This window comes from Papaver somniferum, chromosome 9 (genome assembly GCF_003573695.1).
Source record: "Papaver somniferum cultivar HN1 chromosome 9, ASM357369v1, whole genome shotgun sequence".
Lineage (NCBI taxonomy): Eukaryota > Viridiplantae > Streptophyta > Magnoliopsida > Ranunculales > Papaveraceae > Papaver > Papaver somniferum.
In genome coordinates, this window is record NC_039366.1 from 65605622 (window position 1) to 65677710 (window position 72089).

The following is a 72089-nucleotide window of genomic DNA, read 5'->3' on the forward strand; positions in this document are numbered from 1 at the left end:
ATGATGATAGGCGCCAGAATCTGCTATCCAATGATTTGCTTGAAAAGGTCCCGGTGCAACCACATATGCAGAGGGAGGATTAAATCATAGAGAACGATTGTTAACGGAAGGAGGCATAAAATTGGGATCATATCGATGCCAGCACCTCCAGACAGGATGATTTCGTCCACCACACAAATCGCAGAGCTCTTGAGAATCATTTGAGTTATTGAAACGAGACATCAAATACTATGAAAACGTATGGTTTTATTGATTGAATGAATACTATGAAACCCCACATACAAGACATGTGATTTCACAAGTATTTATATACATCAAGATGAAACTATTAGAACATTTTTTTCTTGATAAACAAGACTGCAACTAACTATATTTAATCTGGATTTCCTAATACGGAAAATACCATTATCAGGAAATACTTGACATCCAAGGAAATTGGATGATTGGAGATCACATAACTATTTCCTTAACACTAATTACCATTAACATAATGGATAGATTCAATTTTGTTTTTTTTAGTCTGTGACATAAAAAACTTGTTATTTCACTCACATAGTCTTATGGTTTGGTATTTAGTCGTGGTCTTCCACGAAAATTCCTGAATGTCATGCCAATATCTAGTATCAAGTTCAGCCTCTCTAATGATTTTTTCTCTATAACGTCAAATTTACTATTAGTGATTCATTCTAATTTTTTATTGCACTCGTAAGATTGGTTTCAAGATTACCATAAACTACTTTGTTTCACACGCCGGTTATTTACTTAACATCTTTAAGATTTTCTATTTTTTAATAATAATATAATAAAGAAATAAATTCTTCTCACAAGGGCCATCATCAAAGGTAGCAAAACAAAGAAAATAAATTACATATGATTAAGAAAGTCCTAATCAAACAAAGTGCTTGCAAAGTTCACACTTTATTCCCTAAAGCAAATGCCCATGCTAAAAACAAGTGACTTATGCTTGAAACTCCATGTCATCCCCTGTTTCCATTTGATGTTTTTCCTTCAAGAATCTCCCCTCTAAATAACCCAGCTGATCTGCCCCACTTTTTTGTTGTTGTTACAGGCAAGCCAAATGAGGTCCAAAGTTGATTAAGCTAATCTAAAACATGAGGCATCATAAATCAAGTTCGACGCTCCATGCACTACCAAAAAAATATTTATCGTATCTACTAGTGAAAACCTGACCATAAGCCAAGGAACCACACTTAGATAAACTAATCCAGGGAGAGAACCTACCCATCTGATCGAATGAATATTTAAGAAGCCTATTATTGGGGCTTAAAGATTTGGGAATTTGGGGACTTAACATTCTATCTAACATCCTTAGAGAGTTAAGGGGAACCTAATTCCTATGAAAAGTCTAATATACCCATACATCTAAAACCGATACTAAATCAAAATCTCTAAACAATTATTCACCCATCTCTTTTACTTCTTCTTCCTCTCAAAATCATTCAAAACCTTAAATTTTCTTTATCAAATCTTCATAGAATTTTCAAAACTGTTTATTAAAATTTATTCTCAACATGACAAGATCAGGACGATTTCGATTATCATATACTTATAATGATTCTATTGTTTATGAAGGTGTCCAACCACAAATTCAAGATTGAAGATTAGGTGATTTGATTGAATTTGTCTAAACACAATAAAATCCTCCAGAATGCTAAGAATTCAAAAACCCACCGTTTATTTTTCCTTCAAATTAGTTTAATGGGTAAGATTGAAGAAATTAGGGTTGAGGAAAACTGGTTTCGGACGAATTACGGCTAGGAGTTCTTCTCGACCTGGACGAAAACGCGCAAAAACGGTTGGGACTCAAAGAACTCCCAACCGTAAATAACTTATCGCGGTTAGGATTTTCCTAGCCGTTAATTGTTCTGTGTGAGTACGAAATTTTTTAAAACGGCCGGGAATTCCCAACCGTAAGTTCATGTTCCCAGCCGTTCTGTTGGATTCCAAGCCGTGAAGTTTAGTGTCGGACGGGTTGGAAAATTTTCCAAGACGTGAAGTTTCCTGTCGGTTGGGTTGGAAAATTTTCCTAGCCGTGAAGTTTCCTGTCGGTCGGGTTGGAAAAATTTTTCAGCCGTAGAATATGATGTCGGTTGGGTTCGAAAGTTTTTCCATCCATGGAAGATGATGTCGGTTGGGATGGAAATTTTTCCCAGCCGTGGAAGATGATGTCGGTTGGGATGCAAAATTTTCCCAGCCGTGTATCTCTATTACGGTTGGCTTTGGTAATGATTTCCAGCCGTTTGTTCCAATGTCGGATGGGTTGGGTGTTGCTTCCCAACCGTAATTGTATGAATGAATATTTCTTTAGTCTTATATAATTGTGTCGTTTTTAGGAATCAAGGAAGGGAGAAACCTTAAATCTAAATTTTTCATTGAACCGAAAAGGAATACATATTTCATAGCATAAGCTTTCATTACATTGCAAACATGAATGAAAAGGAATACATATTTTACATTGGGACTTAACTTAATAATAACGGAAGAAGTCACCGTAGACATTTTCTTCCATGACATGATAGCAAGCATGAAGTTCAAACTTCTTTCCATGGACATTCTCATAATCATCCTCGGTCATCTCTCACTGAAAAAACAAAACCGTTTTAAATCGATTTTACATAAAACAATTTTCACACAATTATTGACAAATTTACTCTTTGTTCACGTGGCATATCGAGATTATTTTCCTTTATAGCTTGCATTTCGTCTTTGAAGGCCTCCAATTGTGGGAAGATCTGCTCTTAACTTTTCTTAATGAGCTTCATTGATCTTCCATTGCGATTTCCATCTAATGCCACAAAAACAATTCGCACACGGTTCCAAAAGGCCTCTGAGGTTTCATCTATGTAAAAGAGTGCGTCTTCGAAATGCTTTAATACAATCACCCACGATCTGACGATTGCAACATCTTCTTCAGTGGTGTAGGGAGTAACCATGTTTTTTCCTTTTGTTTTTGCAACAATTGCAAGATAGAGATAGGGAGGGAGTATATTTTTTGTGAAAAAATAATTGTAGAAGGGTCATTTTATAGCAAAAAATGACCCAACGATTCAATTTTTCAAAAACTAGCCGTTTCTCGAAAACTGCATTGCATTAAATCAATGCAGTTGAAGCATTACGGCTGGGTTGTTCAAATTTTCCAGGCCGTAAATATGCACCTGGGAAGTTCTGGAAAAATCAGATTTACGGCCTGGAAACATAGCCGAAATAAGATAACGGCGTGGAAACATAGCCGTAAAAGTGTAAACGGCCTGGAAACATGAAACTTCCCAGCCGTAACTGTTACAAACGGCTTGGAAATTTGAAAATCCCAGCCGACATGCTGATTGCGTCTGGGATAATATTAGATTCCTGGCCGTAATTGTCCAACTGCATTGATTTAATACGTTGCTTTTTTTGAGGAACGGCTAGTTTTTTCAAAAACTAGTCGTTGGGTCATTTTCTTCCTATAAAATGACCCTTCTACAATCAATTTTTTCACACAAAAAACACTCCCTCCCCATCTCTCTCTCACAATTGTTGCAAAAACAAAAGGAAGAAACATGGTTACTCCCTACACCACCGAAGAGGATATGGCAATCGTTAGAGCGACGCTCACGGTGAGAAAGCATGACGAAAATCAAGGCATTAACGCGAGAGAAAGTGATGATTCTCAATTAAACCGTATATTTATGGTCTTTGTGTCCGTAGATGGTAATCAAAATGGAAGATTTATGAACCAAATAAAGGATAGGTTCAATGAGATTTACCAAGAAATGGAAGTTTTTAGGGAGCTATTGGCACGGGTGAAGTCGATGAGTCCCAAAATGTTTTTTTTCAATAGAGTGAGTATGTGCAATTGTTTTCTAATCAAGTAAGTTTTGAATAAAATACTAACTTTACATTGATTTGGTTCTTAGGTCGCCTGGGCTGAAGGACGTTACCAAGTTATCCGTCGCAAAAAATTTGATCACGAGAAATGCTATTGGATCACAAGAGAGTTTATTGAGATTTACAATCAACCTTGACTATTTAAGTGTATTATTTCATGTTTTTTTTTTTTTTTTTTGCATTTGGGTATAACTATTGAATGTAACGTGTCCTAACCAAATTATGTAATGGTAACATTACCGTTGAATGGAAATTGAAAAATTTGATCGAATACCAATATAAAGTTTCAAAAATCAGTGAGTAAATGCAATCATATTGATTTTTTAGGGGATTTACGGATAGGAAACCCAACCGTTATGAACATTACGGTTTGGAAAAACCTGATCGTAGTGTACTCTGATAGACCAAAAACTAATGGATTCTTGGTTCCAGATAGAAATCCAAGCCGTAAACACGATTCATGGCTAGGACTCCTAACCGTAACTATTATTACGGCTTGGAAGTCTGAATTTCCAAACCGTTTAATCCGGAAGAACTCTTCATCAATATCGTCCAGGTTACGGCCAGGAGTTCATCTACAATCCAGCTGTGACAGCAGATTACGGCCAGGAGTTCTTAAAATGTCCAACCGTAAATACGGTTTTCGGCTTGGAATATATCATTTCCAGGATGTTATTGTTGTTTATGTATGGGACGATAACAATTTCCCAGCCGCAATCAGCAAAAAGCTCATATTTTTTTGCAATTTCTAACGGATTTGAATCAATCAAAATTTTTAACAGGGATCGACTACAAGGTTTTATACACTAGGTTTAGGTTAGATTTCACCGGTTTTGATTGAAAATTTTCAGAAAATTTTATCAAAATCATCCTTTTCCTTCTTCAAAATCACAAAAACAAAAGAAACAAACAAAATTTTGATTCTCTGGAAATTTTGAGTTTTGTCTAATATGTTTGTTAATTACGATTAGTTTACTTAATCATCATAATTATCACTAATCAAATCGAGGGTATATTAGGATTTATCAAAGTAGTGGGATAAGGGTCATAACAATCGCTATTTCATGACCCAATAAGCCCCAAAAAAAAAAGAAAAATTTTCTATTTAGTCCACTAAATCCGATCCAGGTTATTATGTAGTCCAGCTGCAAAAAAAAAATATCCGGAGGTCCAAGAAACATTTAAAAAGTTAAAAGTACTTGACTTCCCTCACCACTCACGTGTGTACATTTATTCCTCGTTCTTCTTCTTTATTTTTCAGAAGAAATGCATCTTCTTCTTCATTGTTTTCATCTACAGACGAGAACTTTTTCCTTCTTCTCAATCAACAACACCAAAAACAAAAATCAACCTAAACCCATGCTTAATCATCACTAAAAATCGATCATTATAGGCAACAAAAACCAAAAATCTCTAATCAATCTTCTTCAGGAAACCCTAACTCCATTTTCAGCAACCCTAACCGTTCCAATAATTTTCAATCTGAGAAAATGGTTACCAAAGGGAGATTAAACGAACAATTAGAGAAGTAATTGTAGAAGAAACTCCTTCACCAGCAAAAACCAGAAGGAAAAACTGTCGTTAATTAATCAACAACAAAAACCAAGGAAAAACCCGCTGCAAATTTACCAACAACGAGAAGTATGACAACATTTTGAATCTGATATTCCTTCATCAACAAAAATGAATGAAAACGACGGTACTCCTTCACCAGAAGCTAAAGGAAAGAAATCAAATTTAATAATGAAAAAAGGTAAACATCTATTCAAACTTTTAGACTACATACCAATATGTAGTGTTGGTAGATTTGCAAAATGTAGAAATTCTTTTGCATGTGGAAAATCTGTTATGTTTTGTTGTGTTTGATATGATATGTAGTGATTTTTTGCATTGGTGTGTTTGTTATCAATATTATGTAGTGAATTACATATCAATATGTAGTGATTTTTTGCATTGATCTGTTTGTTATCAATATGTAGTGATTTATTGAACATGAATATGTAGTAATTCCTTAATTATTATGGCAGTAGCATTGTTGTGTTTTTATGAATATGTAGTGATTTATTGAATATCAATATGTAGTAATTCTTAATAACGAGGGGACGCTGCCCCCTCGACCCCCATAAATGGTGATACTATTCATATCAATATGATATGTAGTGATATTTGCATTCTGTTACTTTGTTATGGGAGTAGCATTGTTGTGTTTGTTATGAATATGTAATGATGCATTGTGTTACTTTGTCAAGTAGCAATATGATTGATATTACATATCAGTGGACAGTATACATATTGTTATGTAGTGTATATTCCTATCTAGATATGTAGGTTATTTGTACGATATGAACAAATACTTATTGACATGTAATATTATGAAACAGTACATATTGACATGTACTATGTGAAAAACATCTTTTATGCTTGAATAAGAATCAATACATATTGATAGGTACAGTTGGTACTTTATCTTACATAGTTATTAGGTACATATCACTGCATTGTTGAAGCCCAGCGAGAGAATTATTGAACTTTTCCACATGGTGGGCATCTTTCTTACGGGTATCAGGTGCGTCTAGTTATTCTCACTCAATCGTTCCAATTTAACTTGGTGTCAAAATATTGATATGTTATTGGATATCTAGTAGGACATATTGACATGTGTTGTGATTTGGATTTGAGAGATTAGGTACATATATGTATTGTTGGATATCTAGTAGAACATGTTGATATGTGGTGTAGGAACTTGAGAGATTTAGGTACATATTGGTATGTATTTGGATATCAAGTAGGTACAAAGTTATATGTACTACCCTGCAAAGTGTAAAAATGTACATACTAATATGTACTAATGAACCCAGTACTTAGATCCAACAATATATGGTAGTATTTACTAGGTAAAATACCTATTATTCACCTAGTACATATTGATACAAAAATGCAGGAGACTTATTCTTAGTTGACAGTACAAGAGAGCCTAGTTAATTTTGTGGACGCCATTTTATTTTTGATTTTGGTTTACTTTCAATTATGGTATATACTGTTTGAAAAAAACACTATTATCTGTGGATATTGATATGTAATAGGTGAATAACTTGTTTACATGTTTTCAGTATCATTTCGACCACCCGTAAGACTTCATTGGAGGACAAGAGACTTACATTCTTAAACCTATCAGGGAGATGGAGAAAAGGAAGTAAACATCGAAGAATTCAACATTCACCTAGTGTGGAACACCTCAACAAGGGACATCGCCAATCACGTGTGGTACGTATATCTCATTCTTCTTTTTATTTTTTCGAAGTTGTTCTTTTTCGGACGAAAACTTCATCTACTTTCTCAGACGAAAACTTCTATTCTTGTCAATCAACAACATCAACAACTAATTCAACCTAGAAACATGCTTTAGGTAGAAAGGTAGTTTATCCATGTGGGTAGTTATCAATATTGTGGGTCTTTATGTAGCTTTAGGTACATATTTAGATGTACTGCGAGTTTTGTTCACTAATAGCTTTAGGTAGATATTTAAAATATATTAATAGAATCCAGTAATATTTAAATGTACTGAGAGTCTTTGCGGAAATCAGTGTATAAACACATACTGTACCTGATGGTACATATTGATAAGTACTGATTGGAAAACTGACTATTGATATGTATTAATTGATAGGTACATATTGATATGTACTAATGGATACTTATATTACATATGTATTAGGTACATATATCAAATGTATTACCTTGCAAAAGTAAAAGTAAAAATGTTCTTGTGCTTTGTCACTTTGGTCCATCAATATCTTGGGTTCTTGTCATGTATTTTCATCGTTTTTCAATACATATGTATTAAGTACACAGTATATGTTATTTTGCAAATTTATGTAAGAATATATTGATGTGCAACTGATAAAAAAACTGTCTTACAGTACATATCCATCAGTACATACTGATATGTACCTAGAAATTCATATTACACATGTACTTGTGATTTGTTACTTAGGTCGAATGATATATTGGGTTTTTGTCGGTAAATATATTCTCATCATTTGTAGTATGTTTTGCAGTCATTTCCCATAACAAGATTCGTGAAGAAGAGTTAGGATCCGCATTGCTCGCAAGAGGAAAGATGATGAAGATGCAAAGGAAGAGCTCTACTCACTTATAATTGTAGCATAAACTTTTGCAGAAGGTCTCAAGGGTTTGGGCACTAACGTCGTTGAAGAAGCTGATGATTAGAGTTGATGTTAAAGATTGGTGTTTATTTTTTTTAGCTAGAACCGAAAGAAAGTTAGATTAATATTAATATTTTAGTTCTTTTTCAGATCGTTTTTTTTTTCTGATTGAATTCTTAGTTTTGAAAACAACATCCTTTAGGATAAATATACACTTCTTTTTTGTCGACAATAATGTTCGCAGTCATAATGTCCAACAGAGAAACTGTACTTGTCAAGTAAGATCAAGCTTGTTTTGTATAACACGCACTTCATTAGTGTCTACCAGGGATGGAATCAGTAATATAAATATATAAAACTCTTAAGAATTCCGAGAAAATCAATACAATGAAAATATTGTATGGTTTAGCTATTAATTGGGTTTGTTTACAAAGATATCATCCCTTTTGAGATGCGAGAATCATCTCCATCCAACTGATGTTTCTTGTCTTCGTCTTCTTTGCACCTGTATATTTTCTATAATCTTCAATGACTTCACTCACATTCCTGAACCTAAAAGAAATTATTCCGTAAAATCCCTAATATTGATTGCCGAACATGAAAAGAAATTTCTTGACCAATTGTCTGCCAAATCTGCCTGAACACATGGGAATAAAACATACATATTAGATTACTTAACCTAAAAGAGATCAATAACAGAATATCAAGAGGCTAGTCATCCACATCAATGTTCCTAAAAATTAGATTAACCGAACTGCGAAAAGTTGAGGACAACATTAAGTGAAATCCCAGTACATATTGATATGTACTGAGTGAAACCCAATGCAAGGAAACGCCGCTTTTCAGCTCACGATAAACATAAGTCATTATATTCCATATACATGTTCTTATGAAAGTACATTAAAAATAAATTGTACATATACATACGTTTCTCTTTCTTTCACAACCTATAGTATACACACTGATCCAAGGATTGTGGTGCTGCTTTTGAGGAAACCCCATATAAAAACATCTTCAGAATTTGTGTATGGATTTAATGAGTGGCTACACTAGTCACTCGGTTAAAAATTTCTTGTTTACACCACACACCAATTTTTTTTTATATTCATTATAAAAATTAGAGTACATATACAAACGTACTGAAAAAAGTTAGTAGGTATTGATATGTACTGTGAAAACCTTGTACATATTGATATGTACCGAGTAAAAACTAGTAGACATCGATATGTACTTCAAGAAACAATTGTGGTTAGTTCTAAAATACATGTTAATACTGTCAAAATAGAGTTAAACAGTTGACCTCCATTACATAAGTATGTTGAATTAATATTAGAAGCCATGAAATCAGATGCATTTAGATTTTAGAAAAAAGATATATCAACATGTCTCCTAAAGGTTTGCACCTATTTGTTATTATTAATAAAGAGGAATACAGTTTTACCTGATCAAAAAGGAATATAATCTATCATGCTCATTGAGTCTACAAGTCCAACTCCATCAGAAACCCAAGCTCCACAAGTGCATACCCTTGAATCAGCAGCACCGCGAAACGATGAATGGAAGCAAAACCTTTAAAAATCCCGATTTACATATAACATCTAAAACAAAACTAGTAAGTTATGGAAATAATATTTACCCGAATAGAATGAATGAAGAAGCATGCCTCTTTAGCTTATTTCTACTACACTAGTTTCACCCTTTATCTTATTTTTCTTTTGTTGGTTCTCTTTTGTTTTCTGCAATTTGCGAAGTTTTTTAAGGGAATGAATCTCATATAATATAGCAGATTATAAAAATTGGAAACCAGTAAATTTCTAAAGAGATTCAAAATGAAAAAAAAAACAGTGCATCTATATATATGTATTGAAAAAAACAAGAACTAAAAACCCAGTACATATTGATGTGTACCAAGTGAAAACCCAATACATATTGGTACATTCTGAGTGAAAACACAGTACATATTCATAAGTAGTGAGTAAAAACCTGACTACTGGACTCCATCAACATCAAACTTGACTACTAGAGTACTGGGAAACGAATCAAAAGAAAACCCAAGAACCATCATAAGGATACCAATTAATTGTTGCATCAAAAAAATGCTTTCACTTTCTGGAAAATACAGCTAGTAAAATATGTATAATACCACTAACTTTGTCAAGCTAAGACCAATCAGTATTGATCAACGAAGAAGAATGCCAATTAAATTAGACATACCCGTAGGAAGAGAAATAGCTTCTTTTGCACTTATTCCTTTTCTGATATCATCCATTCTTCTTTTTTTTATCATCAATTCATTTATGATGCAAATATGATCATCTCGGATCTAAACAAAAATCTATTCCCTGAATCATGAAATTGACTAATGCTTTTACTAACATAATAAAGAACACTCAATTTTCTCACTTTACGTGTAAATGAATTGTTTAGAAAACTGAAAACTAATTAATCTTCATGAGCAGAAGAAATAACAGATCTTTAAATCCAATGAAATTAATTCTGCATAAAATATTTTATCATCAAAAAAGCTCCAGAAAATCAAATTGATCAACATAAACTAACCGCTCCATCAAATAAAAGGTTAAAATTAACCACATTTAAATAAAAATTAAACACGGATTGAAGATAACCTAACGTCAAATCAGAAAAAATAAAGTTCATTCACCTACCATAGAACAACCAAAAGATAAACTTTGAAAACCCTAAAAATGATTTCTCCTTTTTAAACAACACTAAAAGATGTTTAAGATCAAGATTAGAAGAATTATAAGAAGACTTAGCTTTTGGAAAAGAAACAATTGTCCATCATCATCGCGATTTTGAAAAAACCTAGTCTTCATGAATATCCAGAGATGCTTTGATGTACGAAATTGAAACGAAGAAATGAAGTTTTCTGTATTCAAGGCTGCCTCAAATAATGTTTCTATACGTAGGGATGTTTTGGGAATATACCAAAAAGGAAATAATAAGTCCGCACGTGTACCGGATTAGAGAGTACAAGATCTGGTCCAAAAACATGTTTCTGGACCAGCGATTAAATTTTTTCTGGTGCTGGACTACACATTAACGGGTTCTCTTATAACTGGATTAACCAGTAATTCCTAGAAAAAAAAACCCACACTTCAAAGCCCCAATAATAGGGTTCATATTTAATTCTGACCCGAATCTTGAATTTTGAATATTCCAAACCGTCAGTGCCACTTGAACAGATTAGGAAGAGTCACAAGTTGAATGATATATCTTTGGATAACCTCTCATTATTTTAAGGCCACTCTCTTTTTTTCTTGATCATAATCGTCTCTTGTTTGATAACTACATATATGGACGATTTTTGTTCTCTTTAGGACAAGTTGATCACAATCTCTTTTTGACTGGTTGTTCAGAATACAATTTGAACTGATTACTTATAACAATTTGAAATAATCCATTATTATTCTAATTCTCCCACTTAATCACATGTGAATATATTATGTGAATTTGTTTGTTGCTTACTAATTTCAGAAGAATAAATCCTCCTTTTTTTTATTTTATCTACAATGCCTTTTTTCGATCAATATAAGTGCCTTAACGGTAGGTCGATACGTAGTAATATAGTGGTAAATTTGTTAAATCATGACGGTGATGAATTAGGAGTCAGCATTTAAATTTTACGGAACGGTAAAAAATGCCGCTGTTAATACTTTACCAAACGGATCTATAACATGTTTAACTAGTACTATTTTGAACAAGGGTAAAAGGGTCATGGTTCTCAAAGAAACCAAGAAAAGAACCTGAGGCATCTGTAAAACTATCATTCTGTGGACATTCTCGCTGTTTTGTGAAATGCAAGGCCAAGAAGTTAAAAGGAGAAGGAAAATAATGAATTAAATAATTGAGTTTGGAAATCTGTAAAGGCATGTCAATGAAAAGGCCAACCAAAAATCACACTCAAAGTCACAATCTACAACCTAAGAGTAAGACAAGGATATACTCTTTCATGTGGCACCGATTCAACAACCCACACCACCACTGGATACACAGGCAGATGTGGTCCTTGTTGGTGATTGCTCTTAAATTCCCCTGTAATATTCTCCTAGTATTTATTTGGATTTGGATGTATTACCTGTGTGTCCTTGATTTCTGATCAAGACACACAAAACTTGGAAAATCTCAAGTCACTTTTAGTAGGAAAATTTCCGACTTTGTTGATTTTTAATGGCTTGATTGATCGAGGTATAGCCAAATTAATTGGGGTATGGTTAAATTAATTGGGAAATAGTGCCCTTACTAAGGGGAGGTTAAAACTGGATGAAGTTATTTTATTATCCCTGCACTAATTAACCTAAAAACTAAACCCTAAACTTAAAAACTAAAAATCGTTTAATTTTCTTCTAATTTATCTTCTCTAATCCCTCTGCTTTTCTCCTTCCTTCATCTTATTTCATCAACCAAATATTTCAATTTTGATTTTCTACAAAAAATGGTTGATTCTAAACGATCAAGTAGCAATAGAGATTCAACAGGTAACATCAAAAGATCCAAATCAGAGGGAAAAGGTAAGGAAAAAGTTGGAACTAGTGAAATCAGTAAACCCGAAAATCCAATCCCTGAGAATGTTGAAAAGAACCCTCCACCGGCGAAAAGAAGACTGTAAGTGATTTCCAAACTCAAACCCATTCTTGTTTTGTGTTTTTTGATTGTTATATTAGGTTAGAAATTGAAAACTATGATTTTCAGGATTTTTAGTCGGCAGGGTTTTTTAAAAATAGGATGTCGTCCTTAGGATTTCAGTGTTAGTCCGCAACGTCGTAACATGAAGATCATGCTGATTTTTCATAACAGTCATGGCGACTGTGGAACATTAACCAGGGCTGGCATGGTAATCAATTACCAACCCTTCCGACTTTCCTTTAGTCGTCATATTCTTAAAATTGCACCTTTCCGACTTTAGGTCACAAAAACCTGATTTTGTTGAGTTAGCAGTCGGCATCTTTGTTTAATACGACCCTACCGGCTGTGTTTTCGGCAATATTTGGATTATCGACTGTGCCGACTGGTGACTAGAACCATGTTTCAATATGTAGAATTTTCATATTTTTTATTTGTGTATTGTTTAAGTTTCCAGAGGAAAACCTAGAAGATATCCCTTGTGGTGTTAGCAATGCGGCAGAGCTATTGGAATTTATTGACAAGATTTATCCTACTTTAGAAAATCCTAAAGATGAAACTGAAAAGAATTTCCTTATAAGAAAGTTACTTCTGATGGGTAAGAAAGATCCTGAAGAATTTCTAAGGTTTATGGAGAGTCCTAGCAATCTCCTCAACTATCAAGAATGCACATCATCAGAGGAGGAAGAAGAGGAGGTTGATCCAAGAACTTTTTTCAAGGCATCTGACTTTTCTGGAGTGAACCCCTATCATAATGAGTCTGGTGACTACATAGGTCCAGAAAGGGGAAAAGCAAAAGTTGATGCTGGTGAAAAAGCTAGTGATGATGAAAAAGCTAGTGATGTGGAGGAAGATAACAACAATGAGAAGGATCCATAAAATTCTTAAACTTTATTATGTTTCATTTGCTTTAGAAACTTAGATTGTGGTTTGAACTATTACATTATGTTTTGAACTGTTAGTTTGTGGTTTTAGACTTGTTAAACTTATGTTAATTTTCAGTTTCAGTTACTTTAGAACTTAATTTTTTTTATGCAATTTTATGCAATATTAGAGTTTTATTAAGTCGTCATGGTTTATAAGCTCGACCTTGCCTACCATCCCAGGCTATATGCTATTGTGCTGTCAGGGATAGGTAGCCGACATGGTTTGAAATCTCGACCTTGCTGAATTAAATGTTAGTAGTATAAATATATTACCTTTTAGGTACAAAGTACAACCCATTGAATGCTCAACGGTTAGAAATTTCAAAATCAAGACATTAAGTGTGTTGTTATTATAAAAGCATTCTCAACTTCATCTTAAACCTTGCATAAAGAATGGAAGTTTCAAGTGCAACACAACCAAATATTTGTAATCTTTGTACACTAAGTGATCATTTTGCAAATGATTGTCCCTTTGAAGGAAGCAAATGCATTATTGATGGTTGTAAGGGAATCTTATTTCTCATGAAAGCTGCAATAGGAGATGTATATCATCCGTATGCTTCAAAATGCACCTGTTGTGGGTTTTTCTATTGGATAGATGAGCGCTTAGCTCCGTATGAAGATGAAGTTGCTAAAATCAACCTTCTATCATGCACAGATCCATCCATGTTGCAACGGTAAGATGAAGCTAATTACCTCTCCTAAAAAATTGTGTACCCGAAAAAGATATTATCTATGTCCCAAATATTAACGTGTTAGGGTTAAGTTTTTATCGTTTGTATGCTCTAATTAAGGTTTGTATGCTCTAATTAAGTTTTTAAGGTTTGTATGCTCTAATTAAGTTTCAAAAAATTTTAAGTTTTAGCAATCATTGTATTCGATTTTAGTCGGCACTATACAAAATTCAAAGTGTGTCGGCTGCTTAACAGTCGCCAGTTAACATTTTATTAACCTTTCCGGCAAAAGTATAGTCGGCAGGGTTGTCCTCATAAACCCTGCCGACTACAAAGTGTAAAGAACATCCAGGAACAACAATTTTTTTATGTTTTGGTCCGCATGGTTGTCCTCATAAACCCTGCCGACCACATAAAGTCGGCAACCTGACGAAATCAAAAGCTTGCCGACCCTGGGACAATCGGCACTGTTTGAGGGTAACAACCTTGCCGACTATTCCAGGCCTTTTTTCCTTTGATGTCCTGCATGTACAGTCAGCAACCTGACGAAATCAAAACCTGCCGACCCTGGGACAGTCGGCAAGGTTGTGTGATAAATACAATGCCGACCAAAGGAGTATACACCAGAAAAACCACATTCATTTCATTCATTTGTAGTACTCCAAAGTACATTACACAAAACACGAATGCGATTACAAAAGTACTCCAAAAAGATTTCTTATTTCCTAATCATAATCACTCATCACTCAAATCTATTGGAGGGAGTTCATTCTAATCTATTGAACCTCCTTTAGTCAAATCTATGGGACATTCCTTGGACTCATCTAAAGCATAAAGATGCATGTTGTCCTCATAAAGTTTTATCCATTCCCTGCTCTTGTTGAATATGAACTTTTCCCAAAAAATAAACCTACAAAGAGGAGGTAATGGACATTCCTTGTTGAATTGTAGACCAATAAAATGATTATTATCCACCAGTGCGATAATAATTCTTCTATGCTTGAGCTGCTCCACACAAACTGCATGTTTCGGTGCAAATGCTACACTTAGTCCTTTACTAAAAAAATGTACCACCCATGACCATGTATCCGCGAATAGATGGCCGCACTCCGGATTCTCAACCAATGCTCATATTTGATCGATGCATTTCCCTCCGAGCCTTTAACACCAGTAAGCAATTCTTTAAAAGTCGCTTCTTTGTCCTCCGTGGAACCTTTTAGCATCATTGAGATATAAAACTCCTTGTATTTTTCTAGTCGGGCGGCCATCTTTTTTCTTATGTATTGACATTGGGTAAGATTCTCTTCAACCGCTCCACTTAGGTGTCCCAATTGTTGGGAGGAAACGTGAAACCCACAATTTCCATCCTTTGGGACGTCGACAGTACCAATAAAAAACTCTTGAATAATTTGAGGGAGTTGTACGCGATACTCTTCCAATACTGGTTTTACTACCTTCCTTGGACGACCTCTTTTCTTAACAACATCTCCTTGACTTGTTTGATTCTCAAGAGGTGGAGTGTCTTTTGGATTCAAGTTTGAAACGGTTGGTATAGTTGTATCCTTCCTTGGCCGACCCCTTTTCTTTGCAACAAATTCCACACTTGCTTGACTCTCAAGAGGTGGAGTGATATTTGCATTCAAGTTTGACATCGTTGGTGTAGTTGTTTCTTTCCTCGGACGAACTCTTTTCTTTTTGGACGGCTCCTCTTTGTATTGCGCCTAGGTATAATCATGTACGGATGGATCGCATTTTGTACTCAAATACTCTTTAAGTTGCCTTTCTTCCGCCCTTGTCTTTGTGGTAGGTGGTCTACCCGTTGGATCTTGTTTCTCCAGTTCTTGAATGTTCTTCCATAAAATGGTAAACAATAGGCATCAACTTGTGCTTCATAGTTTGTTTGTCCAACCTATTAAACTTGGGGTACTTATCGAGGATTATTCTCCCAAGTTCCATGTCAGCAAACTCTTCACCGGGATCTTCTATTGGAGCCGATATGAAAGATAGTTGCTTCCAATAAGTATCAATATCTTCAATTGGAATGGGAGTTTTATACCTACCAAGCATATGACGACATGGAAGTCCAATAGCCTTCATTATCCTACACTTACAAGGAGTGCTCGGGTCGTCATACTTTTGGTGCAACTTGAGATGTTTCATCATGAAACGTATTTCCCAATGCGAGATGTTGCAATGTATACCAACAAGCAACCAATTATCCTCCTTAAACTCCTTCAACTTCCGGTAGCTACTTTCTTGGAATTGCTTTTTTATCTTGTTGATATCATTATTAGTGTATTCATGGATAGCATGTTGCACCGTCACAATCCCATTTTGACTTGTGAAAAGTAGACCTTTTAGTCTCCTATGAGCTTGCTCTACCAAACTTGTGGATTCAATTTTGAAATGTTTATAGCGTAAGTAAAAGTATACACAAACTTCTCTTTGTGTGGCCTCAACCATTGTCTCTTGCAATATTCCACTACTTTGGGGTAATTAGTCCCCCAATCATCCTCGAACTCCTTCAAGTTTATCTCATATCTTGCCACACTCATCGACCAAACCAACTTATCCCACGCTTTCATGAATAACCCAAACTTGATCTCACCTTCTTTCCATTCTTCCTCTTATTTCTTCTTCTCTTCCCCTCTCTCCTCTTTAGTTAGTTTACTAAGACGTTCATCTTCCTTTATTTCACGTTTAGTGCCTTTCTTTTCCTTTGGCTTTTGGATATGATTCCTACAATTCTTTCTAAGATTGCATTGTATATGCCAAGTGCAAAGTAAATTTTCTGCATTGGGAAAAACTATCCTCATAGCGTCCATTATTGGTTGCTCATTGTCGGTCACTATAACCCCGGGAATATCGTCTTCGTGGTAGAGAAGCTTCAAAGTTTCCAATGCCCAAATATAGCTATCATCCTTCTCACGATCCATAAAACACCATGCCACCGTGAACGACTGCTTATCCGAGGTTTGTCCTACAATGTTCAACAAAGGCATGTTCTACCTATTCGTCTTATAAGTACAATCCATGAACAAAACTTGGTAAAGCACCGGGCCAATTGAATCATATCGGGATGCGCAAGAAAAATACGATCCACCTTCCTCTCCGATGACTCATGGTGTCTCACCGTGTAATTGATTTGTGTTCCAACCATTGTGATTCTTCCATTAACTTTCTTCCATCCCATTCAATTCTTTTGATAGTTGCCGCATAAATTGTAGACAATGAAGAAAGGTTATCTGGGTTGTCCCTCTTGAAATTATTAAGGAGCTTGATTGGTGTAATTCCCTAACTTGTTCTTACTTGTTCGAACTCGTGCGGTTTCAACTTGGCAACTTGGCAGTGCCGGCTTTCCGGATCTTTATGGTTATGCCAACCAACATCAACTTTATTCATTCTCCACATGTTATCGGTTTCTTTGTTCCTCCAAAAAATAATCTTGAATGGCCATACACACTTCTTTGACTCCGTCTTGTACACCCTAGTCGTCTTGTTATCATACACATAACCCTTTCTCTTGTAACTTGTGTCTGGCGACCCACTACACCCGCATACCATTTCAAACCGCGTTCCTCTTTGTTGGGTTTTTTCACTAGAACGCACATCTTCTCTTTTGCTTTCTCAACGACCCACTTGACCGCGTCGTCTTTTTCCTTCCACTCCAAATCATTAGCATAATGTGCGGAAGTATCAGGACCCCTAACATTGTGAACTTGAGGCTGATCCGTCATCGGTACCAATGCAATCAACAAAACATCACAAGTTAGTTGATATGTACTACAAAAGTCGGCAGGGTCGATATATAAAACAACACCGACTAAAATACATCCGGCATGGTGGAAAAATAAGACAATTCCGACCAAAGTATAGTCGGAAGGGTCGACGTATCCACTACAAATAACATCTCATGTGTTGCAAAAAATCTGGTAGTCTGCAGGGTTCAAATTTTCGACCTTATCGACTTAACACTGCTCATAAAAAGTCGGGACATTATTTAAATGAAGACCATGCCGGCTCTTACAGTCGGCAGAGTCGATAATCGTCGACCTTGCCGATACTGGGTAGCAAAAGTGAAAAAAACAAACCAAAATCGATCATTTGCATGGAAAATCACAATCTTCACCACGTAAGTTGTCTACCTGATTACTTGCATCTCCATTCTCTTCTTCTGGGCCATCGGATTCTACGTTTGGCTCAAGACATTCATCACTTCCATACCCATCTTGAGTTTGAGGAAAATAAAAGTGAGGATCATGCATATAATCCATTTGATCATGATTTTGTAGATCATCTTACAATTACTCATTTGTAGGAGGAAAGTTAGAAGACTCCCCCATTTCAAAATCAGGATTAGAATCACTCATATCACAAATTTCTCAAAAATCCTAACTCCCCCACCCCACCCAAAAAAAAAAAACTTCCTCTACCACTTCATACTCTTTCTTACTCTCAATTATTTCCAAATCCACTCATATAAATCAACTAACTAATTTAACTAATCTAATCATTTCGATTAAATTAGTGTTAATCATTGTAGAGGAAATTTAGCCATTTTGAAAATACAAGGTTAAGGGATGGCTTATTTTACTTCAAAATGACCTATCTTTTGTCTCATTATGTATACCCCAATTAATCTGGGTATACCCCAATTAAGCCAGGATTTTTAATCAAAAGAAATTACCGAGTTTTAAAGAGGAAACGGGGAACATAGTTATCCCATACTTCTGTTATACTTTTTCCGTTTCAAAATAATATCCTGGTTTCACTAACATGCTAAAAACTAGAAAATGGGAAAACTTCTAAAAGTGGTTAACAATTTAGCTAAGATGGTTACACCAAACCAGCTAGTTCCAACAAATAAGAAATAACATTTCTAGTATCTCCTTTAAAACATATTTTGGAGAGGCCCTAATTTCTGCTCCATCTGATAGCTCCAGGAATGCTAAACTTTCCGCTTCCTCGGCTTCTCTAGATACGCCTGAGATGATTTTACAGCTCCTACAGTTTTCTCCAGTGTTAATTAGTATATATTTTTCGACCTAATAAATATTACTAAATTTTTGGATGATCGGTTTTGTGTACCCAATTTTTACAATTTATCGTCTGCTGGATAAGGTAGCATTCCCCAATAATTTGGATGTATTACCTGTGTCCTTGATTTATGATCAACACACACAAACTTGGAAAATTTTAAGCCACTTTTAGTAGGAAAATTTCAAATCTTGTTGATTTTTAATCAACAAAAATTATCGAGTTTTAAAGAGGAAACGGGGAACATAGTTGTCCCATACTTCTGTTATACTTTTTCTGTTTCAAAATAATAGTATGGTTTCACTAACATGCTAAAAACTAGAAAATGGGAAAACTTCTAAAAGTGGTTAAAAATTTAGCTAAGATGGTTACACCAATCCAGCTAGTTCCAACAAATAAGAAATAACATTTCTAGCATCTCCTTTAAAACATATTTTGGAGAGGCCCAAATTTCTACTCCATTTGATAGCTTCAGGAATGCTGAACTTTCCGCTTCCTCGGCTTCTCTAGATACGCCTGAGATGATTTTTCAGCTCCTACACTTTTCTCGAGTGTTAATTAGTACATATTTTTCGACCTAATAAATATTACTAAATTTGTGGATGATCAGTTGTGTGTACCCAATTTTTACAATTTATCATCTGCTGGATAAGGTAGCATTGCCCAGTAATTTGGATGTATTACATGTGTCCTTGATTTCTGATCAAGACTCACAAACTTGGAAAAATTTAGAGCCTGTTTGGTACAGTTTTCAAAAACAATTTTCTGTTTTTTAAACAAAGAAAACAGAAAACAGGAGAAAATGTGTTTGGTAGGGACATTTTCAGAAAATGTTTTCAATTTGTTTTATGTTTTTGAAAACAAAAATAATGAAAACAACAAATTATTGTTTTATGTGTTTTCTCTTTTTTCTTTTTATGTTCCTTCTTCTTCTTTTCAGGACAAAGTAAGAGATCCGGGAATCACTGCTAGTGAGTCATGGCCAGTATCGCTATCTCTTAGAAGAGCTTTTACATTTGATCTGATTTAGTTGATTTTTCTTGGTTTTCAAAACAGTTTTTATCCTACCAAATAATTTTTAGAAAATGCAAACAAAGAAAAAAGGGTATGTTTTTAAAATAGTTGAAAACTATTTTTAAAAATTATACCAAACAGGCTCTTCAGTCTTATTTTTTTAATAGGAAAACGAGATTTAACTAATCAATAAAAGTTACCAAGTTTCAAAGAGGGAATGTGGAACATAATTATCCCATACTCCAGTTACATTGAATTTTTACCGAATTTAGATGTTTTATCATCCATTTCTACTAGCTGCTTTAAATAAGAAATAACGTTTCTCGCATCACCTTAAAAACAAAATTTGAAGCGACCTAAATTTCTGCTCCATTTGATAGCTCTAGGATTACAGAACTTTCCGCTTCCCCAGCTTCTCTGGCTACGCTTGAGATGATTTTGCAGCTCCTTTGCGAATGATCAATTTTGTCTACCAAATTTTTACAATTTATCGTCTGTCTGGATAAGGCAGCATTGCCCAATGATTACTTTTTTTTTGAACATTATTCGAATATATCACGATTTATTTATTTTGGATGGATACCACATTTCATTTCAATTCAATCAATCAATCAAAATATTGATATCATGGTCGCTGACAAGAATATCAAAAACACCAAACACAAGATAGTCAAAATCCAAATAATATAAGTAATGAATTGCAATTACATCGTGAAAAGAAAGAGTCAAAAATCACAAAGTTACCCAATATATATATAAGAAATAGTAACGTGTGATTGTCTAATTTGGAATCAACTTCGAACATTTAAATTGTTTGTCTTCTTCTTTAATAATGGGTGCTCCAAAAAAAAGTGTTTTTCCCCATAATCTCATAAACAAACCCGGTTGTTCTAAGTATAACGTGTTCAACAAGAATCTAAAACGGTGATGAGTAGAATGTCGATGTTCTTGATGGTTTGAGGATAACAAATCATGAAACACCATGAAAATTGAATAACATCGCTATTGCAAAAAAGAGAAAATTTTCTTAAAGACGAAAAATAATCTCCTGGTTAGCGAGATTATAATTTAGAACTTTTAGATTTAACTCAATGCAAATGTTTAATATAAATCAAAAATTGGACCTTAGATGTATCTAATACTTAACTAATACTCTCTCCATACCTAAATAATTTATTTTTTTTAACTTTGTTATAGAGTAATAGTTTCATTTTCTTTTATAGGACTTGCTTCCAAAACAATCCATTACAATAATTAGGGTTGTTAGTTTTTATTCTAGTGAATGTATGTACTTTCCTGGTAATGTTTATAGGGGCATTTACAAAATCATAATACTTTTTAATTTATGTCTACAAATTGATCTTACTTTTTAATTTCTTTACAATATGATCCATCTGATTCAGTCTTAGTTGGCGTATTGTGTTTTTTATAAAAGCGCTTTTCTGGTGTGCGATGTTGTGTTGAGTAAAAAAAATCAGTTGAATTACGTTTGATAAAATATCAATTATATGTAAAGCTGACTAAAAAATCGGTCAAATTGTGTTTGGTTCAGACTCAATTATCGTTGTTATAGAAATGACAAAAACAAACATATTTTTGAAAATAGTGTTCTTCAATTTTATTGGGTTTTAAAACAATTAAATTTTTTACTCTTGAATATATAGTATTAAAGTTACTAATTATTATTATTATTGTTAAAATTATTATTTTCTTAACCCTGAACCCTGAACCCACAATTGGGGGATATCAAAACTAATTGGGGGATATAGCTACATGACAAAATAGGGATCCAAATATCAAAGCTGGGTCACCCCTTATGTAATTAATTTTTTAATTCCTAATCTAGCCCTCACTAATCATGTGTTAGTGGTTAATAATGATTAGTAAAATCTTAAGTATTTGGGGGGATAAATTAGTGTGTATTTTTATTTGAATTTGTGTGAGTAAGGAGAGAGTAGAAGGAGGGAGAAAATATTTGAGAGGGAACTTTTTTTGGTAAAAATGGAGGATGATTGTGAAGAGAGATCAATTGCTGATAAGAGGTTGAAAATTTGTTTTTTTTTTCTTTGAATCCACAATTTTGCAGCTGAAAAAGCTAGGTGCCGGCATGGTATTCAACCAAAAAACCATGTCGGCATTTGTTGGAAATTTTCATAAATGTTTGCCACTATCCAGGGGGGATTCGGGGGCCGTAGCCCCCAAATTTTCTGGTTTTGATCTTCAAAACCTATTTTTTTTTGTTTTAATCAGTCAACTTCCGGCACATCCAGTAATTATCGAGCATACTGGAACTGCTTCCGACATGGTATGTTGCTTGAATTTCTATGCCGACACATGATGTAAAGTATCCAGAAACTTGAATTTTTTTTAACTTGAGTACCGGCATTGATAAATTTCTATCGAGCATGCTGGCACTTTTTTCCGGCATGGTATTCAACCACTTCCGGCATGGTCTTCATCATTTCCGGTATGATATTCATCAATTCCGGCATGATATTCATCACTTCCGGCATGGTCTTCATCACTTCTGGCATGTACAAAAAAAATCGATTTCAAAGAGAGGAGTCGGCATAGAAGGAGAAGACAATTTGATAGGGAGTGGGGAAAATTTAGAATTTGAAAGGGAATGGGGAATATTTAGGTTTCAAACCCCTACCTCTAAAAGAGATCAATAATATGTGAAGATGGAAATGGGGGATATGATTTTGTTTTTTGATTTTAAGTTTTTTGATTTTTATTTTGAGGGAAGGGTGTTTTAGTATTTTCGCCCCAAAAAACACCCCTTAGCAAACACCTTTGGGTTGGGGGAAGTAATTCATATCCCCCAATTAGTTTTCATATCCCCCAATTGTGGGTTCGAAGTAATTCATATCCCCCAATTAGTTTTCATATCCCCCAATTATGGGTTCCATTTTATTATAGACATGATAATAATTTTCAAACAAAAAATCAAACCAAAATTAAGTGATTATTTAATAGTTTTCTTACTCATATTATATTATTTAAAACAAAAATTTATTTGGAAAGAAAAAATAATAATCTTTATAGGGAATAAAAGATGAGTATGATCCGAAGACACTCTTATATGCACACTATCATACATGATTTACGTCATTTTTCCATAAAACTCAATGAAAATGAATTTAAATCTAAAATTTTGATGATATGTTCTTCCTATAAGACTTTATACTCATACTGAAAATGAGCGCGCCCGAGACATATAACACCACTATGTACCCCTTTGGAAATCAGCCATTAAAAATTAACGATTGAAATTAAAATCAGTAGATGGTGGGGTTTTGTATCTAGGACCATGCTCATTTTTGGTAGGAATATAAAGTCTTATAAAAGAAGCGTATCATCAAAATATTAACTTTAAATTCATTGTCGTTTGAGATTTAAGGGGAAATGGCTCAAATCATGTGAGATAGTGTACATGTAAGAGTGTGCACGGATCCTCTCTCACAAATTTATTTTAAATTTAAGCGTAATTTTTGTCATTTGTAGCATAAAATAGGCGTAGAAAAGATAAATCAATTCGGTGGGACCAAATGGGTGTTTTGGATTAGGAATTATATGGATAATAATGTATGTTAACTTTTTCATAATACAAAGGACTTGTGTAGAATCTAGAAAAGTCCATCGACTTTAACAAATTATATTGGATTTTTTTAATGGAAAAATAATGAAAACCACAGATTTCTAAAATAAGAATTATTTTTTTATGAGGGTATATTTGCGATGCCGATGGTCACGGTGCTAGTGGTGGTTATTGCAACGACGATTGTAATAGCGGTGGTGGTGGAGGTAGTGATAGTCCTGGTGTTGTTGGCGGTGGTGCTGGAGGTAAGGACGTCCCTGGTGTTGTGGTGGTTGTAAGGGAAATATTGGTGGCGATGGTAGGGAAGTTGTGGTGGTGGCACTGGTGGTGAAGATAGGGTTGCTGGGGAATGTGTTGATTCTAGTGCTGGTAGCGGTGGTGGTGTTAGTTTATAAGTTAATATGTGAATCCAAAAGTTTATGCAAAAGCTTTGTGCCTTGGTTTGATATTTGTGGAAGAAAATAATGTATATATTTTATTTGTAATATCAGCAACATTCCGAGTGTTAGGTCCTTAAAAATTCATAAAAATCTAAACAAATTGGATACCTCAGATTCTTATGAAGTCCAAGATCTATGAAAGGAATTCAAATATATCTAAATTGAATTCCATGAAAATTTTAGAAAACTTAATTATCCATATAATTCTGATTCAATGTTATGCTTTCGGAACTTTTAAAAACTACTCCTCCCCAACTTTTAAAAGTTAAGGAAGTTTGGAAATGTTTTGGATAAGAAGCACTTCAAAAATCTTTTACAAAACACCAATGTATAAAATTATTCCCATATATACGTTTTGCTAGTGTTTTTTTTTTAATAAAAAATAATAATTATTAAACGCATCCTTAATATTTTTGAAAAAAAACAGTATTCTATTTCACCAAAATATCCTTCCTTATTTAATTGAATTGGTTAAGGTGGTGATAGGGCTGCACATGGTACGGGACAATACAGGTTTTTGTCTAGCTCAGTACATGTACCTCCCTATGACCGGTACCTTACATGTGTACTTGTACCTGTGAAATACGGGATGTGACTTGTACCTGTTTAACTCGGTATGGGACGGGACGGTACCGGTACTTTACCAGTAGCCGAGAATCCCTCGCAGAGAAAATAAAATTTCTAGGTTTCTTCATACGATTTTAGAGAGAAAAGAGAAGAAGCAGCATCTCTCATGAATCAATTCGAGAATGAAATAGGGAGATTTTGAGCAATTTCTAGTTGCAGAAAGGAAATCTGATGTTGTTGATAATCAGAGATGGGGTTGTAGCTGAAATTCTAGTTTGAAGTTCGATGGGTTTCTGTGGGTGAATTAATGAAGGATGAATGAAAGAATTGGCGAGGAAGTTCAAAGAGCATGAAGATGAAGAAATCACGAATCTGTGATGGAAATGGAAACTAGGGTTTTGATGGGGTTCTTATGGATTCCGGAGACGGAGCAAGTGAAGATGATGATGTTACTGTGTTGATCGGGTTTCCGAGTTATGGGTTACGGTCGGAAATAGAGAAGAACGATAGTTGTTGATGTTGATTTTGAGCAGTGAAAGTTCAGAGATGATGGTGTGACACCACTGGTGTCCGAGTTGTTGAAGATGACAGAAATATTTATGTACATTCTGGTACTACGGGACGGGAATAGCATAGAACCGTTACTCGTACCTACTCTAGGCACGGTACCAGCTTTTGGTACTTGTACCTGTCCCATCTGACCGCGGTTTCGGGACGGTACCGGTACGGTTCCTGCGGTTCTGATACGGTTCCATGGGACGGGATGGTACTTGTGCATCCCTAGGTGGTGATGAAGCGGTAGTGGTGGTGGAGGAAACTTGAGACGCTTCGCCGGAACCCAAAGAAGAATCGGTGACCCATTAAGTAAATGACGTACAACGATTCTGAATTAGGATGGAATTTCGTTAAACACCAGAGGCGAAGAGGTGAACTCTTTTAACAAATGATATGTAACAATCTTGAATAAGGTTGGAGTACCTTTGCGATATGTAAGCGGCTCACACATCCACTACCAAATAATGCTACTGCTAAGTAACACCACTGATGGCAAAATAATACTCTCTCCGTCCCAAATTATATGACCTAGTTAGTTTTAAATTTTTTTCCCAAAATAGATGACCTATATCATCAAATAATGGAATATTTTTAAAATTATCCTTTTAATTAATTATTATTGGTATAAGAAATATGCATAATTTGATAATCATGTTTATATTCGTTACGTAGGTGTTTTAAAATGCTTCCCAGTAGTATAAAATTTATGAATATCAGTTGTATAGTTTGAGAGGTAAATCATTTCTAAATTTTACTAGTATTATCCATAAGGGTATAATTATATAAACAATGATTCTATACGGACCACCCTTTTGAACAAGGGCAAAACCGTTCACACACAAAATTTGCCGGCCCCGCCACCTCCAAAAACAAACAGGGGGTCCCATTTTTATTTTGCGTGAGGGAACGGTTTTTCCGTTGTCTAAAACAACGGTTCAAATAAAAAAAAATTTGTATAAAATACCTAAAAATTCTCCTCTCTCCTACTTATTTTAAGAATTATGCAAACAACAACTAGGTCATCTAATTTGGGACGGAGGAAGTAAATTACATTTTGAGGGAAAAATAGATATTCGAATGGCCCATTTAAATATGAGTGGTGGGACCTAGATGATTTAACTCATGTCATAACGATTCGGTGACCATTTTAAAATTAGTCCATAACACCGTGACCATTATGTAAATCATGTCCTAATATAAGGACCATTCCTTACAATTCTCATGTTTATACTCGTTGTGTAGATTTTTTCAAAAACCTTTCGAATGACATAGTTTCACAGATATGCCGTTTTTAAGTTTTACTATAATAAATTGTGCAAAATGGAAAAATTCACTTATTTAGGATATATAAAGAAATCTCTTTACTTTAATAATATTTTGAAGGACTGTGAAACCTGGTTAGCTTAAGACATATCGAAATTTTGTCCCCAACTAGATAAAAGATAGGTGGTGTCTAAATTGGAAGGAGTTACTGAGTTTCTCTTCAATTAAATTTTAATACGTATTTTTTTTTTGATCGGTAAAGAATTTGGTGCTGACGAGTTTCGAACTCAGGTCACTGGTATTATTATCCAATAACTTTACTATTGTACTACAATGACACCGACATTAAATCTTAGATACTAAAACCTAAAACTCCAATCTATTTCATTCCCGTTTCATATTCATTTCCGACAAACGAAGTGTTTCGGCAGTCTCCACTATGTGTTAAAAAATTTGACTTACGAAGAAGTTATATGCAATAAAGAAAATCCAGTTTATTTTCCGGTAGCTTTTTCTTTCCACACGACCAACTATTTGCCTTATGGTAAGTTTTTCTTCTTATGCGACGTATTGTTTGTCCTTCGATCGTTATTTTTTCCGTAAGGAAAATTATTTTCCGTATAATCTCTTCAAATACTAGTTGCATCGTGGGAAAATCAAGATTGGTAATAGGGATACCGATTTAGCGGAGAGTGTACTAAATTTTATATAGGACAAAATACCTTATACTAGAGGTGTAAATTGGGTTGTGCCAGCATGAGCACAGCCCAGCCGAACACACTAAAATTTGAGCACAGCCGAGCCCAACACGTGACTTAGCCCAGCACGACACAACACGTTAGTTAAATGGGATGTGTTGGGTTTGTCTAATTGGCACAGTAGCCCAACACAGCACACGTCACAGATTAGCACGTGGCACGACACAACACAACACGTTAAGAAAACACGTCATAATATGTATAAAATATTACAAAACATGGCACAATACATCACATTGTGTGTATATTTCAATAAAAGCCTTTATTATAGCCAATTATTGACATTTTATCATCGTTTTGTTGACTTATTTTCATAATAATACGTATAATACCTAAATATTTAGAAAACATTTATATTGGAAAATATAAAATAAATGTGCCCGGCACAGCACAACGCGACACATCACGTTTATTTTTTTGGCACAGCCCAGCCCGACACACCTTCTAACACAGCACATCACGACACGTTATAATCTCTGGCACAACACAGCACGGCACATAGCACGCTAAGCACGTCACTTCGTGGGCTGTGCGGTGCTGTGCTGGGCCGACACATTTTACACCTCTACCTTATACTATTAGAATGATACACACTCCAAACAAACTGGGACCTCCTATTAGCCGCTATGGAAAATCACACCTTCACCTTTAGCTCCGCTCCCCAATAGGCCATGGGCCTAAAAGAAAAAAATTGCTTTTGGTGAGCTATCAAGTTATCTCGAGACTGACAGTAAAAAGTCCCGAGACTTGGAGTGTTCGACTTTTGACGAAAGAAAAAACAGGCCAAGGACTGGTGAGGTTATTTATGTAAATAAGTTATGACTCTACACCTGCCACGCGTTTCTTTATCCAGGTTTCAATGGGCCGTTAAGGAAATAAGAGAATTTACACACGTAAGCATTTTGTTTTGGTTTTTGTCTCTTTCCCTTTGAGATCCTGCGATGTAAGAAGTCAGATTCAATCTGGATTTGATTGATCGTGTACATCGAACAACTGCTACCCACGTTCTATTACAACGCCAAGTCATCACTCTACTAGCCCCACAAAGATGAGCCCCGTTTCGACCCTGCTGACTGCTATCAACACTTATCCGACCACAGGAATTTTTACCTCTCAATATAACCACCGTTTTTATCCTACTGTGACCGGGTGATCAAATTCTACGAAATTACTATGTTTATTAATTTTTTACAGCTAAAATCTCTTAAATTAGCAGTTTTTGATGAAATTTAGTAAAAAAAATTATAGCAGCCTTAGTTTTTCTTTTGCATTCATTTTAAATTCACAAAATTGGTTAAAAAGACCAAAATCAACAATTTCTGAGTGAAAATGACATTTAGATTTTGATACTGTTTAAATAGACAAAAATATAAAAATAGTCAGGATGTAAACAGTTTCATCCTACCCATTTTCAAATATTTTTTCTTATTTTTAATTTACATCAGGATGCATCCAGTTTCATCCTTGCTATTTTTTAAGTTTAAGTCAGGATAAATCCAGTTTCATCATTGCTATTTTTTTGGTGTCCATTTCACCCATACTAATTTTTACTCGTCCATTTGAACCATGTTTTAAAAATATTTGGACAAATGACCCATTTTCCGTTTTAAATTTTACTGATATTTGAAGTTTTGTGATCATGAATTCACCAAAACCAGCAGGTATTCAAGATCTGAGTTCGAAATTTATTATTGCTAAATCTTTTACGACAATTTTAAAAACTAACAACTGAACTCAATGCAACGTGAAATATAAGGAGACTGCTTGCTAGTTACACTTAGGGGTGTAAATAATACCCGAAAATACTCGGCCTGCCTGTATCCGCCCGAGCCCGCCTGTACCCGAAGTAGCCCAAAGCCTGTTATGACCCGTCATGGACCACCCGGCCTGGCCTGGATTAATTTATTGGACGGTCTCGGGCTTTGCGATTAATTATGATGCCCGGCCTGATACCCGGCCTGGTGCCCGGCCTGAAAGCCTTCTATGTGCCATTAATCATTTAATATCCTCTTAAAAAAACTTAAAAGTTACAATTTTATAATTGTTAATTTTGTGTCAAGAAAAATAAAATATATAATTGTTTTTTACTTATAATTAACCTTTTCAAAACATTAATGGTAATATATTTTCTTATTAGAAAGTTTATTGTACTCTAATTAATTATTTATTATAGGTTAAAAATAAAAATTTGTCAGTGTAATTTAAATATAAAATAATACTATCACTTACGATATGCGATGTTGGAAAGGAAAGGATATTGTATTTAATACCGTTCATTTGAAAATTTAAACTTAAAAAAAAAAAATTCAAAATAGTGGCCTGTCCGGCCCGATCTGGCCTGCCCGTATAAAAAGCGGGCTTTGGGCGGTCTTTGGGTAGCAAATTATCTACTTGTGCCCGGCCTGTCCGGCCTGAATTTTTTTACGGGCTCACAAATATTAAGCCTGGCCTGCCCGGCCCGTCTTAGTTTTTGGGTCGGGCGGCCCGGCCTGCCCGAATTTACACCCCTAGTTACACTAGATCTTCGCCACTTCTAAATATGACATTTAGTCTTAACTAATCTACTCTAGTATCTAAAACAAGTTAAAATTGATCATAATTTCAAGCCTTAAAAATAGACATTATGGTCTAAAATTACAACAGACATGATCTAGTGACATGAATATCCAAAAGAATTCTATACTTAACTCAAATCTAAACAGTTTTTACTATTTTTAATCGAAAATGTTATTCCAAACACTCTTCACCACACTAATCACCGCTCAAATGCTAGGCGTTGCATATGTAGTGGTCCAATTTATTCAGCCAGAACCCACCGTTAGAAGGAAGGGTACACCATTTGAGAAATGTAGAACTCAGACGTTGTGAGCTGTGAGTAGAGTGGTGTTTTGTGGTGCGTAGCACCACCGATTTTTAATGAATAAGCTAATGAAACCATCTGACATGTCCTAGTACTGTTTCTTATAAATTTCTACAGTTTAATTTATGATGATCAACCGTTGAACTTTTCATTTTTCTGTCGTTGGATCAGATCAAATCTTACTAGGACTAATTAGTTAATAATCATTGACTAATTATGCTAAAGAAGAAGACAGATTGAGTTAGTTGGTGAGTGACACGTTCAAATACTAAGTCGCAGACTTCCTTAGATACTCCCTGTTGTATATTACAACTCTCTCTAAAACTGAAAATAAATAAATAAATAAAGGATTTAAGAAACCAAAATAAACGCCTCGTCTTACTCTTCTCCTCTGTACTAAAGAAGGGAGGGAGAATAGATTTCTTATTAATTAATAAAAAAAATTTCCTCTTAACTTTCTTCGACATTTCTCCAAGCAATCTCCCCCTCTTTCTCAACTAAATTTAGGGTTCCTCTTTTTGGATTCATTTCAAAGGTAATTTTTTCAGTCTCTCTGATTTCTCTTCTTCATTTCATTTCTTGATTATCTATTCAATTTTGAAATCTCATTTTTCATTGTTATTATCAGTTTATTTTTATTCTATCGATCTGATTTTTGGTTATTGAACTTGAATTGATTTGAGCCTAATTTAAGATTTTATTCAATGTAGATTTAGGAGGAAAAATCAAATTAATATCTGCATTCAACGGTTCAGATTCTGTGTGGAATCTTCTTCTTCTCGTTGTGGTTGTTGTTCTGTTTATTGTAGGCAGAATGTTGGGGATTCTGGTGGTAATCAGGTTAGGGTTTTAGAGTGTCTTTTTGAGTTTTTTTGTACAGGGAGGAGGGGGGTATTTGGAACATGAATGAAATTAGACCTGTGCAGCAGAAACAGGGGAATAACAGTAATAATCTGCGAGAGGAATTTCATCGTGGATTAGAAGAGTATATGCGAGAGCGTTTAGAAGATTGTATGTCATTGACTTCATGCAGTTCAAGTATAGATCAAGTTGATGATGATGAAGTAGATCAATTAATGCGAAGAAGGAGACACCGAGGTGATACAGACGATTTAGCTGAATCGTCAGCTGCTCGTAGACGTCATTCAAGGTTATTGAGTAGGTGGGCTGCACGTCAAGCTCAAGATATGATAACTACAGTCGAGAGTAGGAATCGTGAAGCTGAACTTATGGCGTTAGCGCGCTTGAACACCGTGTCGACACGTGATTCTTCTTTTTTGAGAGAATCTCCGTCACCCCCGTCGAGTAGACCAGGTGGTGTTGATAGAACGAGTACAACTGCGTCTTCTCTTTTGCAAATGTGGAGAGAGTTGGAGGATGAACAAATTGTGAATCGAGCTAGAGAAAGTTTAAGGAGACAAAGGGTTGACCCGAGTACCAGGGCTGGTTCGGTGGATCCAAGTGAGAGTGATAATGAATCTGGGGTATGGTCTCAAGGTCAAAATGATAGACAAAATGACCGAGGGGATCAAGAGAGTTCTAGCCGCGAACAGTCTCCCGACCTAGGGGAAGTAGAAAGAGAAAGGGTGAGGCAAATTGCTAGGGGTTGGAGGGATAGCGGGGTTAGTGATAGAACTCCCAATGTTACCCAGAGCAATGGAGGTCCAAGGAGAGAGTTGCTAGGAGAAAATGAGCGTGAGAGAGTGAGACTTGTAAGGGAGTGGGTTCATATGAGTACAGAGCCACGAGGTAGTCGTGGTGAAAGAGGGCAAGAACAATCTTCAGAAGTTAGTGCTCAGATCGATCGGGTCCGGGATGGACTGGTTGTTGAAAACAATAATGGCCAAAGTGGGCATCTTCGGAGGGATAGACCGAGATTAAGAGGCAGACAGGCTCATATTGATTTGCTTATACGAATTGAGAGGGAAAGACAAATTGAAGTGCAGGATTTGTTGGAGCAGCGGGCTGTCTCTCGCTTTGCTCACCGCAATCGCATTCAGGTCAGTTTCCTTAGATATCCATGGTTTAGTTAGTTCTTATTCATTAAGATATTCCACCTTCTGAATATGTATTTGTCCTTTAGCTTGGAAAATGATTATGAATTACTTCCAGGCATTGCTCAAAAGTAGATTCTTGCGAACCGGGAGGTCTACTGTGGAAGAGCGACCAGTTTCAACGGCAGCAAGTGAGATAGGTTTTTTAAGACGTCGCAATAATGCTCTGGGTTTAAGGTATTGTTCTTCCAATCTTGTAACGTCTTTCACTAAGTTGTAGTACTGTTTCCTTTTATGTTAATAGCTTTCATGGTACACCGTAGACCATCATTGATCCTTCCGTACCCTGGCCTTGATAACTTTGTGATTTTGGGTGGCATTTGATATTTATCCTTATGGATCTGTTATAAAGTCTTGATTGAGCTAAAGACCAGCAATCACCTTATTCAGCTTAATTTTCCTTTTTCTGGTTTTATCGTGCATTACTGCAATTTACCATAATCTCAATTCTGAAATGCCCCTTCCATGTAAATATTCGATATCTACTTTGTGTAGTAATCTAAATAAAAGTCTATCAAAAAACTCTGCCATATAAGATCTTAACTAACTCATACCTTGGAATTTACCAGATATTGTTCCTTTTTTTTTTTTTTTGCTTAGTGTGGTAAGAATTTTTCCAGTGGTTTAATGAGGACAACCTTTTCGCGTATAGGGGAGGATTTGGCACGAGATTGGAGCATACTGTAAATGGGGAAGGAAGTAGCAATCCTAATCTTCAGTCTGATAGTAATTCTAATAATGGCTCTAGGAACGAGCTAACTTACGCAAGTGCTTCACATGATACGGAGAATGTAACCGGTGAACACTTACAACCCAGGAGTACAGCAGTTGATGTCCATCAGTTGCCAGAGTTGACTGCTGATTCGGAGAGTAGCACAGCCAGGGAAAATGTAACCCATGAACCCTCACTAACCAGGAGTATTGAAGGTGATGTTGATCAGCTCCCCCAGCTTACTGGGAACCTGGAAAACAGCACAACTAGGGAAACCGTAACCCATGAACCCATGCAACTGCGGAGTACAGAAGGTGATGCTCACCAGTCCCCGGAGCTGACTGGTGAGTTGGAAAACAGCTCAGAAATTGAACAGGTAACCTGGCAAGAGCCTACCGATAATGGAAGGGATCAGGACAATCAAGCTAATGAACTTGAGAGTAGAGAGTCACAGCAGTCTACTGAAGTTGAGAGTAATGTTGACTGGCAAGACAATAACGAAGAAGAAATGGACGGAAACTGGCTGGAGGATGCCAGAAGGCCCAGAACAAACTGGCCGCAGGAAACACCTGGAAATCAGGGGGAGGAAGAAAGCCGGTTTCCGATAGAAAATGAGGACTGGAATGAAGATGAATCCCAAGATGCTCTAATTCATTGGCCTGATAGTCCTTATGGTGAAAGCATACAGCTTGCTCTACCTAGAAGGATGACTAGTTTTGATGTACCCGAGGATGATAATGTGTACAGCGTGGAACTCAGAGACCTTCATAGCAGGTAGTGCTTACCCAGCAGTAATTTTGTTTAATAACTTTGGCAGCGTGAATTAAAAATTTTATTCTCTTTGCAGGAGAAGTGTCTCTAATCTTCTTGACAGTGGATTCCGTGAGAGTCTAAGTCAACTGATACAGTCATTTGTGGAAAGACAAGGTCGTCCTCCCTCTAACTGGGGTTTAAATAGAGCCATGTCCATGTCCATGCCTACTTCGCAAGACCGAGATCAAGAGGACCCGGCAGATGGTCAGAATGAGGGTCAGTTAGACACCAGACCTCCTCCTTTTTCACTGCCTTCTCCACCAGCACCCCCACCACAGCCGTTGTGGCACCATGAACTGCATCATACCAATTGGCCTGGGCATACCATGCATCGTACAGAATACGTGAGTTGTTTTTCTCTTTTCAAGTGCATCTGTAACCATTACAGTTTGCTGCCTTAGTTTCCTTGTTCCTGTTGTTTTTTAGTTTGCGACATGGTTATGTGTTTTACATTTAGGGTAAGTAAAAAATGAGATGCGGGTTTGCAAATTCTATGTCATTGTGCCAAGTAATTATCTATAAGTCACCGCGAATATAGTTATCTCAAACCTCTGCAGTACTGTACTCCACAGTCAATCCCTAAAGCTACAGGACAATGGCACAACACCTAACGGCCATCAGATTCCTTGAGAGGTAGGAAACTGCAGGGTGATCTCTGATTAATATCATAAATAAACAGGGTCTTAGGCGAGTTGGCCCATTCCAAATGACCAGGATATGACCTTATGGTGCTTGCACCATCTAGCATTTTTCTTCTATAAAACCTTGTGATCCAATTATATATCATGACCTTAATTGCAGGTGGTTCTCGCACCTTGTTTTATCTTCTAGAAAGTACGATTCTGGATTTCGTCTCATTACGAGTTGGAAAAAAGTGATTGTGTCCATAATATCATGTAATGAAAATGAAATCAACTGTTTATTGCGATCTAATGTAGATAGCGCCTTTGTTTTATGCATGAAACTTAAATCCATTTAATACTAATTCTGCCACTATTTTCTTATTCTTTACTTGTTACGAGATCTAACATAATCTGGAATGGGGGATTTGTGGCAGGAATGGGAGGTCATTAACGATTTGAGAGCAGATGTGGCTAGGCTTCAACAAGGAATGAGCCACATGCAGAGGATGTTGGAAGCCTGCATGGATATGCAATTAGAGTTGCAACGGTCGGTTAGACAGGAAGTTTCTGCCGCTTTAAATCGCTCAGTTACTGAATCAGGTCTGTTAACCATTTTGAAGCCATCATCCTTCTACTCCATGTAACATTTCTAGTGCTACGAGTAGTTCTTGAAACCACCATTCTTCTACTTTTTAAACCAGTTTGGGTCCTTTTGCCTGTTGATTCTTAGATTGATTCGTTTGGAGGATCATGTGGTTTTGTTCCTTCCTTAGCCTAATTTGTCTCTTGTCACTGTTAGGAAAGAAAAAGTTCTCGAAGGGACTTCTGTCCATATTTTTATGCCTCCATTTGAATGAGGGTTTCTTTAAAAGTTCCCTATTGATGTTTCTAATAGTATGTGGACTTGATAAACTCTTTACTGTACTGGCAGGGGAGGTAAAAGATTCGGCAGAGGAGGATTCAAACTGGGTGCATGTTAGGAAAGGGATTTGTTGTGTTTGTTGTGATAGTCATATCGATTCTTTACTGTACAGGTAAGGCTTTCAATATATGAATAACTTTGTCTACATAAAGAAACATGTATAGAATCCACTTTTCATTCCTTGATTGTCATGTTTCGTTTCCTCAACACTTTTTTATGTTTTTTCGGGGTTGCAGATGTGGACACATGTGTACTTGTTCAAAGTGTGCAACCGAGTTGTTTCAAGGTGAAGGAAAGTGTCCATTATGTCGTGCACCCATTGTCGAGGTGATTCGAGCTTACTCCATACTGTAAAATAAAAAATATAAATAAAACCAAAGAAGAGAAAATTTAGATTTTGATACCGAGAGAGAAAGGTTGATCGAGTCATTTGCATCTCTCGACCTTTTCTCTCCTCCAGTTTTTGAACTATATGTCAGCTTTTCTTCCTTTTTGATCTATATGTTGTCATTTTTGTTCTTTAATTTTTTACAATTACAAGAAAAAGAAATGTATAACATGATCTGATCATACAAATGACACTCAATTAACATTCATATGTTCGTTCTTTCATTAGAGTTTTTCCTGATTTCTTTCATGCCAATATACTTTATACACAAGAACACTACTTCAAAATCACACATTCATACTAACTACCTGGCTACTACCCAATGCAAGAAACCCTGGGTTAAAAGCTCGAGCTTCTTGTTAATGCTGGTGTTGAACCCTTGTCAATTTGCATCTTTGGCCAGCTACTATTCCTTGTCATATGTGATGAACCTTCTAATCCCCTGTCTGGCATTACACATGTATCGTCATTTCTGATCATTGATCTCTCAACTGCATCCTCCACAATCTGATGCTGCTGATGACGGTCATGAGATTGTTTGTCTATCATAATGATACTATCATCATCATGGTTTTTCTTGTTCTTGGTTGTTGAAGTGGGACTGAACAATTTTGTGGAACGGCAAAGAGGACACGACACGTGAGAAGAGAACCACGTGTCTATACATTCTGGATGAAACACGTGTCCACAATATGGAATCATCTTGACAGTTTCTCTCTCTTCGAATTCACTCAAACAAACCACACAATCAAGGGATTCTTCTGCTGCTTCTCCTTTTGATGATGAATCTCCATGTTCATACGCAAACATAGGAAGAGATTTAACAGTTAACGAATCTAAACCTGCTTGTCGGTTACTCCTAACCGACAATGAATTTGATGAGGAAGATGTTGAAGTAGATAGTCTACTATTGTTGTTGCTTCTTCGGTGTAATTGTCTTCTACGACGAGCTGAAATCTCTAACGAGTTTTGATCATCAGCAGCGAAACGTCGAAGATACATAGAGAAGAAAACCATGAAGAAAAGAGCTGTTAGAAGAACTAAAACCGTCAAAGCCATAGATGTATCAAACCCCAGTGTTGGTGATGGCAACCCGGGTTTTGTTGGTGGTGTTTCTGCTGAATCATCAATGTTTGCACCATCAGATGATTCAAGCTTTGAAGTTGAAGACACTGGTACCGCAGTAGTAGTGTGATTCCTCTTTGGATGGTACTCTTCATCATTATTTATTAGTACGAATAATTTTCTACTGTGGATTTTCATTTGAAAGAAGATTTTGAAATGTGAATTTGCAGCTGCTGCTCTTTTCTTCAAAAGAGAGGGAGAGGTTTGGATATAGTTGAAGGATTGGTGGGGTTGTGTATTGGATAAGAAAGTAGATTCGGATTAGGGAGAAGAAGAAAAGTGGGGAAGAAAGGTATTATATGTTGCTTCTGTTCTTGCGGCTCGGTCTTTCTCGTTCTACTTCTTTCGAATTTCGCATCTACCTCAGAGCTCAGGTAGACGCGACAGTGATATGGGGACCCACTAATGTAACTAAATTTCTGGATTATGTGTACTTGTGTAAGGAGTTACTATTTTGAGATAGATCGGAAAAAAATCCATAAACTGCTTGATTGTTTGTCAGGTCATACAAGTTACTCATGCCTCTACATGCCTCTCTAGTAAAATGGCAAATTTTACATCTGATGGGAGGATAACAAATTGCACCTTTTACTGCTTATCTGGATAAGGATGTTATCTGCTCCGTCCATGGGGCTGATAATCTCGCAGCATTGTCTACGAGGTGCCTGCGCATAAACAGTCCCTTGTTAAGCCTTAACAAGATAAGTGTCTTATTGACAATTCTGCAATGAAAAATGTGCTATGCAATGAGATCAAAAGACAAATTTGTAGTTGTGAATAAGAGATGGTCTCACCTTGCGCCACTCGACCGGGTCCATCCTTGGCGCTGTAACAATAACACTATGTAAAGCCAAAGCTGAACGGAAGTTAGCTCGATTACAGTTGATCCCTCCTGACTCAGGTACAAGCCTGTTGTATGAAGTAAAGGTTCTGTAATTGTCTCTAACTCGGTCGCCATTGTTTAACTTGTCTAGGAAATAAACAAGTGGTCTATCACAAGGTTCAGGACTAACCGGACGAGTATTGAATGTGAAAGGTTCATTTCCCTTACCATTCCACGTTTCAAACGTCTGAAATGCAATTCCGAGCACATTATCTGACACTAACCACGGATATATCTGAACAGTGTAACCCCAAGACACCGACACAGACCAATTCCGTTGCAAATCATGGCAGATACTTTGCTGTAAGATTCGTCCTGGATCCAATGTGTATGCACCCACCAGCTTTTCCAATGAATCAATTTGATTAGCACTAGCTGGAAAAATTGGCATCACATCGTCGAGGTGATGCAAGGAGACAAGTAGTGTGATTGGGTGCGCCCGTACAGGTGCCCTCGAAGATCAACCTATAAAAATATACAAAATTAGAGACCATAACCTAAACTTAAAACAAGTTGACACCTAAAACAGGAGTTACAGGACCATTTACCTGATGGAAGCCAAGTTCTATGGTTAGAGGAACCCCAATCTCATCCAAACAAGCACCAATTTTTCTCATCAGAACCGTACATATAGGAGTACCTGTCAATGCACCCATCCAGTACTTTCACTAGCTGCATCACCAAAGGATAACTAAGAGCAAAACCAGCACCACCAAAACCCAAACCATAAGTATGCACCATATTTTGTTCAACACTCTCTGAATTCCCACCTATATAATACAGTACATTTGATTGTGGTCATACTTCGCTAACACGGTGACTAAATTTTCAGTGAAAAAAACAGTATCATCATCACACATGACAAACCATCTCACATTCTTCAGTTTTAATCTGTAACTCTCTAACACAATTCTAGCTATTCGATTCGTCGTCCTAGAACCGTGGTTGAATCTGCTTGCTGTATCCTCAGAAACCAGATACGGAGGCAAATCTTCTGGCCATTCTTTGTTCGGTTTTTCATCTAACCACACAAATCCACGAGTTACGTTTGGTGTCCACCATAACTTTGTATAATGTTTACGAGATGCCCATGTCTTTGTTGAACCTGCTATGCCAAAAAGCACATGAGAAATGTTGGTATCATAAAGACCCTTGACAACAATTTCCGTCGCCGTCGTTTCAGGACATTTGGAGCACTCTGCGGTAGTAAGACTATGAGTAGTAATGCTTAGCAATGGATTTGTAATCCGTCTTGATAGGATGAGTAATACAGATGAAATCACTAAGAATACTAAAAGAGTTATCTTCATTATTGCTCTATTGATAGGATGAAGGGTTCTGTTTGATATGCACAAAGAACAAGATGGTGTTGGGTGGTGGATTCCAACCAATATTCCACCACCCTGATAAAAAGACACATTTTTATAAACTTTGCAGCGATGGTGGAGGGTGGTGGATTATTTTTTGCTTTAGATTTCATTAGTCATTTTCATTACCAGATGGCGGAGGTTGGTGAAATTTAAACTGGTGTGATTATAGGACGTCGTGACCAGATGAATAAATTAAGGAAAGTGCGATTTGGATCTAAATGACAAAGAAAGGGGTTTTGTTAAATTGTGCCCCGTGCACAAGTTATAGAGGGTATTAACACGGCTTTCCCTTTTTTGTTTTCATAATTTTTTATTTGAATTATTACTAAACACCTTGGTAAATTATGTTTTTATTGAAAATTAAAAGAAAGTTAACAGGAGATTGGATGGCTCTACATCGCGACTCATATTGAGTTTTAGTTCCTTTATGAAATGTTTTATTTAAAAAAAAAAAAAAAAAGAAAAAAAAAAAAGAACTAACAGGAGATTGGATGAGCACGAGGCACGCAACCCCTCATGGTACGACAGTCTTTTGGTTCTGTTTCTTCCTTCTTGTTATGAGATGGTTTTCCGTAATAGTCAGAAGCAGTCACATCATTGCAGTATAAGTGCAAGAGTTTTTGACTGAATACACCACACTGAAGGCAGACTTTATCAGTGTCAGAATATCGTACGGATTTAACCTTTCCCAAAATTAATCCAAGGTGTTCCAAGATTTTAAATTTTTTTCAAAAACTATATAGAGATCTTCGTCTATAAATCCCTTTTCATCGCATTCCTTAAAAAGACTGATTACCAATCTTTTAACACACCGTAGCTTATTACTTTTAACATGACGTTTCTTGTTTTGAACCTTGTTGAAGGATCCTTTATTTTTTCTTAAAGATTTTTTTACTTCCAACCATGACATTGGATAAACTGAGAGTTTTCCGAGGGACGGAAGACCTGAGGACAACAGACTCTGCCAAATCTTTAAGAATTTCTGGTGTACATAAGTCGAGATTTTACTCATGTCCATATAGCCAGACTGCTTCAAACACATACTTGTTATGTCTTAACGTGTTTGCCTGCTCTGATACCAATTGAAAACAATGGGGGTACCCAGATACACCACCTACTTTTTCGTAGGCAATCTGTATGGATAAACTCAACACAACTCCGAGAGTTAAAACTCAACCAAGGAAAGTGTCAAGAGTTGTATCTCTATCTCTCTTGAGATTAAAACGTTTATAGAATTGAATCCGGGAGCTAATCACAAAGAGAGTTCTTGGACGGCACCAAAGACCAATGTCCAAGGATCAATCAAGTCGTATCCAATAAACTAGGTCGGACGTATCTACTATGATTGATCAATGCACAACCTGTGACATTTCAATTATAAAGATAAACAATATAATGCGGAAAAAGAAATAACACAGACACAGAAATTTTGTTAACGAGGAAACCGCAAATGCAGAAAAACCTCGGGACCTAGTCCAGATTGAACACCAAACTGTATTAAGCCGCTACAGACACCATCCTACTACCAATTAACTTCGGTCTGGAATGTAGTTGAGCCCGAACTTAGTCTCCCATTGATTCAGGCCGCGCTCCAAATCCGGACTTATACAAATGCAACCCGAAGTGCAGCCTAGATTATTATTCACCTCAAAATTATAAAACTTGTGTGAAAAAGCGGGGGTCTAACAACACCACCCAATAATTCGATTAGCAATCTGTATGGACTAACTCCGAAATACTTTGCTAGAGAATCAACTAGACATTCAGACTCAATCTAGATAAAAAGTATCTCAAGGAGTTAATATCTCAAACTCTCGATTTGATCTTTACTCAAGCAAATAGAAATCTGCGAGTCTTTATCAAAGAGAGATAACTTTGACGGTACCAAAGACCAACATCCAAGGATCAATCAATATCAATCAACAACCAAAGGTTGGATTTCCAATTGATGATTTTAATGCACAACCTGTATTATTTCAATTATATAAAAATATAATGCGGAAGAGAAATAACACAGACACCAGAATTTTGTTAACGAGGAAAACCGCAAATGCAGAAGAACCCCGGGACCTAGTCCAGATTGAATACATATTAATCCGCTAGAGACACTATCCTACTACAAGCTAACTTCGGACTGGACCGTAGTTGACCCCAATCAGTCTACCACTAATTCAAGGTACAGTTGCACTCATACGCCTCTGATCCCAGCAGGATACTGCGTACTTGATTCCCTTAGCTGATCTCACCCACAACTAAGAGTTTCTACGACTTAAAATCGCAGGCTTAAACAATAAACAAATCTGCTCACACAGACAAGTCTATCAAAGGATAAATCTGTCTCCCAAAGATAAACCCTAAAAGAGTTTGTTCCGTCTTTTGATAATAATCAAGGTGAACAGGAACCAATTGATAATTCGGTCTTATATTCCCGAAAAACATCCTAGATTAATCAATCACCTCACAACAATCTTAATCATATGGTAGCGAAACAATATGTCGGGGAATCACAAATAATGAGACGAAGGTGTTTGCGATTACTTTTTATATCTTTCCTATCGGAGAACTCTCACGATCTACAGCCAATCAAAGATTGTACTCATACGATAGAAGATGCAAGATCAGATCACACAACTATGATAAAAGTAGTATCGGTCTGGCTTCACAATCCCAATGAAGTCTTTAAGTCGTTAACCTGGTTTTAGAAGAAGAAAACCAAAGGTTAAAGGAGAATCGACTCTAGCGAGCGCACTAGTATCACACAGACATGTGGGGATTAGTTTTTCCCAATGCTAGATGTCTCCTTTATATAGCCTTCAAATCAGGGTTTTGCCTTAGTTACAAAGCAATCCATATTCACCGTTAGATGAAAACCTGATTTAGATTCAAGCTAATATTTCTCAACCGTTAGATCGAAAACTTAGCTTGTCACACACACTTGAGGTATACGTTTACTGGGTTTGTGAAAAAACCATGCCCAAACGTACGTGTATGTTGGTTCAACATAGTAACCCAAAAGGTTAACCATATGAGCATTTCATATTAACCTTGTTCTTCTTCACCATAACTAGTTCAAATGACTTCAAGATGAACTAGTTAGAGAGTTGTTCAATTGCTATGAGATCTTATGTAATTACACAAGACACAATTGAAACAAAGATGATTCGATTCGATTGAATCGGCTCACGAACTTTAGCCATGGTTTGCATAAAGCATTCCTTAGTAATTTAAGTTTCATGTTCAGAGCACATCTTTAGATCATAACCACTTAAGCTCACAAACAAGTTCGCGGACTTAAGTTAACCGGCAGAGTTTTCCAAACTCAGCAGAAATTCTCGGTAGGAGAACTTCCGCCAGTTCGCGGACTAGGTTCGCGGACTAAGCACACAAACGAGCTTTGGAAATCCCAGCAGAAATTCTCGATCGAGAACTACCGTCAGTTCGCGGACTGGGTTCGCGGACTTGGCAAACCAAACATATCTATCCTGCATATTGCTTCACAAAAATTCTTACTCAAAATTAAAAGATCAAATCAACAACAGCGAACAATCTACATTAACCATAATCAGATGAGAAATCAACATGATATCAAAATCAATAACAAATAACAGATCAAAAATAAGAATGGAAAAACAAATCAAATAAAAAATCCAACAGAACAGAAGCAAAACCTAGTAAATTGGTATGTCAACATCGGAATATGAAATCGAAACAAAAAAATTTAATCGAAAAGATCTACATTGATGTTAACAAATTCAAAACCTAGAAAATAAACAAAAATTCAAAAACAAGCTTAAAAGATCTAAAAAACGATTCGAAAAACTAAATTAAGCTTCGGAAACCTAAAATAATAGATCCTAATATTACAGAAACTAAAACATAGAATCCAATCAAGATTAAACAAAAATCAGAATCAAGATTGGAATAAAAACGAACGAACCTGAAGCTTTGCTGAGTAAATTGAATCTCGGTAATCAAGGACAAGTGAGGCTGAAGCTTGCTGAGTAAATTGAATCTCGGTAATCAAGGACAATTCTCGATAATCAATCTCTTGAAAATAAACAGGATAAACTGAAAGTGAGGCAAAACTGGGAAATAAAAAAGAATATAAACGAATTTTGAAAACTCTGGGCCTGCGAATAATTTGTTGGCCGCTTTTGGGTGCGCCCGTGAGATTTTGTGGGGGAGGGTTTCATAGTAGGAAAATGTGTAAGAATGGGTCTCCCTGTAGTTTTCACTTTTTATAATGGGTCGTCTTGTCCCGCACGACACGACCTTATATATTATAGTAGGCTTAATTGGGGCCCAAGAAATAATTAAGGGTCTCGGCCATTTTATTCCCATCCCAAATAATTTATTCCCACCCCAAAATATAGGAAAAATACTTTTTTACCCTTTACTAAACTTAAATTTTTTATTAACCCTTAACTTTAAACTCATTTTCATTTTTGAACCTAAAGAAATAATCAGTGTTCTCCTCCCCTCTCTCGACTCTCCATCACAACTCCATTAACGACTCAGGAAGAATCGGAAGAAGATATGTTCCCAATTAAAAAAATAAGTAAACTAAAACTTACAAATCTACTTCCTATTTACGTTTTATTTGATGTTTGTTTGCAAAATTAGACTTTAAACTAAAAAATAACAGTTACAGAATAAGGGTCGTCAACCTCTATAGTTATATACCCCCTAACGATTTTTCATCTACATGTTATTTTTGTATGAAAAATCGTTGATGTCTAAGGCGTAAGAGATAACGACCCTTTATCTGGATTTACGATTTTTTTCTCGGTATAGAGTCGTCAATATATTATAGAACCAATTGACGATCCTACTATGACGACCAATTTTTATACACTAACGATTCTATATGATTAAAAACTACCTCTCTGACCAAATAAATGGAAAGGTCGTCATCTTAATTCCATAAAATCATCACTAATGATAACAACTATTTGGTTGAGTCGTTTATGTATAAAGGAAAATGTTAACGACTCTTTCTTATTTGTCCACTGTATGACAAGGAGTCGTTCATGTATACAACTAAATGTTAATGACTCTTATTTATTCTTCCATGAAATGACAAGTCGTTCATGTATACATGTAAATGTTAACGATTCTTATTTATTCTTCCATTAAATGACAAAAATGATAAGGTGTTGTTCATGTATAAATCAAAATGTTAACGATTCTTATTTATTTATCCACTAAATGATGAAAATGATAACGACCCTTTTGTTGTGTAACGATTCTTTTGTCAGAATGATAAAATGATAATTAGAGTCGTTATGGTATAAAATAATATCTTGACGATCTTTCATAATCTGTAAAAATTGCAGGATTGAGTCGTCAACTTTTATTTATGACAATATAGTGACGACATTACGGAGTTGGCAGGAAATAGACCACCGACATTAACGACTCTTTCTCTTAATTGTGACATAGTGTCTGTGATCCCTCTAAAACATCCTTTTTTTCTTCTTCTCAACTCAAAAAAACGCAAAATTATTTTTCTTCCCCAAATTTTAATTCGAAAGTCTGGTTTTAGTCTATCTATACTATTAACTTAACTTAATTATCTATTAACACTAATCATTTAAGGGTAATTTAGCCATTTTAAAAAAATTTGGATAAGGGGTGACTCAAATTAGATTTTAATGATCTTTTTTTTCCTCTAGTATGAGGCCCCTAATTATTTTTCGGGACCCCCAATTAAGCTCTGATATTATATTGGCCCTAGCGTTGTTTTTGTTTTTTTTGTGCCACTTTCAATTCTTGTCTTGTTGAAAAAGTTCTTCATCAATTTAACAAATTTAGGGTTTTTATTCACATAAAAGAAACTGACTTGTTTTTCCACGAAGCACAACAATCATCATATAACTTAGAATCCTTATTTCTCTCTTGATCTGCTGATATTACGCTGGGATAAATCGATATTTCTTATCAAAATTTCCGGTACTTCACATATCCTGTGCATAAATATGGTTGTCTATATTCCGATGTGTCCTTGTCGACCAATCTCAGGTATGAGTACAGTGCTGAGCTTGGCAGTTGATGGATTTGTCGGGCTTAGTTACACTGTGTATGGAAGAATGAATCAAGTCTTTGGATGGCCGGTAGGGCCCTACGTGAATCGAAACTCTTAGAGCAACTGCAGTGGACGAGCAAACCTATAATTATGGTCCAGGGACGAGACGCAACGGGACGGAGTAAAGATTAAAATCTGGACCAAAACCAAATTCCAGACCATATTTGGTCTGGGACCAAGACCAAAACTATATATAGTGGAGCGGAGGTATAATCACCGTTTGGCATCGGGCGTGTGTATAATCTATGCCTGTTGTGAAACGTACGTAAAGTCACCGCCCCATAAAGAGGCGTGTATATAAGTTACGCCCAGTTCAGGCGTTGATAAAATGTTCGCCCGTTGGGACGTTGCTAAAGTTTACGCCCCACGTCAGACGTTCATAAAATTAACGCCCCATTCAGACGAAGATTATACAAACGCCCCAGCCAGGCGTTGATATTCTTAACGCCCCACGCCAGGCGTATATATAGTTAACGCCCAACGCCAGGCGTTTATATAGTTAACGCCCCAGACAGGCGTTGATATAATTAACGCCCCACTCCAGGCGTTTATATAGTTAACGCCCCAGACAGGCGTTGATATAATTAACGCCCCACGCCAGGCGTTTATATAGTTAACGCCCCACTCCAGGCGTTTATATAGTTAACGCCCCAAGCTTGAGTTTAAAAAAAAAAATACTTAGACAAAATTGATTTTGAAAATTTTTTATACCGTTGGTAATTCGAACGTTGAAGAAAATGGAACGTTGGATAATTTGGAACGTTGGAAAGTTTGGAAGACATTTCGGAACGTTGAAAATTTCGGAAGAAACACCTATATATACACATGAGATCCTGTGACATTTTACCACGACTAAATACTTCCATAGAAGTTCAGCCCCTGACTCACGATCTCTTGGTATTCTGATACGAGTTTGAGGCCATTTTGAATTTGTAACAAGGACTCCCAAACTAACGGCCATGTTATTTTGCATAATTGCTATTGCATCATCATCCGAGGAATAAAAACTACTATTAGAAGAAGAAGATGAAGAAGAAACAGAAGAGCAATAATGAGCGGTTTTCTCATAGTGTTCCATTACTATATGAAGCAGAAGAGATGTATTGTTATTCATATATTGAGTGAAACCAGTCTTTAATTTATAACCCATTTTCAAGAGCATTAAAAAAACCAAAAATAGATATTTTTTTGGGTTCACGCAAATGTGTTTTCCAAAAAAGATAAAGTGTTTGTCAGTGACCTGATATGACAATACTATATATGATTAGACTATACTATATATGATATGACTATACTATATAAGATAAGAAAAGATAACTCCAAAGACAGTCATCTAAATAGTCATAACAAATTAACCCTTCATATTATCATTATCCGAAGTGGACGATCTTGGTGCCACAAAAGGCATGTGCGTTCTCGGATTGGTATTGACTGAGGACATTGTTGAAGCTGATCCTGATTCATACCACTCCAAACTTGTGATGGCAGGGTTTGGGAAAAGGAACCGTATCCAAGCTGAGGTTGGACAGTGTGCGGCATACGGAAAAGAGATAGTTGTTGCTGCAAATCAACGTTCGCATTATTTAGCCTTTGTATTTCTGCTTCTTTCGACATAATAACGTCCATCCTCTCCTTCGTTTGTTTTAATGTAAATTCGCGAAATTGTTGATTAAAATCAGCATTTTCTTGAAATAATGTGTAAGCTTCATGCTGTCAAGAAAAAATAAAATATATAAGTACAAATATACCAACAAAAATCGAACGTACAATAAAAATCGAAAGTACACTTACGTGGATAATAGATGTGGAGGAGGGATATGTACATGTTCAACAGGTTGTTCAATTGGGACCGTATACAAGTCACCGACATACCCATATGTTTGGGCTTCCCAAATAGGATGAGTCACGTAATCTTTGGAGTTGGTTACCATTGTCCAGTATTGTAAATATATATCATAATCTTTAACAACTTGCACTATCTCTGTTGCATCGACCAAACCTTCTTTTTTTAGGCGTTCGGCTTGAATATTGCCAATATCCCCTATAACTGTGTGTAGTCTTATAGGAACAGCGAAAGTACAATGGTTTTGCCGCCAACACCTTTCACCAAGATACATGTTGTGCTGTACAGTTAGAAAGGGAATAAGAATTTAGTAAGTATGTTATATAGGAAAAAAGTATGTTATAGTATGTTATATAGAAAAAAAGTATGTTATATAATAAAATTTACAAATTAACTCACAATGCCCATGTAAGAAAATATATATCTCGAGTCTGATAGCCGCGTAGCCGTGCATCCCATATCAGATGCAAGAACTTCTCTGTATGATTCCCATGGGCGCCATGTCACTTGTTCAGCAGTAAGCTTACTTAGTAAATCCCTACAACGGAAAATATCATTTGTATTCTTCGGTACATTCCATTTAGAAGATACGGGCCATTTTTGTTCTGTACTCGCCTCTGGGATTTCTGGTCGACATATGCCCAGGTATTCATACCCCCAAAACTACTCCATCAAAATAATTAGCCAATTTAATAACTTAGCAACAAAATAAACAATGAGAGGAAAAATAACTAGATTGAAAGAATACCTCTAATACTTGGAATGGACCACATAGTGCCTTCTGTCTCCTCCCAGATAAACGGAGTGCCGCATACAATTTCGAAAACGCAGCACCACCCCAGTCATACGTGGATACTACATCAAGATTTTCAAAAGCAGCTAACCATCCAGCATCAATATAAGTCTTTGCATTAGAAAAGAAAAAATGTCCCAAAACATACATGAAAAAGGCAATTGCTACTCTATGAGCAAGGGTGCTATCATTTTCAGCCGCAACCAACTTGTCTTCGATGAAATATGACCTTAAATATTTAATTGTAATTGAATTTGAAACCCACGACGGTGCTTTTGGACAGAGCGTGACATCTTGGATATCCGGAAAGATATGCTCACGAACATGTTCAAATTGGTACTTCCCCGAATCATAAGGAACATCAGGCCCATCACCGATACTCAGTCCAGTCAACATGAGCCAATCTAGGGGGTGAATCCCATCTCACCAAATGGGAAGTGAAAAGTGTTTGTTGTATCCCAAAACCGCTCAGCAATATAACCATTGAATGGTTGGTTTCGCTACATTGTATGTCCAGTAAATTTTGCCATCCCGCTTTTTCAATAATATATTTAGCTCTAGGACAGTGTTGTGAAATAGTTTGATAGTGATGAATTACCGATGCCAAAGATCCACGATGTTGATACTTCAATTTGTGCTCCCCTGTAAATGTGATGTCCGTAGTAGCGTGCGGTTTATCATCTTGCAGTATAGGAAACCTCCCTAACCGGGGAATATCAACCTCCTTAATTGTACCAGTAGCGATTAAGTTATAATCCTCTTCGGCTACAGATTTTTGTTTCTTGTTCGTCTTCACGCGACCATTGAAACGCGTGTGAATTTGTTCAACATCTGTGCACACACAATATAGATGCAGTTACATTATTAAAAGACCAACCCTCATTAACGAATATTTTTATTAGTCCATCACCATTTATATTCCAAATACTATAAATCCTTAACACAAACCATATCAATTCCAAATTCTATAATTCCAGAAACACAAATTAAATCGTCACCGATGCATTTCCAAAATCATTACAAGATTCCACAACCCAATTTAATCACTTCAAGATTCCATAAAAATCACTAAAAAATCAATTCCATACTCACGCAATTAGCTCTTCTACATATGTAACTCCCAAAATTTACATAACTACAATTTACATAACTAAAATTAATCACCTCAAAATTCAATAAAAAACAATACAAATTCAATTATTGGTAACCATATTCACATACAACATGCAGAAAACCAATAATTAATCCAATAATTTACAATAATTTAAAATTAATCCAATAATTTACATAACTACAATTATTGATAACCATATTCACTAAAATTAATTACCAACAGACAACATGAAGAAAAACAATAAAAGGAAGCTCTCAATTGAAATAGGTTGATTGAAACAGTTGAAGGGTGAGAACTATTTCCCACATAATCTACATAACCACGGATTTTTACAATACCCAAAAATAATAAATCAAATTTTTACAATACCACTGTGGAAGCTCTAATAAATTTTAGTGAATAGATTATAAATCAAATAAAAATTTACAATACCCACAAATCAAATTTTTACAATACCCACAAATAAATTTTTACAACCACTGTGGAAGCTCTAATAAATCTAACTATTTTAAAAAAAAAATTAACCAAATTTACATAATCATCAAATATGGTTTTTTTCACATACATATTAATCTCTATAAAAACATAAAACACACATACCCAATTAAATTTAACCAATTTCATATTCATATTTGTTCGTTAAAACCAAATTTTAGATGAACTAATTTTAACAAATAAAACCCTAAATAAATTATACAACAATATGGATAAAACAAAAGAGATTAAGAAAAAAAAACATACCTCTTTTGTAACCCGGGTTCATCAAGTATCTTGGTTTTTTCTTTTCTTTTACTGCTCGTCACTGTGATGTTTTTGTTAAGAAGCTGTGTTTGTGGGCGGTAGAAACAAAGAAACAAAGAGGAGGTAGAAAAGAAAAGAAGAAGACGGAGAAGATTAGGGTAAAGGGAAAGTGAACACGTGGGCTATACGTGGTGGTTAGAGATTGGCCGGGCTTTAATGCCACACGTGCTAGATACGTGTGTTAATAGAAGTCCAACACTATACGTACGCCTGCAAACCAAGCGTTGATTATACGTACGCCTGAGAGAAGATGAGGCGTTGATTATACGTACGCCCCAGACAGGCGTTGATTATACGTTCGCCTCAAACAGGCGTTGATTATACTTACGCCTCAAAACAGGCGTTGATTATACGTTCGCCCCACGTCAGGCGTTGATTATACGTACGCCTGAAACAGGCGTTGATTATACGTCCGCCTCAAAACAGGCGTTGATTATACAAACGCTTCATTCAGGCGTTGATTATACGTTCGCCACACCAGGCGTAGATTATACAAACGCCCCTTCTCCGAGCGTGAAATATATGTACGCCCCACAACAAGCGTATTCTTTATCAACGCCCCACAACCAGCGTTAAGTATATCTCCGCCCGGACCAAACGAAGATTATACCAACGCTCCACATGCAAGCGTGGATTATACATCCGCCCGACTAAATATACTCCACTGCCTTAACGTGACACTACAGACTAAACTCAAAGTTGATCGTTTGTTTTGGTCTTTGATCTTTGGTTTTGATCGTACCACTGTGGACGCTGTTAGCGAACTAGTTCTAGGACCATTAAATTAAGGAGGAGGGATCGGGTGACGTTGTTTATACGACAGAGTCACTCACAGACTCCTATAGCCATTGGATATAAAATTTCTGAAGGGGTCAGATTAATTGATAAACATGCGGTTTTTTTCTTGACTAATCGGAAACCCGGTTCCATAGGTTGACTTTCTACCCTTCATATCTCTCATCTATTATTGATTTATTTCCATCGATCCTTCTTCGTCCTTCCACAGTTCCACTCTCTGCAACAAAAGAACCAAAAGTTCAGCACCGCACCACGGATTAATTAAGTTAGGTTTACAGTTTGGTTTGATGTGGAAAGACCCTGTCCTTGCCATTCATTAACAAAGCTACAAACAACACTAATTTGAAAACTAGAAACAAAATGTTGAATACACAGAGCTATCAATTGAACAAATGGCAGTCCCAGTTGCTACGGGACCAAGTGACACGAAACATGTTTGCAAACAGAACAAACTTAAAGATGTTTGCTACGGCAGTCCCAGTAGCAGTATCAATCTTCCGAATTCCAAGCATATCTGTTAGCTAAATTGGAAGCACCTGTAACACGTACTGAGGCATTCAAAAAATTTAGATCCAATGGTCATATGAGTCTGCGAGTGACTCTATCATATGAACCATGTCACCCGATCCCTCCTCTAAATTAAGTCAGTTTCGAAACTTGCTACCTTTGTTTTGAGTTTTCTGTTTCTGAAGAAATAATATGCTAACTTCGGAATAGACATGAAGCTCGAATCCATTATCTAGCTATGAAAGATGTGATTGGATTTCTCATATTAAGAACCTTTGATCATACACCAAAGTGACACGGAATACATGTTTGTGTCTTTTTGATCAATATTTTTCAGGTTTTATTTTTATCAATATAGCACACACATTTTCCCAATGATGGCTGTGAGTGGACAGTAACTGAAATAAAAAAAGCGTGAACGGCAGGATTCGTACCTGCGCGGGCAGAGCCCACATGATTTCTAATCATGCCCGATAACCACTCCGGCACGTCCACTGGAAGAGCAAACAACACATTATTTGAATTAGCAGTTACTTAGTCTTATCCACGTGTCACGAGAATATCATTAGGCCGCTCAAAATATAAAGCGCGGAATTTGACTTTATAAAAATCTCTTTTACTTTATATTTATCAACAAAAATAAAAAGAATTAATATTTCGAAATCATTTTTATCTCCTTCTCACAGACGCTCCCTCACTCAGAACATCATCATCTCCGTTTCGCCGTTCTAAGGTAAGGAAATCACTCTATTCTCTCTTCATCTTTTTCCCTTCTTTTTATATTAGCGTTTTTGTAAGTAAATTAATTCCAGTACTCATTTAATTTTAGGTTTATTTTTCAAAAAATATTGTAATTATTTTAGGGTTTATAAATGGTGTTTTTTTTGGTTTAAAGTTTCAGATCTTTTGAAATGGGTCAGATCCAGTACTCCGACAAGTATTTTGATGACACTTACGAATACAGGTACTCTACAATTTCTCCGTTTCAGAAATCTTAGGGTTTGAAGAAATGATTTGTTTGATATTGATAGGGTTTTTGTTGTTTTTGTTGTAGGCATGTGGTTCTTCCTCCTGAAGTAGCGAAACTTCTTCCCAAGAATCGATTACTTGCTGAGGTAATTACGAAACCGAGATGATTTTAATAACTTACACTGAATTTTTTGTTGTTTATTTCAGTCTGTGATTTACACTTTACTGTTTGTGTTAATTTGTGGATTTTACTGACAGAAAACTCACAAACCCTCCCAACTTTGAAAAGGTTTATGAATGATTCTTAATTGGTAGTATTTTTGTTTTTAACTAAGATAGATTCTGTTAGGTGTTGTGTGATTGTTGATTACAGTCTTTGATTTTACAGTCTACTTGTTTGGGCTGATTTCTCGATTTTACTGATGAAGAACTTATAGTTATAGGCTTGTATTCTGACGAAGACATGTAAAGGTTCGCGTGATTCTTGAATTTAGAATTCGTAGTATGTTTTTGCTAAGACAGACAATGGGGATTTTCCACTGGTGGTTAGTGGTTGTTTATTTCAGTTTGTTTTATTGTGGTTGATTTACGCTCGACTCTCTTTAGCTCATTAGTGATTAGGTGTTTTACTGATCAAGAACTTACTGACTTGTATACTGACTACAATTAGCAAAGAATTTTGTGTTTCCTGAATGTTGATTTTTTGGCTTTTCATTCTTTATTTCGCTGTCTGGAAATATATATGTTTGCTGTTTCTTTGAAGACTATGAAGGGTTTCCGTGACTTGGAGTTTCTAATTGTTGTTACTAGTTTAGTTGTTTCCAGCCTCTATGAAATCAAATTGTTTCTCTTGGCTTCATTATTTATTAAGTTTACGAAACAGGAAGATAAGCATTTTGTAGTTTTAGAGAAGTTGGAGGAGAATTACTGTGCAACTGTGCCTCTTGATTTGTTTGACTTGGAGTTTCTGATTGCTGTGTACTAGTTTAGTTGTTTCCAGCCTCTAAATCAAATTGTTTCTCTTGGCTTCACATTATTTTCAAAACATATGCATCTGAAAGTAAGCATTTGTAGTTTTAGGGAAGTTAGAGAAGAGTTACTGAGCAACTGTGGCTCTTGGTTTCCTGTTCTTGCTTAACATGGTGTATTGAGTAGGTTTGTTTCTCTTGGTTTCCTGATCTGTGAAGCTTACAAGTCAGGAAGATAAGCATTTGTAGTTATAGTGATTTAGAAAAAGGAGTTGTTGTGCAGCTGTGCCTTTTTACTATTCTTGTTTATACGAAATAGTTTTGCTTCTCTTGACTTCACCTGATTTGTGAAGTTGACGAAAAGATTGGTATTTCTAGTTTTTGTGAAGTCCAAAAAAAGAGTAATTGTGCAACTATGCCTTTTGATTTCTTAATAATTGTTTATAGTTTTCTCTCTCTTTTTTCTGATAAGTTGTAGTCTTTCTGTGTAGAGCAGTAAAATATGTATTAGGCTGCTAATGTATATTGGAATATGGTTTCTTCATCTGTGATTGTGAATTTGATGAATATTGGAATATGAATTCTTCGCCTCTGATTGTGAATTTGTATTTGGTGCAGAATGAGTGGAGAGGTATGGGAGTGCAGCAAAGCCGTGGGTGGGTTCACTATGCTATCCACCGTCCTGAGCCCCACATTATGCTCTTTAGGAGGCCTCTCAACTTTCAGCAAGAGCAACAACAGCAGCAGCAGCAGCAGCAGTAAAAGAAGAACCATGAGTGAGAGACAATGTGTGTGTTTTTCTCCTTAATCTCACAGTAAAGAACTTCCAATATCTAGTCTTCTGCGTGTTAGTCTAAAAAACACCATGTCTATGTCTCTCTAACTCTCAAAAATGGTTGTGTTAGAATCCTGCTACTACCTAGTACCCTACTAATTATGTTTATCTATTAGAGTGTTTGATTCTGCAACTCTCTTGTTGTGGAAGTACCGTGTTTGCTTCCTTCTATCATTAGATAAATAGTTGTCTCCGACCCTGTGAATGTTAATGTGATGAAATGATTTCATTTTCCTTTATTCAAGTCTGTGGTTTCCATGTGCTTTCCAAAATTTAGATCACGGGATTCGGGCTTTGTGCTTCCAATTCCTTAAAATAAACCGTGAAAGATTCATTTCGGAAATTGAATTCTGATAGTTGGAACTCTCAAAGTTTCACTTCAATCAACATTGTCTAAGCCAAAGTTTTAAAGTAGTAGCTCTGTTCTGTGCTCTTTTCACTTCGGCTGTGAACTTTAGTTTCTCTCTAGACTCTTATCCTTGGGCACTTTGTGATGGCAGAAATTATTGTACATCTCTTTATTGAACCCTCACCCTGAGACCCTAGCTAGCCTATCTGGATATGGATTGACTGGTTGCATACAGCACATGACCAAATCTGAAGTTCAAGATTCAACCTTTAGGGTTGAAGTACAGATAACACAAAGGCTCCATTCTCCATTTAAAAACTAAAAGTTAAAGAAGAGAAAAATGGCTAGTACTCAAACAAAAGATATACTACTAGAATAAAGTCCTTGAGTTCATGACCTTACATCTGCAGGAGCAATCCCAAAAGAAGCAACAAGAACAAAACTAAACACTTCGAAACCGAAAAAACTAAGACACCTTCCTAAATTAAACACAAATTCTTTGCATATACATTGCAAAATAACAAGGGAATTTCTAAGGAAAATTCAATCCGACCACACCGAAAAGAACCCTTCCTTAGTTTCCATTCTTAGAGGCTGCTGCAATAGCTTCTAAGATCAACTTGGTTTGCTCATGGATCATCGCGTTGCGACGAAGTGAAAGCTGAGCTTCCTCAATCTGCAGCAATCGCCAATTCTGATTAAACCTTCCAAGTTCAGCCCGATCCAAACACTTGACACCGTGTTTCATAATAGAATTCCCAGGTAATCGATTCATTTCTTCCATCAAATACGAATAGTTACTCGCAAGATCTATCTTCACAGCAGGAGCAAAAGCAACGGTAACAGCAGCAGCAGCAGCAGCATCGGCCCCATTTAGACCTTCAGCAGCATAATTAGCTTTGTCAGCAACATGAGCTTTGTTGTCATTGTTGTTGTTATCTGCAGGAGGAATAGATGATGATGGTAAACCAACAATAATACCTCCTTTGGGGACATCACCACCTGAAGATGATTTCCTCTTCCGCACTCTCTTATTAGAAGGCCCTTTGGGTGAATTCCTCCTCCCACGAGCTGGATTTTCACCCCAGATCTTGTTGGAAATATCAAAGACTTCTTTGTCATGAGGGTTCTTAGGCATTATATTTTCCATCACCTGTTTAGTATACTTCTGACGGAGTTTACGAATCTTTTCAACAAGCTGGGTCTGATTAATTTCACCACTCAACGATTTACCAACACGCTCATAAAGCATAGGAGCAGCCAAGGCCGGATTTGGTGTATCTTGAATGATTTCAAAAAAGCCTTTGAGTAGATGGATCTCATCTTCTTCAGAGAAAACCCTCTGAAACCTGGGTTTTCTGTCAGTGTTTGGGGTTGCGCTGGGTGGTGTTGCACCGGTGATGTTGGTGATGGTGTTTATGTTTTCCGGCGACTCTGGTGTTGATTCCCGGTGGTTTCCGCCGGAAGCAATTTTGGGTTTCTTTGATGATGGAGCTTCTGCTGAAACGGTTGACATGATGGTAGATCTGAAATTTGTTGGTGGTTGGCTGTGGTGGTGGTGGTGGTGGTGGTGGCTGTTGTGGGAAGAGCTGTAGAGTTTGTGATGCGGAAAGAGTCTAAAGTCGCTTAAAGACTCTGAAGAGAGAGAGAGAGGAGGAGAGCTGTGACTAAGTTTAGGGCTGTGAGCTAACGCAATTGGGAGCATAAATTCTTGTGACGTTTTCTTTGGCTGAGGAGGAGCGCGTGAATGGTGCGACTGTTATTGAAAAAGTTATCCACATGCCAAAGCTGCTTTGCACCCATCCTCTTAACCGAGGTACTCCTTTAGGTCAAGTGGACATTAACAAAGCCATATCCTAGATGACTTTATGGGACTCTTGCACTGTTCGGCATAATAATAATATTGATGCTGAAGGGACATGGTAAAGCCTATGTGTTTGGCGTACCAACTGATCTGCACCGTTGTCCAAGTGTGCATCCCTTGGCTGGCCTGTCTATTTTCTTGGCTTATTTACTTGGTTTTATTTTCTTTTTCCAATTGGGATCTTTGGAGATAAAATCCTATTCAAGATGCATATTAAAGCACCCCCGGTATTTCTATTTGACGAATTAGCCTGAAATTTGATCGGTGAAAGCCGTTTGGACGTTGATAACTTGCTAATTTACAAACAAGAATATCTAATAGAAAGATTAGTAGATAACAACAATTTAAGGCAATTTTAATCTAGATCCATGGCCAGCTAGCTAGCATATGCCAATCTTCCGGATTGTGATATATTTTTCCTTTTTATCCATGCCAGGATCAAAGTCTTGCCATCATAAAGCAGAAGCATTTGAGCACTTATCATATAGTATTCCATTTGGTGCTGTGACCTATGCCAAATTCTTCTTCCATGTGTCTCTCTCCATCTGGCGTGAATAATAAATTGTATTCTTTTGAGACTGTGTTGATGGAACAAGCCAACAACCCCACATGCCAAATGGCCTTGCTTCGACCTTAAGGCCAAATTGAATGCATTGCTGTGAATCTGATGCCTAGGAGGACTTATTGTTGTCATAGGCCACATGGGTCACCACCACTAGAACAGACTGTATTCAGTACCTTCAATCTTACGAGCAACGATCATCTCTCTCCCTCTTTCTCCTCTTGTGACCTAATTTAACAAACAACCAACACCACTAGTGGCAAAGCAATACCCTCTCTCTCTCTCTATCACAGCCATTGAAAGTGTCGCATGTTTGGCTCCACTGGCCTTTATCACAACCGTCCAAAACATTAGCTACAAAGCCATAACAATGAAACCCTAGATTTCAAAGTCTTGGCACAGCATTATTACTAGTTTTTTCAGCCGCCTAGGAAACAGACTAGTCAAAAGATCCCGAGGAACTTGTGCGTGGGATTCTAAGAAGAAAATGCATTATTTTCATGACAAAACAAAACAGAAAGCTATAATAAACATGCCGTGTACTGCACAGTAAAGAGACATGATTTTATGGGCACCTTGGCTTTGGTCAGTGCAATTGCTAGACATGATGGATTTGCAATGAACGTTCAGGTTAGTCATGCCATAGGCTCGGTAACATAGGGAGCCTATGTGCCTCATGGGGTGAAGGCAATTAAGATCACATTTCTTAGGTCTTCACCGAAGGGGGACGGTGCACTTTCAGATGAGATACAAGGAGCACGGTTGCTTTTGCACTTATATAGCTTTCTGTTCTTCAGCGGCCCTGTAAAAAAAGAAAGACTTGATCGAAAGACCCAGAGGCATTTGGGCATGGAATTTCATTTGTTCGAGTCAAAAGAAATGAACAAATCTGAGACATGCCGTGTAGTAGGTTCCACATCAATTTCATTAGTTGCTTTCTTAATAAACATGATTACAGGGGTGGAAGGTGCTAAATAAGTTTGGAGTGTAAAGCCGGTAAGACCCTTTGCATACAATTCCAAGATCTCAAATTACAAAATGCAACTTCATCAGCCTTGACCAGGATAGAATTGTATAAGGACCAAATTTACTTTACAAAGTCGAACTTACAAGCATGCTATTCTATGAATTTCGACCGCTTCGTTCGGCGGCCAACCCCACAAAAAAGAGACGACACAAACGAGGTACAATAAATTGCAAGCGGCACAGCCGTCGCTTCTACAGTCTCCTTATTATTTAGCGCGTAAGCGACTCAAAAATCCAACACATGTCATCTCCTTATCCAAAACGCATTTGTCTTCTTTCCATCAACCCTTGTCCTGACTTCACCAACTAAATTTGGCCACCAATAGAGAAAAATTGGCTTAGTTTTATCTACTACCACTGCCACCACTTCTACTACTAAAACTTCACTACCAAAACCGATCAAGGTCGTTCCACTTAAACCCAAACAAGAAGTAGAAGAAAAGAAATCAATCTAATTGAAAGTCATTGACAACCCCTTGTAATAGGACTGAGCTCAATTGCTCCTTTAGTTCTCTTACAGACAATTACGAGTTAGGATGCAGCAAACTTGCCCCACAACGACCAATAAAACGAATGATCGCCACTTAATTGTTGCCTGCATTAACAAGCCTAAACTACTAACGATAGTTCTAAATGGAATTTAAAATAACAAAAAATTTGATCACTGAAAATTGATCACACTAGTTGCAACGCCTTTTGGAAACCTCAGTATCATCCCCATAAGAGCAAGTTTTATGGTGGAATCCAACCTATTCCAAATGTGGAAAAATCATGAAATGTCAAGTCTAGTGACTTCCAAGTTGGGATCTTTCACAGAAAATCCAAGCAGAGTTCCACGGTTTTGTGGAAGGGTCCGTGGAATCCATGTGAACGCCAATAAGAATAGCGCAGTAGAAGACAAGAAACGCTATTAAGAATAATACAAAAAAAACGCTATTCTTAATAGCACAAAAAAACGCTATTAAGAATAGCACAAAAAAACGCTATTAAGAATAGCACAAAAAAATGCTGTTAAGAATAGCGTTTTTTTTATCCGTAGATTTAAAATGAGTTGTTGAAATCTAACGACTGAAAAAAAAAAAGCGCTATTCTTAATAGCACTGAGTGCTATTCTTAATAGCGTTGTTTTTGTGCTATTAAGAATAGCGTTTTTTCTTATCCGTAGATTTAAAATGAGCTGTTGAAATCTAACGGCTGAGAAAAAAATGCTATTCTTAATAGCGTTTGTTTTGTGCTACTCTTAATAGCGTTTTTTTTTTTGTGCTATTAAGAATAGCGTTTTCACTATTCCACCATTACACTTGCGCTCCATCCACAGTTCCAAGTGCTGAGGTGGCGTGGAAGATGGATGAATTCCACCATAAGACTTGCTCTAACTGTGTCCCTCTTGTATTCTGGTAAACTTGAAGCGAATGCAATATTTATTGTTTGTAAAACAAGTGACTTCTTCAAAAAGAACTTGGTACATGTACTAGCCCTGACGAATATTTTCAGATGCACATAAAATTATTTGTGTGTGATAATTAGCATTTGATTAAATCTCTAAGAACACTATATAGACATGATTGATCATATTATAACCTACGGTTGTGACTCAAACTTAAAAGTCTCAAGTTTTTATGAAAATGATAAAGCTTATGATTCAATTGGCTAGTTTCGGCTAACCGTTTATGAACAATGTCTTTGTACACGGTTCGTTTACGGTTCATCCTAACCAAAGTGTATATCTTGATATGTCAATCACATTTCAAAGATTCATCTAATAGTGGATATTGTTTGCTTGGTTCCAAAGCTATCTTAGCTTAAACCTAAAGCAACCTATGCTTTGAAAGTCTATAAAAGGGGAACCTCAAACAACTGGGATCTTTGGATCCCGACACTATCTTTGTGTGTCCTAGTTGTAAACTAGAGTCGTCCTCTTCCTAAAGATCATTTAGGGTTTAGCGACTAAGAAGCCTTCACAGGGATTTGTGAAGCCAGGTCCAGCAATCTTTTATCTTGATAGCTCGAGTATCCTGATCCTATATGATTGTTGAGTTTGCTCCATCAATCAAGATAGATAGAAATCACAGAGTTCTCTTCGTCTCGGACTTTGTTGATTCCACAAGTTTAATACCTGTGAGGTGAATAATAATCTAGGATGCTCTTTGGGTTGCATAAGTCCGGATTTTGAGGTTAGCTAGACTTTGTCTATTTATATCGATTTCCTGTCTCACCTTGATCTACGATCAAAAAGGAAATCACACATATAGGCTTATCTGTGGGAGGCATATTGGTTTAAAGTCTTCAATTGAGTTGAAGCAACTCTTAGGCTGTAAAGGACGTCAGCTAAGGGAATCAATTGCGCGGAATCTTGCTGGGATTTAAGAGGCCCAAGGAGCGCGATTGTAACTGAATGTTTGTGAGGGTTTAATTCGGTCTCAACTACGTTGCAGTCCGAAGTTAATTGGTAGTAGGCTAGTTTCTGTAGCGGCTTAATACAGTTTGGTGTTCAATCTGGACTAAGTCCCGGGGTTATTCTGCATTTTTGGTCTCCTCGTTAACAAAATTTGGGGTGTCTTTCTTTTTCCGCATTCTAATGTTTATCTTTATAATTGAAATATCACAGGTTCTAAGTTAATCAATCAAAGTAGATACATCCATCCTTGTTTGTTGGATACGACTTGATTGGTTCTTGGATATTGATTTTTTGAGATCGTCTAAGAACTCTCACACATATATCAAGTTCACGGACTTGGTTCTATAAACTTACTGATTGTGAGAGAAAGAGATATAACTCTAAATATTATTCCTTGATTGAGATTCATTAAGTTGAACTCTTGGAATTGTATTTAAGTTTGTCCATACAGGTTGCCTAAAAAACAATTGGTGGTGTATTTTGGTAACCCCAGTGTTTTCAGAATTATTAATCAATACTCAATGGACAAATCGGTAAGAATGTGGTACTCTCTTAGGTGTTGATTGCAAGAAGAGACCTTGTCTCTAAGGACCTAATTCACACATAAAAAAAGTGAAAATGTACTCTCGATTAGAGCATTGCTCGGTCGAACCCCACACTTTTTGCTATCTCAAGCTTGTTGTCAAAACTATATCTTGACTTTTAGTCTAGTAAGTCAAGTCTCGGACTAGGTTAGAATTTGAGTATCAGAGATCACCCTTGAAGAATGAAGATCAACGAAGACATTTGGAGAACTTATGTATCAAGTACGTAAAGACTGAAACATTCTATTTTACTCACTATCTTACCATTATATTTATTGAGACTCTGTCGTATGACTTCTAGTAGATTTACAAAGAAGAAGTTTCGAGTCAAGCTTTTCTTGTGAAAATCTCGGAATATGATTCAACAAAGATGTTCAGTGGTCCTTAACAAATAAAGAGACTCAGATAACTAGGAAATTCAATCTCTGACACTTATGTGTCCTACTTGTTTGCTAGAGTCGTCCTCTATGAATTTAGCTTTCCTCTGAGAAACATAATTCGGTTTACGACTTAAAGCCTTCACTTAGGGATTCGTGAAGCCAGGTCCATCTATCTATGATAGTTTATGTATCATAATCTTGTGATATTACCATAGTCTCATGAATATATAATGGTAAATGTCGTGAATAAATAAGATAGTTCGTTCTTCACATACCTCGTGTGGTAGTTGAGTATCAGATAAATAGGTATGCGAAACGGAACCATTATATGTACTTGAACTATTACCATTCTATCTATATGAGACTATGTCGTATTATTTTAGTATATTTAATATTACAAAGAAGAAATTTTGAGTCAAGCTTATCTTTTTAAACATCTCGAAATATGATTCAAGCAATGAATGTTCTATATACTTGACAATCTTAGTTAAGAGCAATTTATTGTTCATGAACTATATTTGATTCAAGATAATCATTTGGAAATTACCCAAGCAATGATGTTCATCATCTATGAAAATTGAGAAAGTTTCAAATTTATTAAAAAGAGTTTTTAGAACTACTAAAATCTGGACCAAGGATAGGTACGCATACTTAGTACGCGTACCATGGATTTCTAATGCTTCGGAACATATGTAGGTACGCAAACCCAATACATATACCATTAAGTTCTGAATTCGTGAATTGAGGGAAGTACACATACCCGCTAATATGCATATTATATGTAATACATAATGTAGATTCTACATAATTTCAAGACAAACTTATCACACACTTACATGGACTCCTTACAAGAGTTTCATCTATACAGAAAAAGTGTTTTCTTGAATCTCAAGTTATCTTAGCTTGAATTTTAACAAACCCTCAGTCTTGAAAATCTATAAATAGTAGACTCAGACAACTAGGAAATTCAATCTCTGACACTGTGTCCTAGTTGTTTGCTAGAGTCGTCCTATATGAATTTAGGTTTCCTCTGAGAAACATAATTAGGTTTACGACTTAAATCCTTCACTTAGGGATTCATGAAGCCAGGTCCAACTATCTATGATAGTTTATGTATCCTAATCTTGTTTTTTTTCCTGTTATCTTTACCTTGAGACGAAGAGAACTTTGTGATTCCTCAAGATATATAAATATCTAAAACTCTTCTTAATTGATCGATTTATGATTGTTCTTGAGAGGTGGTTAATAATCTACGCTTCTCAACTACCTGAATGTATGTGTTCTAGATTTGTGAGGTTCGCTAGCTTCGCTGTTGCAAACAGATTTTCGAGCCTCGATCTTTTCGATCTAAAGGGAAATCAAATAGGCTTATCTGTTAGAAGTAGATTGGCATCACAAGTCTTCACTTAGGCTAAAGCAACTCTTGGGTTGTAAAGGATTTCAGCTAAGGGAATCAATTGCGTAAAGCCTTGCGATGTTCAAGAGAAATATTGAGCACGACTGCAATTGAATTTCTTGGAGGCTTAATTCGGTCTCAAACACATTTCAGTCGGAAGTATGATAGTAGGCTAGTGTCTGTAGAGACTTAATACAGTTCAGTGTTTATATCTGGACGAGGTCCCGTGGTTTTTTCGCAGGTGCAGTTTTCCTTGTTAACAAAACTTCTGGTGTCTTGTGTTTTTTCTTTTACACATTATATTATTTTATATTTATTATAGAAATAAGACAAGTAGTACTTAATTAATCTTAGTAGATAAGTCTGTATTAATCGTGATCGATTACGAGGTTGAATCTTGTAGAATTCGAATCTTGAAAGATAGATAACAAGTTTCATACTTGGCAGAATTTGGATCATATTATTTGGATACGACTAAAGATCTTAGATATTGATTTTTGAGATCGTCCAAGTACTCTTTGAAAACGTGAAGGTACCAAAATACACCACTAACTTTTTCTTAGGAAACCTGTATGGACTAAACTCGAATACAATTCCGAGAGTTCAACTTAATAAATATCAACCAGGCTTTATATGAAGAGTGTATATCTTTCTCACAATCAGAATGTTAAGAAAACCTGATTATGTGTGAAAGTACTTGGACGATTCAAAGATCAATATCCAAGATCAATCAAGTTGTATCCAACATACAAGGATGGCTATATCTACTTTGATTGATTTACTTACAACCTGCGATATTTTAATTATAAAGATAAATAATTTAATGTCGAAAAAGAAATAACACAGACACTGGAAATTTTGTTAACAAGGAAATCGCAAATGTAGAAAAACCCCGGAACCTAGTCCAGAATTAACACCAAACTGTTTAAACCGCTACAGACTCTAGCCTACTATTAGAACTTCATACTGGAATGTAGTTGAGACCGAATTAAACCATCACAAAAATTCAGTTGCAGTCGCGCTCCTTACGCCTCTTGAATCCTAGCAGGACTCCGCGCAATTGATTCACTTAGCTGACGTCATTTACAACCTAAAAGTTGTTTCAAATTAATTGAATACTTTAAACCAATCTGCCTCCCACAGATAAGTTTATATGTGATTTCCGTTTTGATCAAAGATCAAGGTGATGTAGGAAATCGATTGCAATTGTCAAACTCTATCAAAACTCAAAATACGGTCTTAAGACTCCCAAAGAGCATCCTAGATTATCATTCACCTCATAAGTCGAAACTTGTGGAATCACAAAGTCTGAGACGAAGAAACTTTGTGATTTCTACCTATCTTGTTTGCTGGAGCTAAAGGCTCGAGAATCAAAACAAGATCTGGATACACGCACTATCAATATAAAAATATTTGTACATGGCTTCACGAATCTCTAGGTGAAGTCTCTTTAGTTGGTAAACCCTAGAAGGGTTTTAAGGAGAGGACGACTCTAGTTTACAACTAGGATACACAAAAATAGTGTCATGGATTCAAAGATCCCAGTTGTTTGAGTTTATCCTTAAATATAATTTCAAGATCAAGGTTGCTTTAGGTTTAATCTAAGATAGTTGTGGAACCAAGCAATCGATAATCACCGTTAGATGAAAAACTTGGCTTGAGATTAACATAATAGAACATACACTCTGGTTAGGATGAACAGTAACCGAATCGTGAACAATGACTTGTTCATGAAAGGTTAGCCGAAACTAGCCAGACGAACGTTATGCTTAACCATTTTAATATAACACTTTAATAATTTAATCTTGAATCACAAATGTGATCAATCATGTCTAGATATTGTTCTTAGAGAGTTGTTTAAATGTCGATTATCTCATAGAAATAATTCCGATGCATCTGAAAATATTCGAAGGGGTAAGTACGTGTACCCGGTACGTGTACTGTACATGTTCATGAATATCTTTTTCATAGTACGTGTACCGGGTATGGATACCCTTAACACAAAAATAAGTTCAGGAACTCACAAATATTTTATGGTTTGCATGTTGGGTATGCGTACCTTTTCGGTTTTGAAACCAATAGAGTTTTTTGGGTTTGCATACTAGGTATGCGTACCTTTCCTGGTTCACAATCAATAGACTTTTATGGTATGGATACCGGGTATGCGTACCAAAAATTCGTTGCTAAACTATAGTTAAGCTAGTACGTGTACTGCGGCTTTGTACCTGTTAGAGCACTGCTCGGTCGAAATCGCAAGCGTTGCTATCTAAAACTTATTTGTCAAGTTTAGTTTCCAAAACTATAAGTCTTGATTTCTAGTCTACTTATAGATATGTCTCGGATCAGGATAGAATGTGTAGTTGAGCTTTAGACTTCACGGCGTTCATCGATTGAAGACGAAGAACTACTAAGGGGAGCTTGTGGAACTTCATCAACAAAAGGTATGTGGAGACTTGAACTCATCTATCACTCAGAAGTCTATTTCTATTCTATCTCTTATTGAGACAAAAGTCGTATAGCTATATAGACTTTACTTTATACACATTTGATATTTCGAGTCGAGTTTAACTCGCTCACATATTTCTCGAAATATGTGTTGGTAAGCTTTCACTTTAACCAAGTTCATCTTTATTCTTGACGAAATTCAAAAGATGATCATGTGAAAATCGCCTGGTAACATCTTACATGATTTGTGTGAGACAGTCATTTGATGTAGACTCAGAATGTTTTGTATTGATCTATTGATCACTTGAAAATTGCTTTGAAGCTAATAGTGTGTGTGAGACAGCTATTCCCGTCTTCCAAGAATGTTTCAATGATTAAAATGAAGTTTAGAACAATTAACCATTGATTGGATATAGCACAGTATGCGTACTTGTATGCTAACTGTTGCAAGTTATTCCAAGTCCGGGAACCATAGTATGCATACCCGCATGCGTAGTGGTTTAATAGTTGAAGTCCGGGAACTTAGTATGCATACCCGTTTGCGTACCGGCTTAGCAGTTCAAGTCCGAAAATTCAACTGAGATTGGTCGTGCACGACAGTATGCGTACCCGTTCGCATACTGGCAAACCCATACCAAGTCTGGCTTGAGTGGGTTAAGTTCTAAAATCGGTTTTTTCATGAACAAATACATTTCTATAATAAGGAATGCAATCTTTTGCAAACCGTGGCTATAATGTTCATGAATTGATTCGAGTAAATCAAAATCGATTTTGCTTCAATTGTGTCTTGTATACTTCTATGAGAATATAAACAATTGAACAACTCTATAACTAGTTTCATTTGAGTCATTTGAACTAGTTGTGATTAAGATGAACAAGGTTGATATGAAAGTGTTCATATGGCTAACTTTGGTTAACTATTGTTTAGCCAACTAAGTGTGCACGTTTAGGCACGGTTACCCATATCTAAATGAAAGTACATTTCATTTGTGTATAACAAGCTAAGTTCGATCTAACGGTCGAAAGATATTAGATTGAATCTAATCAGGTTTTCATCTAACGGTGAATATTGAATACTTTGTTACCAAGGTAACATTGATTGCAAACCCTGATTTGAAGACTATATAAGGGAGAACTCTAGCAACTGGGAAACCTAATCCCCACACCTAATGTGTGATACTAGTTGCGACTAGAGTCGAATCTCCTTTAACCTAGGTTTTTCTAAAACCATTATAGGTTAATGACTTAAAGACTTCATTGGGGTTCTGAAACCAGACCCAACTATTTTCTCTGTAGTTGCGTGTTGTGATCTTACTTTGTTCTATCGTATTAAATATTATCTTCTCTAAGATTTGCTCGAGATTCAATCTCCGATAGGTAACATAAAAAGTAGTCACAAACATCTTCGTCTCATCATTTGTGATTCCACAATATCTTGTTCCGCTTTCATACGGTTAAGATTTATCAGTTGGTTCCTGTTCACCTTGATTTATCAAAAGACAGAATAAAAACTCGTAGGTATTTCTGTGGGAGAGAGATTTATCTATTCAATAGACTTTTCTGAATGAGACAGATTTGTTTATCAAGTCTTCAACTTTGGGTCTTATCAACTCTTAGTTGTGGGTGAGATCAGCTAAGGGAATCAAGTGCATAGAGTCCTGCTGGGATTCAGAAGCATAAGGAACGCGACTATACCTTAATCAGTGTGATATTGGATAGGGCTCAACTACATTCCAGTCCGAAGTTAACTTGTAGTAGGCTAGAGTCTGTAGCGGCTTAATACAGTATGGTGTTCAAATATGGACTAGGTCTCAGGGTTTTTCTGCATTTGCGGTTTCCTCGTTAACAAAATTTCTGGTCTCCGTGTTATTTCTTTTCCGCATTATATTTTCTATGTAATTGAAATATCACAAGTTGTGCGTAGTTCAATCAATTAGATAATCCAACCTTAGGTTGTTAATATAAATTGATTAACACTTGAACATTGGTCTTTAGTACGGTTCAAGTTGTTTCTCATAATAATCAGGCTCGCGGATTTCTATCTGTTTGATTATCTGATTACATTGAGAAACAAAGATATAACTCTTGGATGTATTTTCCTTGATTGAGTCTGATTGTCTAGTTGATTCTCTTGGAAATATATTAGAGTTAGTCCATACAGATTGCCTAAACGAAATATTGGGTGTGGTTGTTAGACCCCCCGTTTTTTCAGTACCTATAACAGTTCTCCCAGTATGTGAACTAGTGTGCATACTATCATGTACCCAGATTTACAGTAGTTCGATATCTCTCTAATAATCAATATGAAACATTCCCGAATAACATCAATGACACATATCATTGTTCCAGGATATTTTTAAATGATTAAATCTTGAATCATGATTAGATTATAAACAATAAATTGTTCTAAACCAAATTCACCAAGTACGAACAAATGTTCTTAAGCTTAGTGATATTTCGAGAACGACATTCAAGATAAACTTGATTCGAGATTTCTATTATACACGTACTGTCCAATTTAGTCATGCGATAATGTCTCAAAGATAGAAAGGTGAAAACTTGAGAAATGGGTGGTTCAGTCTTCACTTACCTTTTGTTGAAGAAGTTCTCCAGAGCTCCTGTTGATCTTCGCATTCAAACGGTATAACGGAATGATATCTGATACTCAACTACACACTTTTATCCTAATCCGAGACTTGACTGAATGTAGACTAGAAATCAAGATACAGTTTTGTCAACTAAATTTGAAAAAAGCTTGAGATAGCTTAGCAATGCTTGTGAGTTCGACCGAGCAATGCTCTAACACTCTTCTGTACAATCAGGTTCATAGATTTTATTGTCTTGACTTTCTGATTTTGAAAAGAAATATATATGAATTCTACATAATTATTGTCCAAGGATCATTAAGTTGGTTTACTTGCAATTGTATTAGGTTTTGTTTATTGATAAACACATTTTTGTATCTGATTTGTATAAATTCTCTGCATTTTTAGTACTCGATTTTGTACTTATTTTGTTATTTTATGTGTTTGTAATTGTTTTGGAGAAATAAACTTTTATCGAAAAAATGATTCAAAATTGATAAAGGAAGACGAGTAAATTAATAAATGCACCCACACTATGGATAAGGGCACTCTCAGTGGTTAAAGACACGTACATATTGGATAGGAGATACCCCTCCTTCTTCGTCGTTAAAATAAATTTTTGGTGGGAAATTTTCTTTTCAAAGGCGAACTTCCCTAGAATTATTTTAGTCGAGTTTTTCGTGGAATTTGTCTTAAATATAGATTGGGATTGTTTTGTTGCGATTAAACAGGGAAAGTATTGGTTTTAGAATCGTTAAAAAAAATAATAAAAAAATCATATTTTCCTCGATGATACATGGAAACAGTAGATCTCGAGTATTTGAGCTGGAAAAGGAAGTTACGTGAGGAAATTGGAGAGAATATCCTCTTTAGGTTTTTGTTTGTTGATAACATGGATATTAGGATAAATAAAGAAAGATAAAGCACCGAGATTATGTTATCGGAGAAAATAATATTCTCGAGAAAAGAAATCACGTTGTGAATATCTAGGGAGATATTCTTGCTTGTTATTTATATATAAAGCTTGGGGTGAAGTTTAGAGGGCTTATGGAGAGATTTGGGAGGTAACAGAACTGAAAATCGTAAAAAAAAAAAAGTTGCAGAAATTTTTTGTCGCTGCAGAAGAGGAAAAAAAAGAAGAACAAAATACTTCAGAAGACATTCGAAGAAACTGTGCTTATCCAACAACACAGAAAACCGTAGTTCCTCTGGCAGTCTATTATCTTTTAACAGTCGCTCTGCAACGCTTATAAACGTTGCAGTTTTGTTGTTTTATCCATTTTTCGCATATTTCCTTCTTTGTAAGAACTTTTGGGTTGTATTTTTATATTTTTAGAGAGTGTTTGCTATGAGGAGCTAAACCCCATCACTAGACAATGGAATAAGCCATATTTTGTTATTGTGGCAAATATGATTAATTCATTTATGACTTTTTGTATTGATTTTTATCAATTTATGATTTTTATTAATTAATTAATTGTGATTTTGTTTGATGGTGTATGCTTATGATTTACAATTAATGTTTTATAAATTTACTTTTACCAAAGAATCAAAGTCAATAATATAAGCTGTAATTGTCTAAAATTAATGTATGAATCACATGAATATGATGAATGGTGGAATGATGAGTCCAAGTTGTCTTTAATATCAATATCATCTTATAATTTAATTTGTCGTTTTAGGATTAGAATTTAAGTCTAAATCGAATCTTCACAAGTCTGAGTGAACGTACTATTATTTACCACTTTACAAAACGATTATCCATATAGGTTGTTGGATGAAAATGTTGGTGGTATACTTGGTACCCTCTCCTTTTATAATCTTATCATGTTTGCCTGCTCTGATACCAATTAAAATGACGAGGGTACGAGTACACCACAATCTTTTCGTATCAATCTACTATAGATACACTTTGTGTAATCTTACAAAAATAATAACTGCTACTTCAACAAGATGTAACTTAGTATATATCTTAAATTTGTAGCCGAACCAATCTATGGGATCGTACCAAATTTGATTCACGTGTAACTGTATTTACTTTAATTATAGAGATAAATAATATAATGTGAAAGTAAAGTAAATCATACTGTTAGGGAAATGCTCGGGTTGAACCCACAAGTTTTGCTATCTCAAGCTTGTTGTTGTCAATGTTAGAAGATCAAAACTATTACTTGATTTCTAATCTACTAAGTCAAGTCTCATACTAGGTTAGAATTTGGTAGTTAAGTATCATACATCACCCTCGAAAACTGAAGATCGACGAAGACATTTGGAGAACTTTAGTATCAGGTATGTGAAGAGTGAATCGTTCTATTTTACTAATTATCTTAACATTTATCTTTTTTTAGATGATGTCGTATGATTTCTGGTAGATATACAAATAAAAAATTTCTAGTCTAACTTATCTTGTTAAAAAGCTCGAAATATGATTTTAAGCAAAGATGTTCACGATCCTTAAAAATACTAGTTCTAAACAATTTATTGTGTGAATTAATTTGTGGATCAATTGAAAATTGCCCACGCGTTATGCGGGAATGTTTCAAACATCATAAGAGAGAAGTTTTGAATTTTATGATATTTATTTATACTAAGGGTAGGTTGGCGAACCAATTCACAAACCATAGATATTTGAGTTTCAGAAATACAGGAGGGTTGGAAAACCAGTTCGCAAACTGCAAGTTCAGTTGGGGATTGTTCAGGAACCGTTGTGAACTGAATTTTGAAAGTTGGTATTGTAGGCTAGCAGTTGAGAAACCCGGTTCATGAACCATTGTCAACTGAGTTTGGTAGTCTTGTAAGGTTGGAGAACCGTGGTCAACTGAGTTCGTTAGTGTAACACCCCGTGTTTTTAGCATGACACATGCTCAGAGATGCGACATGGCCTGAGATGAAACTTCACCCAAAGCTTCTGTTGCGTAGAAAAATGAGCATTTTCCTAGGTCAATACGCTGGCAAAATGGCATATTGGTCAAGGACAATATGGCACCAAGAGAGTGTAAGCTGTAAACTATATTGTCCAAAGGCCAATCTCATATCAAAGGATTCCTTAGGCCAGTTGGGTAGATGGCCTTCAGAAAAGTAGATCCACAATGATGCATTACGCAAGTCATTGGCCTCAGGCCAGAGCTGGATGGCCTTGGTAGTGTACATCCATCACGGCTGGACATTGGAGTGGCCTATGGGCCAAAGCCGGAAATACATCCATCACGGACCTTCATTGGGCTTGGCTCAGGAAATGTTCATCCATCAGGGCCGGACATTGGAACTGGCATGTGAGCCAAAACTGAATGTACGACCATCACGTCCGTACATTGCATTTGGCCAAGGGTAGTTATGTGCAGTCATCACGACCTTGGGAGTTGATGAATGATTTTTGATCCCCTAATTTAAGTTGTAAAAATGTCAAGTTAACATATATAGGGAGGGGTAGTTGGTTGAAGGTGCATATGCGGACCATGCACCAAGTAAGCTTCATAGCTTAGCTGAAACAATGATAAAACATTTTTTGGTGGTTGTAGTAATGATGATAAGGGGTATCGTTCAAACTCGAACTTGTGAAGGTAATGGATTTTTAGATTTAAAAATATATATACAAATATTGACAAATTGGTAGAGAGGTACTGGGACTAATGATTCGGCCAATCTTCATAACATAAGGCTTAATGATTTATTCTCAACAATAATAGCTCAAAACATATATGGACTCTTATTTTGCCAAAGTCGATTCTCAAAACATTGGTTGTAAATGTTAAGCATGGAACATCAAATCACCTAAGCTAAGCATGACCCATCTAATCAAATAACACCCAATTTAATCAAATCATATTTCAATTAATTTTTAATGCAAAAGTCTTAAAAAGAATTAATAAAATTACCCATTTATGAAGCTCGGCCTCCTCCGTCGCCCCAGTGTTGGGGTTTAACTCATCATAATAATCATGTTCTCAAAATACATACTTGATGCTCAAAATATGATTAAAAGAGTGAAAAATATAAAACAGTGGTTCTGTGACCCACAAAATTCGTCCAGAAAGAAACGATACCAGTGAGCTGCAGTAAAACAACGACACCCAGATGCTGCTGTTGACGCTGCAGAAAATAAGACTGCTCTGAGCAGTCCGTTCTTCGTGTTCTTCAAGGTTTGTTAATGGCAGCAGCAGCAGCAGGTACAATTCCTGCAACTCCTCCTGTGCCTCTCTGCTGGCCTCCCAATCGACCCCTAACTCTTCATCACCCTTCTCTGACATAAAACCAACTATTTATAGGCTTTAAATCCCCTTGAAACTCGATCAAACCCCTTGGAAATCTCCATTATTCTTTACGGGTTGTTTGAAGAATAATCTTCTTCTTGTTGCGTTACAGGATGTTTCTAGCTATTCTCTCGTCTCAAATATCTTCTAGGACTTTTACCCAACTGTTTTGATGTATATCCCACGCAAGATATCCCATAAATCTCTCAAACTAATCTCAAACCCTAAACAGAAACCGTGTGCACTGTCTTGAC

The 72089-nt window shown here is 36.2% G+C and overlaps 4 protein-coding genes, 1 non-coding gene and 1 pseudogene across 6 annotated transcripts; 2 read left to right on the forward strand and 4 right to left on the reverse strand.

Moving 5' to 3' along the window:
• Positions 1–30777: 30777 nt before the first annotated feature.
• On the forward strand, positions 30778–36116 carry LOC113308594. Its single transcript, XM_026557058.1, has 8 exons — positions 30778–30928; positions 31104–32393; positions 32506–32624; positions 33100–33933; positions 34007–34316; positions 35030–35195; positions 35527–35629; positions 35754–36116. The coding sequence occupies exons 2-8, from the start codon at positions 31296–31298 to the stop codon at positions 35869–35871; spliced, it is 2748 nt and encodes a 915-aa protein (XP_026412843.1). The 5' UTR covers positions 30778–30928; positions 31104–31295; the 3' UTR covers positions 35872–36116.
• Positions 36117–36205: 89 nt separating this feature from the next.
• Positions 36206–37205, reverse strand: LOC113308596 (RING-H2 finger protein ATL57-like). The gene has a single exon (XM_026557059.1). The coding sequence runs from the start codon at positions 37166–37168 to the stop codon at positions 36245–36247; it is 924 nt and encodes a 307-aa protein (XP_026412844.1). The 5' UTR covers positions 37169–37205; the 3' UTR covers positions 36206–36244.
• Positions 37206–37550: 345 nt separating this feature from the next.
• Positions 37551–39254, reverse strand: LOC113308595 (annotated as a pseudogene).
• A 12383-nt stretch (positions 39255–51637) lies between these two features.
• Positions 51638–51719, reverse strand: TRNAS-AGA. The gene has a single exon. It is a non-coding gene; the product is annotated as a tRNA-Ser (tRNA).
• Positions 51720–51838: 119 nt separating this feature from the next.
• On the forward strand, positions 51839–54240 carry LOC113309165 (cyclin-dependent kinases regulatory subunit 2-like). Of its 2 annotated transcripts, none has more exons than XM_026557575.1 (4): positions 51839–51957; positions 52120–52188; positions 52279–52339; positions 53780–54240. In XM_026557575.1, exons 2-4 carry the CDS (start codon positions 52136–52138, stop codon positions 53921–53923), a joined length of 258 nt encoding a protein of 85 aa, XP_026413360.1. In that variant the 5' UTR covers positions 51839–51957; positions 52120–52135; the 3' UTR covers positions 53924–54240. The 2 variants fall into 2 exon arrangements, with proteins under 2 accessions (XP_026413360.1, XP_026413361.1); XM_026557576.1 differs by having other exon boundaries at positions 51862–51957; positions 52126–52188.
• A 392-nt stretch (positions 54241–54632) lies between these two features.
• Positions 54633–56193, reverse strand: LOC113309164 (probable transcription factor At5g28040). Its single transcript, XM_026557574.1, has one exon. It carries the CDS (start codon positions 56048–56050, stop codon positions 54920–54922), a length of 1131 nt encoding a protein of 376 aa, XP_026413359.1. The 5' UTR covers positions 56051–56193; the 3' UTR covers positions 54633–54919.
• Between the last annotated feature and the right edge of the window lie 15896 nt (positions 56194–72089).

Bases quoted from the DNA above. Each gene is read 5' to 3' on its own strand.
- LOC113308594 (XM_026557058.1), top strand. From the start codon at position 31,296: ATGAATGAAATTAGACCTGTGCAGCAGAAACAGGGGAATAACAGTAAT. The intron at 32,394-32,505 runs GTCAGTTTCCTT...AATTACTTCCAG, and splicing joins CTCACCGCAATCGCATTCAG to GCATTGCTCAAAAGTAGATT. The intron at 35,630-35,753 runs GTAAGGCTTTCA...TCGGGGTTGCAG, and splicing joins ATCGATTCTTTACTGTACAG to ATGTGGACACATGTGTACTT.
- LOC113308596 (XM_026557059.1), bottom strand. From the start codon at position 37,168: ATGAAAATCCACAGTAGAAAATTATTCGTACTAATAAATAATGATGAA.
- LOC113309165 (XM_026557575.1), top strand. From the start codon at position 52,136: ATGGGTCAGATCCAGTACTCCGACAAGTATTTTGATGACACTTACGAA. The intron at 52,189-52,278 runs GTACTCTACAAT...TTTTTGTTGTAG, and splicing joins GATGACACTTACGAATACAG to GCATGTGGTTCTTCCTCCTG. The intron at 52,340-53,779 runs GTAATTACGAAA...TATTTGGTGCAG, and splicing joins AGAATCGATTACTTGCTGAG to AATGAGTGGAGAGGTATGGG.
- LOC113309164 (XM_026557574.1), bottom strand. From the start codon at position 56,050: ATGCTCCCAATTGCGTTAGCTCACAGCCCTAAACTTAGTCACAGCTCT.